At 32.5% G+C, this 72,089-nt stretch overlaps 2 protein-coding genes across 3 annotated transcripts in view; one reads left to right on the top strand and one right to left on the bottom strand.

Annotated features, from left to right (window-relative positions):
* The window catches only part of LOC139491492 (uncharacterized), a 22,133-nt gene extending 19,342 nt beyond the window's left edge, over nucleotides 1-2,791 (bottom strand). The window contains exon 1 of the mRNA XM_071279209.1: nucleotides 2,605-2,791. Within this exon, the coding sequence (XP_071135310.1) occupies nucleotides 2,605-2,606 (2 nt within the window). The 5' untranslated portion in view covers nucleotides 2,607-2,791. The remainder of the gene's footprint in view (nucleotides 1-2,604) is intronic.
* A 40,012-nt stretch (nucleotides 2,792-42,803) lies between these two features.
* On the top strand, nucleotides 42,804-63,845 carry LOC139491491 (molluscan insulin-related peptide 3-like). 2 transcript variants are annotated; one of them, XM_071279208.1, is made up of 3 exons: nucleotides 42,804-42,940; nucleotides 61,267-61,489; nucleotides 62,483-63,845. In XM_071279208.1, exons 1-3 carry the CDS (start codon nucleotides 42,911-42,913, stop codon nucleotides 62,674-62,676), a joined length of 447 nt encoding a protein of 148 aa, XP_071135309.1. In that variant the 5' UTR covers nucleotides 42,804-42,910; the 3' UTR covers nucleotides 62,677-63,845. The 2 variants fall into 2 exon arrangements, with proteins under 2 accessions (XP_071135309.1, XP_071135308.1); XM_071279207.1 differs by lacking the exon at nucleotides 42,804-42,940 and adding an exon at nucleotides 57,342-57,526.
* Nucleotides 63,846-72,089: the final 8,244 nt, after the last annotated feature.

Genomic DNA, 72,089 nt, shown 5'->3' with positions numbered 1-72,089 from the left:
TTCTGGCTTAATTTTAGTTTTAGTTTGAGTTTATTTTTATCATTGGGGGTTAATTTTGAAGTAGATTTTTATACATCAACGTCAACAAAAAGAATGGGTTGACAAGATTCAAATGCTGCAGTACGAAAAGCCAATGCTAAACAAAAATGCGACAAAGCAAACGTCAGTCTTGTTACAGTATTATATACGCGAGTTGAAGAAAAAATCAAAATATAACAGACACGTCACGAATAAATAACTTTCTAAAGAAATCAAATTTCTGCATTTGAAACTTCGAGATGCGTTTAATCCTCTTTAAGAAAGACTATGATTCCTCGGTAGAACCTCGCCCTTCCCAGGTTTCTCAGCCTCATCCAAAAAAGTTTATATTTTCCTGACATTGATCTAATATTGTATATAATTATCCTTAGTAAAATAAGTTATTTAAGAATTGAATGCTTCTTTTTGTAACTTCATTGGGGTGTAAAAGCGTTGACCGAAGTACATTTTGTATGAAGCGCGGAAAAATGTGTGCACGGTCAACGCTTTTACAACTCTATGAAGTTACAAAAAGAAGCATTCAATACTTATAATTACATTTTTTAGCTAGAATCATGAAAACACGAACTTTATCAATTTTTTATTCAATTTACCTGTGCACTTTATTGTGGGACCTCGAGTTATCATGAATGATAAGTTGTATTGAGTGATGCAATTGCTTTAGAAATAACACGTGATGTGCAGTTAGCCAATCAGAATAACGTATTATAATGAAACATACATCTAATGTAATTATTCACACATAAATATAAAATTATAAATTGATATTTCAAATATGTCACTAAAAATAAGATCTTGAAATAAATTGGTACATATATATATAATACATGTTCCAAGCTATTAAAAAATAATGCGCAATATTTAAGAGTATGATATCAACTTCGAGATGCGTTTAATCCTCTTTAAGAAAGACTATGATTCCTCAATACACAGATTTGAAAATTTGATGTCGAAAGTTTTCAGTTTTTACTATTGTCATGGCATATACAGTGGCGGATCCAGGAGAGGGTTCCATGGGTTGGAACCCCCTTTTTGGACGATCAATGCATTTGAATGGGGACATATAGTTGGAACCCCCTTTTTTGTCCTGGGTTAGGATCCCCCCCCCCTTTTTTTTAAATGGCTGGATCCGGCCCTGATATACTTATATTGTGTTTACATGCATGAAGGATATTAATGTCTCTGGAATGTAATGTTTGTCATGTTATAAAAAAGATTGGCGTGTCTTAAACAGAACTTTATCCTTTTCCACCTTTAGTAGACCTATTTTATTGGAAAGTATAAAATCATAAATAAAATCAGTATTTAACGGGATAACAAAAGTAAAAGTAAAAGATAGACCTTCTCATTTTTAACCTTAGTTATCATGGTTATTAAGTTATTTAAGTCTTATATAACTAAATAAATCAATTAAATGAAAATTACAGGAACGAAAATTTAACTTTTAAAGTACAGGTCATGTACTTCATAAATTGTCTATCAGAAGCAAGACCTTTACGTAATACTTATAGATAACTTAACCAAGTAAATTGTGAGGCTTATATGAAGTTTCAGCTAAGTTGTTTTTTATTATTTTTTTTATTTCATTTGATAAAATAAGTTAATAAAACGGAATTTGGAAATTTTGAACATAAATCAAAATGAAATATAGCCATTCTTTGAAAATCACAGAAATAAATGGTAAATATATTCTTATACGTTTATTTGATAACTCTTGGAGAACAATATCATTAGGAAAATAAAACTCTTGGAGAACAATATCATTAGGAAAATAAAAACTAATACAGTTCTCATAAGTTATAAAAAAAAATATGTGGTATGCTGCCAATGATACATGTACAACTCTCCATCAGTGACCAAATAGCTTATATAGAAGTTAACTACAACAGGTTACTATCATGACGGCTTTCATCAATAACCAGAGCCCATACCGCATATTCAGCTGTATAAGGCCCCGAAATTACAACTTTAAAACAATTGAAACGCGAAAATTCTGATTCATGTACCAAACAATCTTTGAAGACGCATGGTGGTCAGGAGTTAATGAATGAATATACCACTTATAAATTCCTTGCGATCGAAGCACTTTTATGGACTTACCATCACCTAGAGCGCTCAAAAATTAAAGGCTAGGCATGCAAAAACACGTGGACACAAATGGGGCTATGTTACCATAAGCGTAAGAAAAGCCAAATTCATGAGGTCAAATTTTTCTGAGGGAGTTGGAACCGTAGCTTCTATATATTTTTTGTTATGCCGATGATTATTTTCTATTTTGAAAACAAATTATCTATAAAATAATTACCAAAGAAAAACACCGAAACATGTAATAAATTGACTCAAAACGGGATCATAGTATTCGGGACTACGGTTGACGAGAAGAATTTTCATATTCTGCCGCGCTAACTTGAGATTCAAGTTGTGAAATTTTATTTGAAATAAATAATTTTAGATCGATACCCATTATCTGCCATTTTTAAACATATAACATTTGTGCTCTTGAATTCAATGTTTTCAAAAATGATTTTAGGGAACTATTTATATGTGATTATTAAGCATACTTACATTGAGTCAATTATCCATCTACAAAGCGTTTGAAGAGATAATCAATTAATCCGTTGATATGGTTAGATTATCGTAATCAAAACACTATTACGTTTTAACTAACAAACATTCAAATTAACAGTGCATTTTAAAAACTTCGAGATTCGATTTTTACAAACTGTCATTCATTTCATAAATTCAAAACAATACTATGTGCATGGGTAAATTTCTATTGTGAACACCAGAATGATCTTTTTGAAATTTGAAAATAAAAAATAATTAGTTATTTAAATGTTGCATTGAGTAGGTAATATAACACTGTGTAAATTAATATCTGAAAAAATATTGACTGAAACGCTTAGATATGAAATTAAATGTCTGTAATTATCTTAAATTTGACATTTTAAACTTCAGAAATGTAATTGATCATTAATCATTAACGGCAGTAGTGAAAAATATAAAGTTCACTTTTCTTGTGATAAATTACCCTCCCCTTTTCGGGTGAGATCCGTTTGCGCCAAAAATGCGTCCTTTTGCGCCACAACTTTTTTCTCCAATGCTACGTTTGCGCCACCTGTTTTGAAATTACATGGTATCATTTGTCCAAAACTAAAACAAATTTAATGTGTTTAGTGGCTTGTAACTTTATTGTCCAGATCATAATAATTCCTGTAAAATGCTTCTGCTCCATTACTGGTACGTGTTCTACTCTATTCTACCATATAGTGACAGCCTTCCCAAACAGAGCGGTAGATAGTTTCAGCCTATACGGATGGTGGGAACAAAGCCCTGTGTCATCAACATATGTGGCTAAAACCTAATCACCAAAGCTTCTATTTTCTTCTCTTTTGGCATATCTTGTAGTAAATATTCACATGGACTGTCTAATGCATTACAAGTCATTTCTCTCCGGATGCTAATTTTCATGGTGAAATATCTCCAACATAGTGATACTTTTTAAGCCAAAAATTAGGACAGGTAAATTGGCGCAAATGAGTTTCGAATATTGGCGCAATTAATACATTTGGAAAACAAAATTTGGCGCAAATGATACCCCTGAAAAAACAGTAATTGGCGCAAAAGGACTACTGCCCCCTTTTCTCTCTCTTTTTTATGGCTCTTTCTAGTGTATTTGGTTCTCATACATGTACATGTAATATAAAGCATAACTTATGGGTGGAAGATTCATCTTTTATCCTTTCCCGCTTGTTAAAATGATTGTTCTTTTGTCTTTGGTAGATCGCTTTTATATTCAGATTCTAAAGAATCGTCATGAACGTGTATGAAATATTTGTCAGTGGACACTAATCAAACAATTATGGTTTTAAAGAAAACAGTGGCTGGTATATTAAGATGAGTTATAAAGATAATTCAAATACTTGAAAACACATACACCCGATTGTACAATGTACAAAATCAAGTAATGCTGTATGACGATAAAAACAATGCTGAGATCACAACAGAACAGTACCGGTTGATCCGGTAAAACTCACACTCTTAAAAAAGGTAAAATTCAAAGCTTGAAATGACAAAATATCAAAATAAAGTAAAATATAAATATAATACTTTAGATATCTTTTGACATGGTTTTACAATACGTTGATGTATATGTAAAACTATTATATTTAATTCTTAAAACTATCGCCACATTCTATCTCGAGTCATAACAATGAATTCATTTTCAAAAATAAAGAATATTAAAAAAAAATGGATGTTTGGTTCTTTTTTTTTTAATTCTACTACGGACAATATGATTATTTCATATCCACACATAACAATATATCTATCTACTTAATAAAGAAAATATAGTCTTATATACTTCATACATTTAAAAATGCGTTTTACAAAGTCTGAAGAAAAGGTCTGTGGAGTGATATGATAAATTAATAGATTAATAGAAAGCTTTATAATTAATTAAAAGTCATACGTTTATATAGTGACATGCAATAATGCATGTACGTAGTCGACGGAACATATTTAAATTATTTCCCAATTTGAAATAAGAGTAAGGCTGTATGTATATGACTGTGTATCATATTTAGATGAAAACAAAATCCAACTTCTAGTAGATCAGATTTAAGCTCCATAAGTCACAGGAAAATACAAGATTCACAAGCAGAATGTGAAGAATACTGAATCAGTCTGAAACTAAGAATGAGGCTCCCGCAGGGTAAAAAACGACCTGCGACCTCTGGGCTTTTTAGAGGTGACTTCCGACCTGGGGGCCTTCTAAAAACGACCTGTGACCTTTAAAATTTGGAAAAAAACGACCTCCGACCAACTTCCATCATCTGTGTTAGAAAAAAAACGACCTGCGACGAATTTAACAGCGACCTTGCGACCTGAGGGGGGTACCCTGTGGGAGCCTCAAGAATTAAAGTATTAATAATACTAACACTTTCATATTCTCAATTCGTTTTTTTATTAAAGATTTGAAAATAAAGAACGAGCTTTAACATGTTGAATGCCGGTCTCAATGTCTCAATTGATATACTAGACTACTATCCTTATTGAGGATTTCTTTGAAACTATGTTTAAAGGAAGATTTTTCTAAACAACAACATATTTGAGCAACCTCAAACTGCTTTGTACATGTACTCCATATTTCATTAAGCTTGCCTATTGATCTACAAAACATGGATTTAAAACAAAATGAAGAAGCTTGAAAAAATGTGGAAGTGAGAAACGTCAACTAGGAATTTGAAATACATGTACATCACGTGTGAAATAGGGACTTTGACAGCAGAATGTCCTTACTCGTCGTTTGTACATACGCTAACACTCATAATTACATGTTTATAAGATGCATGGTTCTGTTTCTTTCCGTTATGCTTAAATAGATGACAAATCTTGCGACTATTAATTTTACAAACATACGGTTTAATAGCTCGACGTTTAATTGTTTGCCTCGATCATGTTCAGTGTCAACTGTTCCCAATATATATAGGAAGAGAAGCATGATTACCAAAGTTATATTACATGTATATTCCGCAAAATTATGCCAAGTTGGACTATCAGAATGAAGGATGGGAAAGTACAGTTATGTTGGATAAATGCAGAAATTTTGAATCGCAACATGTCACCTGCAAAGAGTCTCTATCATGCAAAGAATGCAGGGTTCTTCCTGCACGGAAAACGAAAACCTCAAAGATACCAGTCTAATAATTTTGTGCGTTAATCTCGCGTTTCGTCTACAAACGACTAATCAGTCACGCCCGAATAAAAAAAGTTACACGGCCACATGTAAGAGTAGGCCTATTAAGGACCTAAAATACCGAAAAGTTTTGCTAATTACAGATGAGGTAATAATATATTCAAAGAAAAGAAGATCCTTAGTAGTACGAACAATTCAATGTTTTGTAAACAGTTTATTTATAAATATGACAATTTTAATGATAATTCATGTCAACGTTCGAATTCATTTTTGACGTGACTGCGTATTAATGCATTTTAAAAAATTGACTCCTTCAGAGCACATATATCATACTGCAGACGTCCATAAGTGTATAAATAAACAAGAAAAGTGCAACGTTTGTACGAAAACAAGTAATTCTAAAACGTTTTACATGTTAAGAAACATTGGTATTTTACCGGGTACCATGATAAACACAACTCCGTCATATTTAATGTGTAGGTTTAGTGTCGCTTTTACGTAGATGCTCAAGCATGTCACCTTCTTGACGTTTATACTGCCGTTTTAACTTATTTTCGAACACTTTGTATTGTCCCTTCGTAGAGAAAAGTCTCTGATGATTTTCTGCTATTTTGTTTTCATTAAACATATTTAAACATGACGAAGCCTTCTACACTCACAATTGAACCATGGTTTATCAGTAGTCAATTGATTTATTACTGGTACTTATAAAAAATGGAGCAACAATATCCGTTTACTGGGTAGTAAAAGTTTCAATATAATTGTCAATACCATCTTGTGATGTTTGAGCATCACAAAAAAAGTATTTGGCTGAGTTACCCACTATTCAAAATTAAGGATTCGTAACACTGTTCTTTTAAATGATCGTTCCGCCGAAAACTGTCAAATGTACTTGAAGATACATTACGCGTACGGTTTTGTTGTTCATGTGTATAAGACAGCGCTTTGCATTGTAGACGTATATGTGAAGTCGCATGATCACTGAACGAAGTAAAGTTACTAACTATAAACTGTTCCACAATGTGAAAATAGTCAAACGGTACTATCAGGCTAGGTAATCAACGACACTCATCCCAAGCGAACCACAAAAAGTAAAATCGTTAGCCGTTCCATCTTTGTATCGACCATTCACAATTCGAAGTCCAGTACTTCCACACAAATTTAACAGTTTTGGTCCGTTCTCATTGGTACCTTGATCAGAGTTCCTTCGAACATGTAGATTATTGTCACTCATATAGTTAAAAATGTGATTGAAATCGTCAAAATTGATCCATACAAACTATCATGTTTAATAAAATCATTACCTATTGCAGTTCTATCATTCATATCACCTAATAAAAATACCTTAGAAGACTCAGTTGAATATTTTTCAACACAATTAATCAGTTCATAAAATATATCACATTCATACATTTTATAATAATTTGGGCTAATTAGTGGTAAATAGACACAACCAACATAATCATCTTGTCCACAAATTGTCACATCTTTTGATACTTGTAACCATATAATTGTATCATGGAGAACTTTAACAACTTTAATGATCTTTAATAAAGTTAGAAAAACAGTTTTTAATCATGAGGAAACCCCGTTTGCAATTGGTTAATGTCGTAAACTAAATTAATTTTTATTATGTCGTTATTTTGTTTAAATGAAAGTTGATATTTTATTTTTTAAAGGAGTAGGTCCGGTAAGGGCCGATTTTGTCCCAAAACTTCAGGTTCATCTGATGAAATATTTTGGACACTTTTTAAACAGTTAAGTGTCTACTTATTAAGTAGATTCAATTACTTTATGTGAAAGATTTGGACTTAATTAGTCATTCAAGCTTAAACATTAAAAATCTATCAAAATTGCCACAATATGTCATTTTTTAGATTGTTTTTGTCGAAAATGAAAGTGGCCGCATTCGTGTTCATCCTCGACCTTTATATATGTTATGAGTTACAGTTTGTATTATCAAATACAACTTACATTTAAATATTAAGAATGTATGTTAACACAAAGGCGGCCATTTCTATCTAAGATGGAAACCGTCTAAAAATTACCTCGATAGCACATCCTCATTTTTACGGAAATGTTGTTAACCGTGCCCGGAAATTTAGAAATGATCCATGTAAACTTGTCGCTCCTTTAAATAAACTTATTCTAAAAGGTTACCTATTCAACACTGTAATAAGATCATTGAATATTGTTTTTATTGGTATAAATATTGATTTTGTTATCAGTAAATTAAAAACTAACTAAATATTACTAGTATGTTATATGCATAAAATTATACATATTCATGGATCTACAATCTGTCGATACCTGTAACTTGGCATTGCACAAGGTCATGTTTTTCTCTGTCTGTTTATGACGTCTTCACACTAAATCCATTGGATGTTGGATGTGTATACGGATTGATAGTTTAGTCTTAGATGCATCATTTTTTTATTAGTTGTGAGTGGCTTTGAACTAGCTGTCAGTTTACTGCGAGTACTCTCAGATCTGTTCATTGTGTCTTTTTGTGTCGGGATGTATTATAAGTACCGGGGCACGTCCACTTGTATTTTTGTCCATCTGATGAGTTCAGCCTTTTCCCACTGATTTTTATAGTTCGTTCTTATGTTGTACTGTTATACCACTGTCTCAGGTTCGGGGAGGGTTGGGATCCCGCTAACATGTTTAACCCCGCCACATTATTTGTGTATGTGCCTGTCCCTAGTAAGGAGCCTGTAATTCAGTGTTTGTCGTTTGTTTATGTTTTACATATTTGTTTTTCGTTCATTTTTTTTCTTCATTTTTTTACATAAATAAGGCCGTTAGTTTTCTCATGGAAGTATTAACATGGTTTTCTCGTTTGAATTGTTTTACATTGTCTTATCGGGGCCTTTTATAGCTGACTATGCGGTATGGGCTTTGCTCATTGTTGAAGGCCGTACGGTGACCTATAGTTGTTAATGTCTGTGTCATTTTGGTCTTTTGTGGATAGTTGTCTCATTGGCAATCATACCACATCTTTTTTTTTTATATATCTAATGCTAAAATTGTGAATATTCCAGTAATTTAGCATGACTTAATGATGGTAGTACCCAAAACATGTGCATTGTATGGTAAAAAAACCTATATTCATGTAACAGAAGTATTTTACTTTAAAAAAAAAATAGCTAAAAGTTTACATTGATATTTTGGGGCCAAAAAGGGGTCTTACTGAAACGACTACTTTAGAAGTTTTAACATCTTATTTTGTCCGTGACATTGATCTCATGCATTGTTTAATGTTTGTCTATTTGAGGAATTATGGATTATAGACACCTATATATTTTACTTTTTCGCCGTCTTTTACCTTTAAATAAACATAAGTAATTATTCACGAAACGCGTCTGCATGCCGTATGATTAAATTGATTATTGTTTGCTTAACGTCCAATGGCAACTATTTCATAAGTTTTGACAAGAAATGTCTCTTCAGTAATGCATGAAGTCAAACTATTTGAAAATCTAGATACTCATAAATACGTCTAAGAGTTCATTACACCGAAAGGACACACACGATAGCAAAATCCGGACAAATATAACGAGCTTGAACGTGGGAGATAAATAACATCCATTCTGATCAGACGTGCATGCGTATTTATGCATCAAGCACAACTAAATAGACGCATAGACATACAGGTATATAAATCTCTAATGGACGACACTTATAAGAAATGTTACTGCCGAAAGGGAGGTAACGTCCAGTTGACCATGATTTTATACCACTGTTACTGTAATAAACTAAAAATGGAACTGGGGAATGTGTCAACGAGACAACAACTCGACTAAAGAGCAGAAAACAACCAAAGGCCACAAATGTGTTTTCAACACAGCGAGAAAATCCCGCACACGTACACGTGTAAGAATTAAATTGTCACAATGACCATGATGACATATAAACATGTCATAATTATGATCACCCCAGTTTTCCATTCGGCAATCCTCGGAAGAATCCGCTTCTCTCCTTCTATGAGGGTACGGAATCGGCCGAGTTGAGACGAATGCCCAGTTTTCGGTGGGGTTTGTTTTGCTCGGTATATTATGTTGTGTTTTGTTTTAAAATGTTTGTTGGTTGTTTTTTTTTTTCTTGTTTAACCATGGCGTTTTCAGTTTATTTTCGACTTATGAATTTGAATGTCCCTTTGGTATTATTCGACTCACTTCTTATATCCCTCATCATCTTTAATTCACTAAATTTAAAACTATAACTTCAAATGTATCATGACAAGTTTCATTTTTTCATTCTCTATAATACGATCTCATTGACGAGACTTTCTACACGTTCAAAAGTAGAACTTCAGAGAATCTGGGATTTCCAATTTACTAGTTTATCAATTTGTCCTTTTATTTTTTAAAGTAAAAAAAATCTTCTCTTTTGATTGAAATGCAATACATTTGTGTCATACTTAAAGCTTACCAATTTTACATGTAAATATGCATTACTTAAATGACTTCGTTTTTCTGCCATCTGATGTTAAGTCGTTTGGTGATGTGTTTCATAAGTGTTTTTTCGTTTAAAGATTTATACCGTTCGTTTTCTCGTTTGAATAGTTTTATACCAGTCATGTTTGGGGCCCTTCATACATGTATAGCTTGCTGTTCGCGGTGTAAGCAAATGCACTGTTTTATAGACCGTACTTTGACCTTTAATGGTTTTGTAATGTTTATTGGTCGTTATGGTTATAAATCTGGAGAATCTTGTATCATATATGCATATTTTATACAGAAAGAAGCGTTGCGTGGATTTAGACGTTTGGCGGGGAAATTAGTGGCAGGGTCGACAGTTATAGGGGTGATCGCAAAGGACTCTCTATGCTCCGTACGGGTAACATTTAGAGAACACCCCTATCCAGAAAATAGTATATTCGCCCTCGGAGGACAGGCTGTACCAGCCCGCACTGTCTGGTAGTGACAGACTGTCCCACTCGGAGGACAAGTTGTACCAGCTCGCACTGTCTGGAAGTGACAGACTGTCCCATTCGGAAGACAGGCTGTACCAGCACACACTGTCTGATACAGACAGACTGTACCAGCCATACTGTCTTTTAGTGACACATCGTCCCATCTTGAGGACAGGCTGTTCTATTGTATTATAGTTGTATATATATTTGTCTGTTGTAGCTTTATTTCGACAAAGAGTCAGTGTGTATATTTTAGTTCATTGTGCATAACATAGATAGTTGTAGTTTTTAGTTTTATCGTATTGTTTGTGGACAACTTGGATCCAAGTATTGACTGGAACGGACGTTTGGGATATCAACGCCTGGTTACACGTTACAGTTTACTGTTACAAATTGTGACTTGGATGGAGAGTTGTCTCATTAGCATTCATACCACATCTTCTTATGTCTAATCACTGGAAATATGAGAACATCACTTATTTCCTGAGCTTGTTTTTTTAAGACTTCAGTAATATGTTAAATTCTTTTTAAAATTAATATAAAATATTCATTTTGTCTCGTTTGTTGTTGAGTTTTCGTAACATCTGCTATGTAATTATGTGACTTTTGCATCGTATGTTTTTGGTTAGTGTGAAATTGTTCCATGTCATAACCGTAATTTACTAGCTGATAATATTTATACAGTGAAACTTGACTAAACAAAATCCTGCATAATCCGAAAACTTGTCTTAACCGAATCCTGCATCAACCGAAAACCTGTCTAAACCAAACATGCTCTTAAGCACTGTCATATCAAATTGTATGCGTTGTGAACCTGATGAAACCAAACATCGGCAAATACCGAACACAATATTTAGTACCTGAGAAGTTTGGTTTAAACAGGTTTCACTGTACTATTGTGATCAACACATTTTGTGTGAAAGAAATATTTTGGTATTGCCCAATATGATGTTTTCTCTGTCTGTGAATAACGTCTTCACACTACATTTCATTAAATGTTGAAAGTGCAAATTTAATTATTTATGGCTTAGATACTGATTTTTTAAATTTTTATTTTATTTTGAACTTGCTTTCAAAGATCTGTACTTTTTGTCTTTAGTGTTTTTGTTAGTTGTTTTTATGCTTTGTATAGATCTGATGAGAAGGAGATATGGCATAATTGCCAATACGACAGCTATCAACCAATAAAAAAAGTTAAGATGAAATGGATATAAGCATTTATTGGCAACCGTACGGTCTTCAACAATGAGAAAAACCCATACCGAAAAGTCGTAGATAAAAAATGCTCCGATATGAAAAATATGAAACAATTCAATTGAAAAAACTAACGTCCTAATTTGTAAAAAAGCAATTTACGAAAAACAAATAAGACCTTTTCAACTGAATTTTACAATTTGGAAGTACGGTGTGCTACGACCCCATTAGTCAAGGTTATGGGAGGGTTGGGTGCCCGCAAACATGTTTAAGCCCGCTACATTCTGTACGCTCCTGTGTTAATTTACCGTCAGGCGTCAAACGGTAATTTTCGGCTATCGTTATATTGGTTAAAATTTTATCGTGATTCTTCGTCTCTAATAATTATCGTTACCGTTATTTTTGAAAATATAACTTGTTTCATCAAAATCAATCGATATTTTTATCGTCTAAAAGACTGTGTACATTTTATCGACATGCATAAAAAAATACCGTTTACGTCAATTTGCAAGAATTATTTTTACCGTTATTCGTCATTATTCACATTACGACCCTCTGTTAAGTCAGGAGCCGGTAATTGGGTGGTTGTCGTATCTTGCTGTATATCATAATTGTTTTTCGTGTAATGTTAAATTTGTATAGAATTCAACAAGTTTTACATTTTGTCGTTTAGTTATTGTTTTTTTAGTCATTATTACAGCTTATTATGCGATTTATGTTTTCCTCGTTGTGAAAGGCCGTATATATGGTAACCTATTGTTTTCATCATAAGTTTAAGGTGTCTCTTTGACAATCATAATCACATCCTATTTTTTTGTTTTTTAGAAAAAAGAAAAGTCAAACAGATTTACTAGACTTGTTTTAATAACATATATTATCATACACAGGAATATGTCTGGGAAAGAAACAAAGTACGTGAGGAGGCCTTAAGAGAGGAGATTTGTCATTTCGGTACATTGTAACATAATTGTGGTTGTTAACTTCTACAGTAAAGTTTTTTGGTCTTTGTTGAAGAGTGGTCTCATAAGCAATAATACCACATCTTTTTGTTTTAATAAATGTATAAATTAAATGTCGACGTGGATTTTAAGTTCATCACTTTAAAACGAAGATTAGTATTATTATTTTATAGTAATGACGCTGTTAAAATTTTTTGGTCATTGTCGATGTTTCATTTTACTTTCTTGTTAAAGCACGATCTGCTTATCCTCTCGAAGCCATGACCCGCGATCACTCCAGGTTTTTGTTAGGTTCGTGTTGCTCATGCGCAGTCTAGTTTTCTATGTTGTGTCTACCGTTGTTTGTCTTTTGTGTATTAATTTGTTTTTCCATGGTATTGTCAATTTATTAGTCAACGTATGAGTGCTGATGTCCGTTTGGTATCTTTCGCAATTTTACTTGATTTTACTTCATACTAATAATGGTTTTCATATTCAAATTCAAAGTAAAACTAAAATACGACACAATGAATTTTCAAAACAAAAATATATAATACTCTGAATTCTTAAATACTAGAATTGGTAAATAACTGCCTTTGCTATTGTCATGACCTTCTACTTTTACATGCGTATGATTAGTGTAAATTTCAATTTTTCATTTGAAATATGTAGCCATATGAATTATTTTTCTCCTACAAATTCATAACCCATTGAACAAAATCTGTCCATACGTAATTGATACTTTAAGAATTGTTCTACAGACATGATTAATTCCGGTATATGTCCTTGACGAAAATAAGTTTTTTTCTCGATCTATAATGTTTCCCCAATTATCAATATTCCAGAGTCTATTCTAGCCATTATTCTAAATGCTAACGAGACTTGATAGCCGCTGGCGCAGGTATGTCGGTCATGGAATTGTTGGTAAAAAATTACGTCTATTATTTTCGTCTTTTTTTTCAATCACACAATCAACCGGAAAAATCACAATTAATGTATTATTTACAGGGGTTTTCAAGTTTAGAGTTTTATTCAAGTCCCCCAAACGTAGTATTTAGCAATAAAAAAAAAATAAAAATACAAAATTAATACAAGTAGTAAAATATGTTTTAAAACACACTTAATTCGAAGTAGACATATTATTGTTAACAACTGCTACATGTAAGTAAACAAAGAACTGCAAAGAAATTGTAGTAGTCAAAATTCAAATGTATTGCTACATGTAGTAATGCCGTATAGCGGGTTATTGTTGCGGGTGAAAAATTTCGTAATTTTCATTGAATAAGGTATACGAAATATTTTGGCAGTTATAATTTTGGCGGATTTTAAACTTTTATCAATATATTATACCTTTGCATGTACAGTTTTAAATTGGCGGAATTTATTTTGGCGATATTGTTCTATCCGCGAAAATAAGCCGTTTTACGGCGTACAGTAAGGTAGAAGGATTGTAAGGGTAACGAACACTTTCTTACAAGTAAATATGAAGTGCTAGCCTAGTCTAGAACTAATTATTATCACGAGAGAACACTTCTCCTGACTAATGTTTCTATGAACAAAATTGAGATTGAGAATATTTTCATACAAAGATCACAAATAAACAAAAGACACGAATAGGACAGTCAACTTATAAAAAAAAAGAAGATGTGGTAAGATTGCCAATGAGACAACTCTTCACAAAAGACCAAATGACACAGATATTAACAGCTATAGGTCAACGTACAAAATGTATGGCCTTCAGCAATTAAGTTGTGTATGTTGTTTCAAGTATATTTAAAAACTCCATAAATGCTGACTCATTTTCTAAAAGAAAAATTGTGTTTATTATAACAAATATATTATAACTCTGAAATTGTATAGATATCCTACTCTGGTACAAATGTATACATGACAAGCACTTGTTGTTGAGTGGAATATAACAGTCTTTCTGACACAACATTAAATTGCTTTTATCGGTTTGCGAAAATATAATGGTTTGCGACTGTCGTGTTGGGGGGGGGGGGGGGGGGGGGGGTAGCTATAAAACCAGGTTTAATCCTTCATACTAATAAAGGGTTTCATATTCAAATTTCAAAGTATAACTAAAATACGAAACAATGAATTTTCAGAACAAAAATATATGATACTCTAGCTGAATTCTTAAATACTGGAATTTCACTTTCATGACCTTCTGCTTTTACATGCGTATGATTAGTGTAAATTTCAATTTTTCATTTGAAATATGTGGCCATATGAATTATTTTTCTCCTACAAATTCATAACCCATTGAACAAAATCTGTCCATACGTAATCGATACTTTAAGAATTGTCCTACAGACATGATAAATGGTAATTCCGGTATACATGTATGTCCTTGACGAAAATAAGTTTTTTTCTCGATCTATAATGTTTCCACAATTATCAATATTCCAGAGTCTATTCTAGCCATTATTCTAAATGCTAACGAGACTTGATAGCCGCTGGCGCAGGTATGTCGGTCATGGAATTGATTGTAAAAAATTACGTCTTATATTTTCGTCTTGTTTTTTCAATCACAAAATCAACAGGAAAGATCACAATGAATGTGTTATGTAGTTATTTATAGAGGTTTTCAAGTTTCAAGTTTTATTTTCTTTAAGATCCTCATACGTAATACATGTATGTGAGCATCAAAAATTAAATAAATACACAAATACACTGTAGTAAAATGTGTTTTAAGACCAACAGCAAACTCGGAGTGGACAAATTTTAGTTAACAACTGCTAAATAAATAAAACCAAAAAAATTTAGTAGTCAGAATTTAAATGTATTAGTATAAACAGGCGCGGATCCAGAGGGGGGAGGGGTTCCTGGGGTTGGAACCCCCCTTTTTTTGGACGATCAATGCATTTGAATGGTGACATGTAATTGGAACCCCCCCCCCTTTGTCCTGGGTTAGGAACCCCCCTTTTTAAAATGGCTGGATCCGCCCCTGATAAAGCAGGGTAGAATAATTGTAAGGGTAACGACTCCTTTCTTACAAGTAAATGCTAAGTACTAGTATTAATAATCATCACATGTGAGTGCTTCTCCTTACTAACAAAAGACACGAGAGGACAACATACAACAAATTGAATTTTTTAACGACCTTAATATTTCTTGCAATAACTCTTTGAGGGGTTCGTAGGTGGTCTATTGGAAGGCAAACTTTCAGTCCATATCCAATAAACCTTCATATTTGTTTGGTAGTATGCATTTCCCCGACGGTCTCTATTACAGGACATTCTTCTTGAATATTTTGTTAATTTGTTTTAGTCCTGAATATGCATGAAATAATGGCCACTGGACGTTAAGCAATAAGCAATCATTTAATCAATGCAGTTCTCGAAATATGAATCCTTTTAAAAATACATAGACAATAACTTTGTAGTGTCTTTAAATATCAGCTGTATGTGTACGAGGCTGAGAAACAGGTGTAATGCGAGCTTTAGCGAGATATTACTCCTGTTTCGAGCCGAGTACACATACAGCTGATACATGTATTTAAAGACACTAAACAGTTATTTGTCTTTATCCTGCAATTATTTTTGTATATTGCTTTTGCTTTGACAGACAGAAACATTCGCATTTATTGCATTTATTTTCGATTTAAAATCCTTTGTGACCCACGTAGTAGTATTAAAATCACATATTCAGTTGAAGACCGTGGGTTCGCAAAAAAAAAATAATCTTGAATGGTCAACAATAATACATCGCTCAGAGTAAATAATTATTTGTTATAAATACATTAGATGTATGTTTCATTACAATACGTTATTCTGATTGGTTAACTGCACATCATGTGTTATTCCTTAAGCAGTTGTATCACTCAATAAAACTTCTCATTCATGATGACACGAGGTCCAACAATAAAGTGCACAGTACACAAAATAAAATAAAAACTTGATAAAAGGCGTGTTTTCATGATCATATAGGTAAAAATGTAATTATAGTATTGAATGCTTTTTTTGTAACTTTATAGGGTTGTAAAAGCGTTGACCGTGCGCACATAAATTTACAAAAAAGAGCATTCAATTCTTAAATAACATCACATCTAATTTCAACAGTAAAAACAAAATACAAAACATTGACTGATTAAAAAGAAAAGTGTATATGTCCTACGCTTCAGAATTTTGAACTGAAAATGACATTCAATGTACATGCTGAAATTGACATTTTTACATGGTCGATTATGTGTGTTACTCATGTACACCTTCAATGTTTCGCTCGATGATTGTGGTTCTGTTGAAAATGAAGTTAATCCTGCTGTTCAAGTTTGTCTGTTAGCAGAAAAGGGTTTTATTCATATTGCTCTAAAGAAATGCATGAAAACAAACAGACAGCAGTTCACATAAGGTCAAGAAATAAGACATTAGAATGCGACTGCAATACACATTCTCAGGTCGCGCAGAATCATACAACAATCGACAATAACAATACAAAAACGTAGTCCGGCAGTGGGCGGAGCTTTAAATCGATATTGATACATAGTATGGATGATGCAAGTTTTTAACGACCATGACTGGCTATAGGTGTAACACCACTAATTCGGGCCCGGCCAGAAAGCACATACCAGAAAGTAGTACATGTACATACATTGTATTTAACACAAAATAGTTCCTACGCATGAGTGTAACTTTCAAAGTATGTAAGATATTTAGGTATTTTTGGCATCAAATGAAAGCTGAAGGACTGGTGATCACTGTAGAACACTTTTGGACTTTTAATTTAAGTTATTAAAAAAACTGCACCAAATTTTAAAAAGAGGGTACATTTTGTCTGTTTGTCAGATCTGAAGTACCTGTTTTGGTACATCCGAAGTTCCGGGAACCAGTTCTTTCTTATATGCAATTAAAGGTATGTTGATTTTTTCAGTACAAGACACCATAAAGTGTTGCTTTGACATGTAATGATTGCCACTTTATTTGAACTTAAAATAAAAGAGCTGTGCCTACTTGAAATGGAGGAATTTAACATAGAAAGCAATGGGACCATGAATTAGTGGTGTACTTCCTATACAGCCCCAATCTCCCATGCAGAGTTATCGGTCCATTGAGAGAGAGAAAGGACCGATAACTCTGTATGGGAGATTGATACAGCCCTAGCCCGGTGTGTAAAAAGGCTAGGTTTGTGAATCATTATCATATGTAAATCACGACTGTAGCAATTTTCCAAACACAGCATTTGAATATATAATTAAGTGAACCTAGGAAAATGTGATACATTTTAACATAACACAGGTCAGGAACATGAATATATTATTATGACAGAAACTGGAATAACACACACGTACTCTTAACTTCCAATAAAAAAAAAGAAGAAGATGTGGTATAATTGCCCATCATTATTCAACTCTCGACAAAAGACCAAATGGCAAATAAATTAACAACTAGTACTGGTCACAGTACGGCCTTTAACAATGAGCAAAGCCAATATTGTATAGTACAATTTGTAGGTGCATTTTCTATCCGGATTTTCTACTAGTTTCGTGTTTTAGTATTTTATATTGTTCCAAGTGTATTTGAAAACTCCATAAATGCTGGTCAGTTTTTTTTGAAAAGAAAAATTGTGTTTATTATATCTAAATTACACCGAAATTGTATAAATATATAACTCTGGTAAGTATACTGTCATGACTTTTTTGTTCTTGTTGTTGAGGGGAATATAACATAATTTTTTCACCAAATTTATTTGTTTTTATTTGTTTGCGAAATTATAAAGTCAAGAGCTTGTAACTGGTTCTCGTTTGTTGCTATATATCATTTTGTTTTTGTTCATTGTTCTCTAAGTATAGCAGGCCGTTAGTTTTCTCTTTTGGATTGGTTTGTACATTCGTTTTTACCATTTCGGGGCCGTCTTAAGCTGTCTAAGCGTCATGCATTTTGTGTCTTTGTTTAAGACCATACGATTACCAATAGTTGTTTTAAAATTTCTATTGCATTTGTATGGTCTCTGCACAGTGGAGAGTTTTTTTTAATTTGAAATCATACCACATCTTCTCATTTTTATATTGTTTGAATATTGGTAGATTATCTTTTTAAGTAAGGCAAAATCTTACACATGAAGGATTCATCAGAACAACTTACTAGAATAAATATAGCATCAGTGTTCTGCTTGAATGAGAATTGGTTTGATTAATTATGTGTATAATCGTTGTGTACATGTCTATAAATAACGTCGTACGTACATATCAGAGGGCATGATTGTGTCAATGACATGCCAACTTTTAACATTCATTCATATGTTAACATCTACTAGTAATTGCAATAGTACATAGTGCTAGAAAAGAGGGGCAAGCCAAAAGATACAAGAGGGACAGTCAAACTCATAAATCGAAAATAAACTGCAGGGGCGGATCCAGCCATTTTAAAAAGGGGGGTTCCTAACCCAGGACAAAAGGGGGGGGTCCAATTACATGTCCCAATTCAAATGCATTGATCGTCCAAAAAAAAGGGGGGGTTCCAACCCCCGGAACCCCCCCCCCCCTCTGGATCCGCGCCTGAACTGACAACGCCATGGCTAAAAAATAAAAAGACAAACAGACAGATAACAGTACAAAAGACACAACATAGACAACTAAAGACTATACGCAACATGAACCCCACCAAAAACTGGTGATGATCTCAGCTCCTCCGGAAGGGTAAGCAGATCCTGCTCCACATGAGGCACCCGTCGTGATGCTCATGCTTGAGTTCTCTACATGTTGTACACTTTAAGAAATTTGTCAATGAAATTATTCCTACATGTACATGCATGCGACATCATATTTAACATCTCTCTTTCGACCGGACAAAGGGCATCAGTGGTCGAGTGTTCTAAGTAGGCGAACTATACTTGATATCTTCCCTGTCAACACTGAGGTTCTGAGTTCGGACCCCAACCCTCCCCCTAACCCTGGACAGTGGTGTAACAGTACAATATAAAGCGAACTATAAAAGTCAGTTGAAAAAGGCTAAACTAATCAGATGGATGAAAATACAAATACTACAAATACAAGTGGACGTGGCCGGGTACTTGTACATCCCAACAACAAAAAGACAAAAGTACAAATCTGCGAGTACTCGCAGATACTGACAGCTAGTTCAAAGCCACACACAACTAATAAAAAAAATCAAAGACTATTTATCAGTCAGATTTATTCTCAAAGGTAACGCATTTATAAACAATAAAGACGAAAAGAGTGTCTTTTGTTCAATAAAAGACATTATAGTAATCTCGTCTTCTGTCTCAGAGTATGGATACAACTAAAATCTTGTTGTGATATGAATTGCAATATCGAGTTGACAAGATCACTGACCCAAAATGTACTTTGGTTTGAATAGAACAAAGAAAGTTATTAAAAGATATGAATACACCAATTACATGTATAATTTATCAATCATATTCTCTTTGGAGCAGAAAATTAAAGAGTCGGCATATTTTATTCTCGCGACTTGTTTACGTGTTAGATTCCAACTACATTGTGATTGCGTGACTTGTACATTAAGAGAACATATACAAACACATTGCACTGACTATAGATATAGTATGATCAAAGTAATGAATTATATTTTTTATTGAAATATATAGACTGAACAATCAATCTAAAAGGCGTATGTTTTGTTCATTGTTGAAGGACATAGGTTGACCTATATAATTGTTAACATCCTCGTTCTGTAATCTATGCTGGCTATATTATACATGTATATATTATATATATAATGAATGACCATCATATCATATCTCCTTAATTAAAAAAAAAAAGATGATTTACTTACATCTAGTACTGGTGTACCTAACCGTTACATGTATGTTCTGATCATACAAACATTAATAAATAACCATATTAATAAACACATTCCCCATTTTCTTTCTCAATTTTATACAATACATAAGCATTCAAATAGTAAATTTGTTGTCTCGTCAAGCTTTTAAGGAGTTTCACATTAAAAGCTCGGTCGTTGATAAAAAAGGTTCAGGCTTTCTTAGATGAAATAACACTTTAGAATGAAATTCAAAACAGTGTGGCTGTGGCCATTGATTGACACATTAAATTCACCCATTGACTGTGACAATTTAGGTGAACGTTTTTATGTAACGACCACTGCTCACTATGTACTTTTTAAAGACACTTAAACTATGGGGTCACCAAAGGCTCTCAACACCTTAATAAAGTAATTCGAAAAATTGATCAGAAATAACACGATGTTTTGATTTATATCAATTATATAAATCAAAACATAAAGGTTCCTGATTAATTTTTCGAATTATTTTATAATTAAAGGCGTTAAGAAACCTTTGGTGACCCCACAGTTTAAATGTCTATCGTAGGTACGTCGTGAACAGTGATCGTTACAGACAAACGTTCACGTAAATTGTCCCAGTCAATGGATGTATTTAATGTGTCAATCAATGGCAACAGCCACACTGTTTTGAATTTCATTCTATATATACTTGTCTGACGTCCGAAGCGCTTTTCTGGAACGGTTGTTTAAGGCATACATGTAACCACACCACACTTCTCAAAGTGATTTTAAAGATTATACAAGAAATGTGATTTGTAAAATGAGCACAATATCACAGAAATAAAATCAAGTGAACGTTCATCATTTATTCATAAATTTGAATAGCAAAAAATTATGAAGCTCTATCATAAAAATAGCAATTTTTAACAAATATTTTTTTCAGAATATTTATTTCCAATGTAACTTCATTCTGACATATATGTGGTCGAGTGGTCTAGCGCGGCGGATACAGTACAAGCGATTTGGTGTCACGATATCACAGTAGCATGAATTCGAATCCCGGCGAGGAAAGAACAAAACATTTGCGAAAGCAAATTTATAGATCTAACATTGTTGGGTTAATGTTTAGACGAGTTGTATATATATATATTATATGCAGATCTAGATTAACGAACTGAGCTTGGATAAGTCATTTGGTATTGATTTAATCAACAATCAAATTATATTTTATTATGAACTGAAAAAGATACATGTAGTCATTGACACCAAAGACAGAAACAACTATGATATCTAAAAGTCAGTATATCATTTTCAACAATAGAATCATATCTAAGACTATACAGTATGCCAACTCTTAATCAATGTATTAAAAATATATTACATACATGTTGATCTTCAACTATCATCAAATTTATATAAAGACTAAAACACGTTAAAATATGACAAAAGAAAACTACTGACGATCGAGTTACATATATGACTTTGGACAAACACACGCAAATGTTGTCTGGTAAAAGTTGATTTTTAAGATCTCAATCTATTCTCCTTTTAATAAGGAAAAGTGTTCAGAATAGCAAATGCTCCATTAAAATCGGTATAAAAGATAAGAAAACCATAATTTTCAACAAAACAATAACTGATAACGGTTTCAATGTATAATAATATGATGATACATGCATGTAGCATACATTTCAAACACCGCCTTATCGGATGCTTTACTTCTACATCATATAAACACATTGATATGAAAATACCTTTTTACCCCTGTCCTTGTCAAAAAAGATATTTTGTTATATCAAAATTACCCGAAGTAAAGACAGTACATCAACAACTTCAATTTGTATAAAAATATACCTTGATTATATTGCCAAATATTAATGAAATGATCTCAAAATGACAATGTTTGCATCAAATTCATAGTTGAAATTTTGAAGCTCAAAAGAACAAAACGTAAAAAGCAACAACACCTCATCGATGTTTAAATCAAATAAATCCAACAAATCAAGATACAAGACAAAAACTGTGTAAATCACATAAACTCTATCAGGACTCCAGGACACAATATGTAAATTTATAGACCAGACAACTGTTTCATGCTACAGACCAGACAATTGTTTCATGCTGCATATGTAGTGTGTTAAGACAGACATACCGAATCAGATAAGAACAATTTGTTACGGTGAATTAAAGATACATGTAGTCAGTGGCGGATCCAGAACTTTCAATAAAAGGGGGGTCTGGCGCGCTGACTGACCTAAAGGGGGGCTCCAGTCATGCTTCAGTGATTCCCTACATATCCCTACGAAAGGGGGGCTCAGGGGGCCCCCCTTGGATCCTATGATAGTGTCAATTTATGTCGTTTTTTCATAACTATGTTAGAAAAAATCTTGTGTCGTTGGCACACACCTGTTAACACTCCTTATGCTAATGTTTTAAGTTGTAATCTCTGTCCTGCCTTTTTATTTTGCACTCTTTTCTGTTCTGCCTTTTTTATTAGTTTATCCTGACCTTTTTTTACATAAATTGTCGTCCTGCCGTTTTTAACTCAAAACTCCTGCCCTACTTTTTTCAAATTTCATCATTTCTTTAAAATCTTTCAAAGGACATTACATTGAAATCCAAGATAAGACCAGAATCAGTCATGAGGTATTTCGGTCTGTTTTTTTTTCTCTCTCGATTTACGCTACGGTTCAACATACTATCAATACAATATACTTACCTTGGTTTACATCTTACAGAATTTTTAAATTATGATTTAATGGCAAAAGCTATTGCCAAGTCGGCAAGTAGAGATCTTGGGTTATTGATCGCAAAATGTAAATAAAATGATGGTTTTTGTTTCTCTATACTTATACAAAGCTTTTTGAAACACTTGTATGGTCAGTCATCGATGGTGCATCAAAATAAATGCCGTTAAAACAGAGCGATGAGATTTGTTTATGGGTGTAGGAAAGTATACACACAACTTATCTCTGTATGTATATGTATGGTGATATATGGGTTGGATTCCAAGCAATGTAAAACAATGTACATCTGTTTTTAGATTATGGTCCAGATTTTGTAAAATGAACACTGATAGATTGAACAAAAGAGTATTTATGTGGTCATATAATTATGGAAATAAGCCAATTAAAAACTGGTGCTTCAGAGTAATGATCTAAGTTTAAAGAGCCAACGTACCAATGTTGTCTGGGGACTAAGTTTAAAGAGTATAATCTTGAACCATATTGTAATTCTGATATATTGTTAACTAAAAATGTAATTAAGGATATAAAATGCTTAGATATTGATTTATATAAAACTGAATGGCATAATAAGTTGGTTTCGAATGAATATGCCAAACTACGTACTTATAAATTATTTAAAACAGAATTTAAGGTAGAAAATTACATTTGTAAAACTATTGCAGGGAAATATATAGAAGTGCTTTTGCAAAATTTCGCTGTAATGGTGCGCCCCTTAAAATATCGGAACGGTATCAGAACTTACATTTTGTACCTATTAATGAAAGAATATGTTTTAGTTGTAATCATACCATTGAAGATGAGAAACATGTAATTTTGAAATGTCCACTATATGCAGATTTTCGTGCTGTGATGTTTAGTCATGCTAATTCTTTTTGTCATGATTTTAATAGTATGTCAGATGACGATAAATTTGTATTTTTATTTAGTGATGAAAATATTTACTTTTATACTGCAAAATCTGCTATGATATAAATGTAACGTTGGACATCCGTTTTTTTTCACATAGCTTTGTTATTTTAATCCTCAAATAAACTAGGTATTACTTACTAAATGATGAAGAGCTGTAAAAACATAATTTAAAACATATATTGATTTTGTTTTAATATTGGTTCGTGTTTTCTAACATTTTTATTTTGTTTTGCGAATGAAATTTTGAAGATTCTGTTTTAAATCCTAGGGCTTCAAAGTAGGAACATCGTGCCCACCGTTTGAAAGTAGATATAGAACAATCACTACTTCAGTTCACCCTTATTACAAGAATCCATGTAGTTTGCGCTTATTTACAGGGAGGTGGACAGCTTGACTTGCCTTGGTAGGACTGAAACAAATAGAAATTAATAATGATCTTGACAGGCTAAATAGCCCTTTCACGATCGGAACTTTGTTGAACTTCAATTGGATCTATAAAATATATAAGTTTCTTACAGAAGGTAACCAAAGAAGGTACCAGAGATTTTGCGACGATGCAAAAATTAAACTTTACAATATAAATAAATATCTTTAACCAATGAATTCAAATAGCAAAAGCTATGCAATTAACAAATATATACTTATTAAGCTTCATGTAAATTATTTAACAATGAAATTCTTATAAATATGTTATTATTATTTTGAGGACTCTCAGGAAGATTAGTTTTAACTAATGGGATCATCCTCTTGAAATAAAGATTATTTATTTTATTTATTTATTTAAATATGAAATTGGGAGTTTTACCAAGGGAGCTAATAATTTATAAATAACACTGTCTGCCACACAGCACTTCGGGGACACTCCCTCTGGTATCTTTCGTCCCCCTTTTATAGCTGACTATGCGGGGGCTTTTCTAATTATTGGGGGCATTATGATGACCTATAGCTGTTAATTTCTGTGTCATTTAGTGTCTTGGCAATCATAATACATATTCTTTTATATACATATGGCGATGTCGTTATTACGACATAGTGATGTCGTTATTACGACATGTTATGTCGAAATTACGACATGTTATGTCGAAATTACGACATAGCGATGTCGTTTTAACGACATGTTATGTCGTTTTAACGACATCGCGATGTCGTAATAACGACATGTTATGTCGAAATAACGACATGTTATGTCGAAATAACGACATGTTATGTCGAAATTACGACATGCTATGTCGTAATTACGACATAAAATTTTTTTTTGAATGGCCCTTATCGGCTTCCGTATAAAATGAACATCTTAGTCGTAAAAGATCATACGACAAACAATAACGATCATTTGTGAGGGAAAAAAAACTTTTTTTGACAGTTAAATAATGGTTACCATAGAAACTAGTGAATCTGAGACACTATTTGAGGTAAAAAACAGGATATTCCGACATGAAATATTATATCAGAATAAAGAATAGTGGTCATTGCAAGTAAATATTTTAATTATATAACCTTAAAAGGTCTATGATGTATAAACATATATTACGGAGACACACTAGGCAAATAAAAAAATTGCTGTCTTTGAAAAATGCATCCACTTTTTTTCTTGTGTTTTCTTTATTTTATATTAAATGCAAATTAAAACAAGGTAGTATGTGAGAAAAAAATTGAAATCCGTTAAAAAAGCACTAGTGAGGTATAATTCTGATAATTTCTGGTAAACAGATTTCATTGCATTTAATAGTTTTTTGTTACTTCTTATTCTTTATTCTGGCTTGTTTTGTTTTATCACTTCTAAATTTATTGACCTATTGTCAGCTCACCCACCTTACGGGGGTAACCCCTACACACCATAGCTTTCTTCAAAAATTTAGATACGTATAATATTATACATTATGATGACTATAAATCTTCATTTTCCATCAAAAAAAGTAGTAGCAATTATCTAAAACCAGAAACTTTTGAAATATTTTTTTATATGGTTAGAAAATTATATTTATGAGCTTTACTTTCTGTCTAAGACAATTTCGTTACACAATAGTTTGCACTTTATCGATGAAACAATTATAAAATGCTAAGATATTGTAGCAAATAGTGTCTCATAGTAATTATGTAACAATAGTTTAATATCTGACTGCCTGATGCCAACTCGTCTGATTCTGTTGGCTTTATCCAACAGGGATCATAACATTTATGTAATAAAATTTAGCATGATTGTAAGACAGTGTACTTTTCTCCAGTATAAATCCTCTCTGTATAGAATATTAGAAAAAACGGAGATGTGGTATGATTACCATGCAATGAGACAACTATAAAAACCTGTATAGAATATTAGAAAAACGGAGATGTGGTATGATTACCATGCAGTGAGACAACTATAACAACCACAATTTAAGTGAAGAGGTTGTATACAGTAAAAACACAAAAATACTGAACTCCGAGGAAAATTCAAAAGGAAAGTCCAAAATCAAAAGACAAAATCAAAAGTCCAAACACATCAAACGAATGGATAACAACTGCCATATTCCTAACTTGGTACAGGCATTTTCTAATGTAGAAAATGGTGGATTGAACCTGGTTTTATAGCTAGCTAAACCTCTCACTTGTATGAGCTTGTATATGTAACTTGAGTTTTATGTTTCCGTTATTGTCCCGTTTAATTCTTCTTCCACTTTCTTACGCATTAATAATTAGTAATCTTGTCTATTACTCCACTCTTTCATTTACAAAATGTATGTCCCTAATCGCACAGTAAGCACCGATTTGATTTTATGGTATAAATCTCGTCCTAACTTTGAAATACATGTAATATTGGCCACTGGATCTTACTGATTATACAATTAATTAGCCGTACAGGTTTTTTCGAGGTTAATAATCAGTAAGCACTTAAGATAAGGCAATTGCACATATTTTCTTGTAAAGTTGGGATTTTTTTTACCTATTTTACCTATTTCTTAATATTATGGATCCTATGCCTGTTTGAAAAAAAAAAACTCTCTCATTGTATATCTGTATATCTTTGATCGTTGTCTCATTGAAGTATGTGTTCATCTTTTCATATACTGTCCCTACCTTAAATACCCTCATTTTCCAGTGACAGTCAAATATCCCCTATAATCATTACGGATGACCTATTTTTTGAAGAAAATATACCTACTGTATTATTTGTTAATTTGTTCTATTGCTGAAAATGTCTGAACTATTTGCTATTAAACGTAAGGTAACAATTGAACAATTATATGTACATACTGAGTGAAATTATCATGCATTTAGTATTATTAAATAAAAAGCTTATAGTGAAAAAATCAGAGACGCTGAAAATAAGCAAAAAAAATGTGTTTGTTGTTTCTTTATTCTGTTTCTTTGTTACAAATAAAATCTTGAAACAAAACTGTATTTATTATCTAATATTTTGAAGTATAAAATTAATTTTCAAATATGAAATTAAATTTATTATCGCATAACCGTTTTTCATTCAATGTATAAAGATTAATGATTTATATCTAATATAATTCATGAATGTTGGTGCTTATCATTTTATACAAATATATACACAATGATATTGAAATCACGCTACACATGCTTTTCATTCATGGCTCTTTGATCTAGCTATTGGACATGGAATCAAGCCTTTATAAACCCGCAACTTTAAACAGTTATATATAAATGATGCACTGTCCTTACAGAAAATTAATTATTGATCTTAAGGAGAAAAAAATGTCGCTTAATTATCATTCATTTGAAACAAAAATCTCACGAATGACGTTACAAAACTGGTGTCTTGTCCGCAATCTTAACCCGGAAGTATATAAAGGCGATAAAGGGTACACGCACAGTTCTTCTGATTCTGTTATTATGATCGTAGTAGTCAGACACTCAGTGCATCGCGTTTTTTTTTAATTTTCTCACTGATCTTTAAAAAGACAAAGGCGCATCAAGTGCCACAAAAAAAAAAAAAACCAAAAAAAAAAAAAAAAAAAAAAAACCTTTTTATTAAAGAGATGATTAATTTTTTTATAACATTTTAAAGCGCTCTTCCCCACACGTATGCATACATAGAGAAAATCATAGATACACATGCACATGCATGAAGAATCACTAATAATTTACAAAATTTCACGCGACTGTTATGCAAGAGGGACGAAAGATACCAAAGGGACAGTCAAACTCATAAATCTAAAACAAACTGACAAGGCCATGGCTAAAAATGAAAAAGACAAACAAACAAGAGCACACACGACACAACATAGAAAACTAAAGAATAAACAACACGAACCCCACCAAAAAACTAGGGGTGATCTCAGGTGCTCCGGAAGGGTAAGCAGATCCTGCTCCACATGCGGCACCCGTCGTGTCACGGATGCAAATTAGAAGTTTAGCTAGCTTCTTAAACCAGGTTAAATCCACCATTTTTTACATCAGAAAATGCCTGTACCTAGTCAGAAATATGACAATTGTTATCCATTCGGTTGATATCTTTGAACTTTTGATTTTTTTCCATTTTATTCGGAACTTTCCGTTTTGAATCTTTTAATCCTGGTATCTGTGATGAGTATTTTTTCTCGTATTGTATAGTACTACTTACAAAACACATCCAATGACGATGTTTCTTCATTTTAAGTAAGTAAATATTAATAAGTGTATGTTTTCATAAGCACATCTCAAGCATTCTGTGCTACGTGCATGTATTGGTCAATGTTGTTTATGTTATACCAAAAAGCTTCGCCCTTATTACATATATTTTACGTGTTTATTACTTTTTCATTGTGTTTACGCCTTATCGGCTGGTGTATATTGGTTTCGCCTAAATTTTCATTGTAATGAATGGCTCCATTCATTGTTTTAAGATAAATATGGGCTTTTCCTTTTGTTTTTGTTTTACATACTTGAATTCTCATCGGTATCGGCAATATACATGTAGTTGTGTTTGGTTTTTACCGAAAAGAACTGTAATAAGGAATTAAGGATGTTTGCTCCTTTTGTTTTTGACCCCCCACCCACCCCCCTCAGATATTCAGAAAATTCAGGTTTTATCCATGTATTGCCATTGAAAAATTCCCTCCGCTAACCCCTACTTTTCTTTCAATAAATTTATTACATAAAGTTTAAAAAGCAATATTATTAAAATGCTATAAAATTCTTGTTATTTTTCCATAGTTTTTGAAAGAAAAAGGTTGTCAATGTTAAATGTACGAAAAGTCTAGAGAGAATTATTCCCGCCAAATTTTCAAAGGCTTATATCTCGAAATAAAGCACACGAATCCTTTATTTATGTACTATAAATTTATAACAGTCTTTTAAAAAAGCTGGTTATTTTGAAATAGAGTAGCCAGCATCCTTAAACGATTTAAACGTTGTAATTAATATAAAAGGTATTACTATTAATATATAGGTAGGCTTTAAAAAAAATACTTATTAATTATACCACAACAAATGAGTTTTGCAACCCCTTCATTCTAATGCAAATATATAAAAAAGAAGATGTGGTATGATTGCCAATGAGATAACTCTCCACAAGAGACCAAAATGACACATAAATTAACAACTATTGGTCACCGTAATGTGTGTAACGATAATTTGCATTAGGCGTTGACAAATATTTCGAAGGGTAAACTTCCACGTTCTACCAAACTGAGTCCATGACTAAGAAAGCCTCCATTTATAATTTCGATTTTTTGGGGGGTATAAATGTATGTAATTTTTCAAAAAATAAACAAGAAAGTCACATGATTGTTCCTCAAAATCTTCTTTTTGTCGACATTAAAACCAGCCAGAAGCGTACAAATAGTATAGATACGTCTAGTGTTTCTGTTTCATGTTTGATATACCGTCAAATTTTTAAGATGTAAAAAAGATGCAACAGTTTCGCGGACTTTTTCATTTATGGAATTTGTAAGCCAACATATTTATTAGATAGAACTAGAATGGAGATAAAAGTTTATATTTAAAACTTGGTTTTCGTTTAACGTGATTTCGCTGTCGCTTATATCCGTTAACCTAGAGCTCCGTTACGACGATGGAAGTTTTTAACGACCTTGACTGGCTGTACTGCTCTTGCACCGCTATGTTTCGCTAGTTGAACTATAAGCCAAGCTTATTCTATATCCTAATTCGTTTACCATTGATAGTAGAGTTCTTTTGGTTTTGGAACATAAACTTTAAATGTTATATTTGTTTATGTAATATGTTTTACGTAACTCTTAGTTTATCTCGTATTTTTGTATTGTACATAGTGTTTATTTCTCTTATGTAAGATGTCTTATTTTATAATGTACCGCAAATTTTAACTCTGAAAATGACATATGGATTTTTCTACTTATTACAAAAAGATGTGGTATGATTGCAAATGATACAACTGTCCACAAGAGAGCCAATGACAAAGACATTAACAGCTATAGGTCACCATACAGCTTTCAGTAATGAGCAAAGTCCATACCGCATAGTCAACTACAAAAGTCCCCGAAATCACAAATGTTAAACATTTCAAACGATAAAACTAACGACCTAATTAATGTACAAATGTCCTTTATATTCGTCTGTAGTAATTGCATATGCAGTTTGACGCATTTGTGGATACCCTTTCGCAATTGCCCGTAGTAAAGGGGTGCTTTTGTTTTGGTAATTTCTACAAATGGAAGTTTTTAACGACCTTGACTGGCTATACAGCCCTTGCACGGTTGGACATATATAAATATACTAGAACACACCCGCGAAATCGCGGGCATTCAGAGCGTAGTTTAAAGTATGTAAAGTGTTGTAAGAATTTTGTTAAATAATGCCGGAATGACTGGAGAATTTCAGCAAAAGTATCATAGGTTATTGGGGACATATATTTTTTTTTATCCCTCTCCCTTTATTTCCAAAATTCCCAATTTTTGGTTTTCTATCAATTTCAATATGAACATACATTTAGTGTGTTATGAACATTTAAGAAAGGAGCCTGTAATGCATGCAGTGGTTGTCGTTTGTTTATGTGTTACATATTTGTTTTTCGTTCATTTTTTGTACATAAATAAGGCTGCTAGTTTTCTCGATTGAATTGTTTTACATTGTCATTTCGGGGCCTTTTAAAGCTGAGTATGCGGTATGGGTTTTTCTTGTTGCTGAAGGCCGTACGTACGGTGACCTATAGTTGTTAATTCTGTGTCATTTTGGTCTCTTGTGGAGAGTTGTCTCAACATGGCAATCATACCATTTTTTTTTAAATCAATGAATTTTGCATAGGCGGAATCGGGGGGGGGGGGGGGGGGGGGGGGGGGGGGCTGGGGGACCCTCCCCCTTTCGTGTGAAAGAATCACTGAGTCGTGACTGGAGCAGCCCCCCCCCCCCCTCAGGTCAGTCACCACCCCCCTTTTACAAAAAGTTCTGGATCCGCCACTGTTTTGAAAAAGATTTAATGACTGGAGAATTTCAGAAAAGGTATCAAAAGTTCACATGAATAATTTAAGCGCTTTTATATCTGTACTATATTATGAACATTCATTACTCTATAAATAAAGTGTATTTACAGAAAAACGCAAACCGGAAGTGTAATCTGACTTAAAATTTCGTCCAATGACGGGACAATATCCGGATGCCTTTTTCCTCGTTTTTCTCCCAAAATAACTTAATCTTAATAATCATATGAATGGATGACAAATGCAACTATGCACTGTACCTATAGGACACAGTGGCGTGTTGATTAATTTATTGTGGCAAGAAGAGAAGCGACACACAAAATGAGGTCTTCTCGTTTAATAGTATAGATATATAGGAAATTTACTGACTCCCATCCTTTGCAGATCAACCTGGGGATCACAATGTGAAGGCGTTAAACCAATCATACCGTCCCTTATTTACCAGAGGTGCAATGAAAGGTGTTTTCTGCGAGTGGCCAAAGCTGAAGATGTATGAAAAGAAATATTTCTGAATGTTGGATATATATTTGTGCTTGTACTGTAATTTACACACACAAACATTTGACCCAAAATAAATGGTGTAATATTCTAAACTGAGACTAAACGTTTAACAGACAACATACTCGTGGTCGGTGGCCTATTCAGGTGTCACATATGCTGTTTAATACACTTGTTTGTAATATGACATATGAGTATTATTATACTGTTCTCGAACACACCAATCCAGGATTTTTACAATGTTGCATACTATAGCTAATTGCCAAGTATTGACTTTAGAGACAATATTTGTTTTGGGACGATTTTATGCGAAAAACAATTACATTACATGTATAAGAGAAAAACATAAGATTTGTTTTACTATTTTATATAAAAAAAAAAAATGGCCGTATGCCCTCTATGCCCTCTACGCCCAATCCGAGATCCACCGCTGCACTGATGAGCCGTTAGGTTCAAGATTAACAAATAATTTTAATTCTAATTTTATTCAACCGAATAAGATTATCCATGGTTCATAGATATAAGAAGATGTGGTATGAGTGCCAATTAGAAATCTTCATCCAAGTCACAAATTTTAAAAGTAAACCATTATAGGTGAAAGTTCGAAGATGTGGTATGAGGGCCAATGAGACAACTCTCCATCCAAGTCACAATTTTTAAAAGTAAACCATTATAGGTGAAAATTCGAAGATGTGGTATGAGTGCCAATGAGAAAACTCTCCATCGAAGTCACAATTTGTAAAAGTAAACCATTATACATGTAGGTCAAAACAAAGATCTTCAACACAGAGTCTTGGCTCACACCGAACAGCTCCTTTTCTTGTGTGTTTTGATTGGAATAAAATATGTGTTTGCATGTTATAAAATACTTCTTTGAAAACTATTATAAAAATGTCTGAGTCTGTTATACTACATGTATATGTAGTACGTTTTATTTTTACCAAATTTTAGCAACACAACATCTGTGTGAAAATGAAGTAAAATAAATCTTGATTTATATCTTTCAAGTTTGTGTATTCTAAATCATCCCAGTTTTTCGGTAATAAATAAAAAAAAAAAAAAAAAAAAAAGTTGTGTTGTATTTCAGACAGCTACAGTCACTGTTTACTAACTTTGATTATGCTAATCATGGGGTCATTTTTTGTGACATTCAATTTTCATATAAGGATAGGTTCGATAGGCAAGGCTCTGTTTTTTGTAATATAAAGTCTATAAACCTGAAAGTCTACTGCTTAACCAGTACTATAAAATATTAAATACACGTTTTGGATTTCTCAGTTCAAAGTGTCTAGAAATTGTAAAAAATATATATTGTTGCAAAAAATATATTCCAAATTTTATAAAGAAATAATCAGAGACATATATACATGTGTATATATGTCTCTGAAATAATCAAACAAAAAACCTTTAACAAATGTACACAAGTAAACAAACAACAGTTAATCCTATGATTGCTAAATGGGTTATTAATGACAGTTCTGAGGGATTATCTCAGATCCTATTTAAACATAACTGTATTCTATCAAAAGCCGGTAACTATCGTTGATCATAAATTGACCTTGACACGAAACATTCGGCAATGGAAAGCGTTCACTTCAAATTTGACGAGAGAAAGGTGCACACCCATACCGGCGCTCCTCGTCCCAATGAGCCCAAAACGAAGTCCGAGGACGTTCAAATATTTACTTTGGGAAGAATATCTACCCCTGAAATATTACCAGTTTATATAGAAATTCAAAAGAACACAAAAAATAAAAGGTAAGGGCGTTCTTTTATTTCTTTAGACAACATAATACTTCGTTGGAGGTTTATATTATCAAGTTTATAATCATGCAAAATAATCGCATGAATAAATGTTATTATTTTCATTACATCACAAGTAAATGCATTTACCATTTTATTTATTGCTGCATTCATAGATTGTAGATTATTTTAGTTATACTTTGTTACAGTGCCCCTATTGTACCTCATTTCGCAGCGGATGATGGTCAGCATTCGGACTTTAGTATTATATCAACATGAACTAATGGGTTTCTTAATCTCTTGACCTCGATGTATGTCTTAATCTCTTGACCCTGGTGAATCGACACGTGCTTAGCTAACTGTTACATTATTTGTTAATTGATAAATCTGAATGAATGATGATATGATTGTGAAGACTAGGCACAATGTATACGCGAAATACTATAAGTTCAGCCGGACTGCTAATGACCATCAAACAAAAGGGGAATAGTTTGAAATGAGATTAGAGTGTCCAACAAAATAATCTACAGTTGCTTATATACCCCTACGTCATTTGGTCTCTGGTAGATAGTATTCGTATTGGCTTCTTATTTTTATATCTGTATTTAATTACAATTGTAATACACATACGCCAATGTTTTGAGACAATATTTTGTCTTAAAAAAAGCCTTAAAGACATACAGTATTTTTTTAAACACAAGTTTTTCTCAAGCAACTGATAATTTTCTAAACATTTCAATTAAATATTATTAGTATTAGTTAAATACCAAGTGGACTATATTATCTTACTTTTTGAAGTATTAAAGTTTAAATTAATAGTAAAGTTTATTTTTCTCTTTTGTACGGCTTTCTAAAAGCTGCCTAGGTAGAACCATGAGTAATTGTCATTAAAAAAATCTTTGCTTTAATACTATTGTTTTGAAAAAATAAACTCTTCACAATCGGTGATAACTTTCTTTAAACGAAATAGGGCATATGTAGCACTTCGAATTACTAACATGACTAGACAATGCATCTTTTTATTTTAAGAAAATCGAAACTAAATTCATTTTACAACTCAAAATAATCCTTACATTTCAGGGGGAAAATAATTTTCATTCAACATGAAATAATATAACTACGCCTGAAATGTGATTGGAATTTTTGTTATATATACACATATATATATAAGAACATCAGTTGTTCGACCTGCTGGTCAAATGCGTTTTGTTAAAATATATTTTTCACTCTTTTGGTCTTTTGGAAAATGTTGTTTGTGCTGTATTTAGACCCTTCTACAACGAAATTTGTTAAATGCACACGTATAAAAATTGCGGTTTTTATCCAACGCAATCATAGGTTTGAACGTTGTTTTCAATTTAGACTTGTTTATATTTATTTCGTTTGGGCTTGTATTATATATTCCCTCCGGTTTATATAATCCGTTCATCCTATTTTGACTCTTTAAAATTCAAGAGTCTACCCTAAATTGAGGTAAATTAAATGGCCTTCCAAATACTTTTCGATCCCTTACATCACTGAAGAGACATTAATTGTCGAAATCCGGATATGGTGTAAAAAATTTAGCACCTCATTTTGTGGTTTACCATCTTTGCCGCAAGTTTATTGTTTTCTACTTGGTATTAAGTTAATATAGAGATCCGTTTTGTTACACCTTGTGATCATTTTTTTGGCATTCGCCAATGGCAGTCAAGATTCAAGATTCAAGATTCTTTATTTCTCAAACACCATAAAATTACAATGGTACAAAGAAGTTCATCAAAAGTTATATAACATAACACAAACACACATGACAAGATGAGATGAAAATATCAAATAAAATAAAATAAACAGTATAGTAGCGAAGACTGGTGATTAACCAGTCAGCAGGGTTTAAGAACATCAGTTGTTCGACCTGCTAGTCAAATGCGTTTTGTTAAAATATATTTTTTCACTCTTTTGGTCTTTTGGAAAATGTTGTTTGTGCTGTATTTAGACCCTTCTACAACGAAATTTGTTACATGCACACGTATAAAAATTGCGGTTTTTATCCAACGCAATCATATTACTAGGTTTGAACGTTGTTTTCAATTTAGACTTGTACATATATATATATATCAAATCGAACAACGGGTAGGGGTTCAACAATTGCAAATTAGAACAAATAGTACCTGTAACGACATGAAACAGACTGGAATTATTAACTTTCTTTTTTTTTTATTTAATAGTTGCCTCTTTGGCACCAATTCTGTTAAAAAGAAATGCCAAAATTAATTAATAAGCATTCATGGACAACATATACTTCAATTACATTATTTAACAACTTCGAACCAACGACAACAACACAAGAAAAAAGCCGGTTCGTTTTCTGCTATAATTTCCGGAAATACAAAACCTATTCAAAGACCATTGACCTTAACAAATAAATTTCGACCTTGACCATTGGATGACCACAAGCATTTAGGTTTGATTATAATAACATTTGCGGTTCGATAACTTGTAGCCTTGAAACGTCTTTATTTCAAGATGCGTATTCTGCAAAACCGATCAATTAAATTTGTTTACATGCAAAACAAGATATTAATATCTAACTCGCGTAAACATGCATGCGTTCGACTTCTTATAAGGACATTTGTTATATGAAATGGAAACGAGTGTGGTGCAACAAGGGTATGCAAAAACCATTGTGGAGGTTCAAGAATTGTTGTCAAAAGTTTCATACAGCTTTTCTAAGGTCAATGTTTTACTCAGGATTTTATTCAGTCTACCAATAAACCTTGTCTAAATTTTGCTGTTTAAACTCGTGAAATAAACAAAACTAAATGAATAGGATAAATTCAATATGATGAACAAAGAAAATAGTTGCTTATATTTAACTTTTCAGCAGAGAGAAAGAAAACAATACAAAATCCAAAGCGGCTCAATTCTACAGAGGTTTACCGTTTAGCTTTGTGTACATTCATATCTTTGTGAGGGAACTTTTTTTTTCTCTCTCTCAGAACAAACATTCCCCCCCCCAAAGTAATAACAAACTAATCTTTTTCAATGACCGTGACACAGGACCTAGAAACATTGTTTTTAAACTTAAGGAGGCTCGCGGGTATAAGATTTTCAGAAAAAAAATAAACATTAATTTTTCATTACAAATTTTATTCATTACCTTAAGTAGTTGTTACTATATCATATACTAGTCATCATTCCAAAAAATCAATTCGTGTTGGCCCCAGGTGACCTTTAAAAGGTAGATATCATTGAAAAAGCTCTAAATGATCTCCCTTTGGTGCAAAAATGCCAAACTCATCGGTGACCTATATTTTTTTATTGTTGTTTTCGAATAAGCTGTACATAGACTAAATAATAGTAAAATTTAAGCGATTTCTGTAATTTAGTTCTTTTTTTATTTCGATATTACCGCTATTTCTCCTGTTAGTTCAACAGAAAAAAAGGACGTTAACAAAAATGTATGCTTCTTTCGAAGGCAGATTGTGAGCGTAAATGAACGGTGACCCCATTTTTTTTTGGTTCATTTTTCTATTAAGTATAAGATAAAGTTCATTTATAGAAAAATATAGAGAAATCCTATATTAAATTAAAAAATCATTTAGACCCGCGAGTCCCCCTTAACGTTGTATTTATTACCTTTTCTCTAATCATGCTTATTCTCAATGGAAACGAACTATGTTTTTACATTCCTCCCAAACATTTTTTTAAATGAAAATGAGAAATACCCCCCCCCCCCTTTAATTGGTCGATTACTTTTTCAACTTCAGCTATTTCTTTGTTAAAAGTTAAAAAAAAGTTTGATTATATATATCTGAGATTTTCTTAATATGAAACATATAATATGACATCATGTAAAATTCTGCTTTTATTGTTTTAAATAATATTTACACAAAACCGTTCGTAAAGCTTATGTTTTCCCAATACACTAAAGTCCTTCTAACCTCTATAGACCGAATTGTTTAATGTAAAAACATTATTTTGCGTTAATTTTGAAATATGGAAAATCAATTGAAAAGTTTATTTTGCCGCTCTTTATTAAACACTACAGAACAGATATTGCTTATACAGCTGTTTTGATTGTTTGTTTATCATATCGATAAATGTCAGTTTGCCCTCACATTCTGATAATAAGCCAGATATACGTTCACATTTGATATTAAGCCAAACAAATTATTATTGAGTATAACAGCTTATTTCAGGTCACATGGTTTGTATAGTTTTAACATGTTGGGAAGTATTTTGCTGTTTGTATATAGTTAAAAGTACATTGTTTTCGATTAAGAGGTTATTGGTTGATTAAACGCACTATATAACTTAGCACTTGTTTGACTTTTTCAGCGAAAGTTGTTGCCACTGGACGTTACATATCAATTCTGATGCATGACATGGATTTATAATCCCTTTACGTGGAATATGCTAATAATCAATGGCGGATCCAAAAGGGGGGATTCCAGAGGGGTTGAAACCCCCCTTTTTGATAATCAATGCATTTGAATGGGGACATATAGTTGGAAACCAACCTTTATCTTGGGTTGGGAACCCCCTTTTAAAAATGGCTAGATCCGCTCCTGATAATTGTTTAAAAATTGTTTTTGATAAGCGTTTATTTTTTAGGGGACATCCCATTATTAAGAATATATTCCTGATCAAGAGTTAAATTCAACATTCAAAACATAAAATACAGAGAATTTGACCAAAATATGTCAACCATTATATGTTATTTATTTGTTAATATTGGTTATAATAACCGTCACGTTCATTTCATTCATAATATTACACACCCAAAATATGCACTAAAAGTCTATCCATTGAGATGTCAGACAACTGAATGTATGTCTCAAATTAAAATATGCATCTGGCACTATAACATCTATTTATAGAAAAAGGTCGTGCTCTGCTTTTTTCGTTGGTTTTATATATTTAAATTATCTACTCAATCAGGATGATAAAATATTGAATACTAAATTAATGTCTCTTTGACAAATTGAAGATTTGACATTTATTAAATGCTATTTATATATCTTTTGAATCAAAATTGACGAGAACTCTATTTCAGTTAGGGTCAAGACTATTCTTTTTGCTTTTTTTTTCTAGAGACAAACATTTTTGCCACGTTTTAAATCAAAAATCAAATTTAATTATTCCTTATCATTCAGGAAAAAATCTTTTTTCTTTAACTATATTTATCCCCCCCCCCCCTATTTTACTTATTCTAAACCTAATCTAAATTTGAATATGTGTTACTTCCAAACTGATACAAATTATTTTTGATGAAGAAAAATTATTTTTGGTGAAGAAAGTGAATCAAATTATTTTTGATGAAGAAAAAAGTGATTCAAATTATTTTTGGTGAAGAAAGTGAATCAAATTAATTTTGGTGAAGAAAGTGAATTAAATTATTTTTGGTTAAGAAAGTGAATTAAATTATTTTTGATGAAGAAAGTGAATCAAATGATTTTTGGTGAAGAAAGAAATTGAATCAAATTTTTTTTGGTGAAGAAAGTGAATCCAACTAGTTCTGATGAAGAAAGTGAATCAAATTATTTTTGATGAAGAAACTGAATCAAATTATTCATTAGGAAAAAAAACATAACCCCACAAAAAGATCTATACTCAGTGTCTAAAAACCACAGGAAAAACGGATGCATACACAATGTTTCTTTTTATGACACAAATTTATGTACAATTAGAAACGCCTGTATCCCTCCCTCCTGCCTGTTGGTAATCATTTCCGTTATAGACAATTTCATGGCTAATGTGTAGTGTTGACACAGAAACCCTTCAGGAAAGTTAATTGTATTTGGGAGATCAATATATTTTAAGTTCTGCATGGTTCAATTTTGAAAATAGGAGATATTCACCAAACTTACAATTTTGTCAGTAAGGGAATCTTCAGATGCCAATTAGTACTAAGAAATCATGCTAAAAATGTTAGGCTTTACTGTTTTAAAAAGTACGAGTGTCGATTTTTTGTACATTGCCTTAAAATTTGTTTTTTGTTTAATCAGGAAGTTGTCATTCTTGATGGGGCTTGCTCCTCGTTGAAGGCCATACGGTGACACATAGTTGTTAACTTCTATGTTATTTGGTCAATTGTGGAGAGTTGTGTCATTTGAAATCATACCACATCTTTTATTTGTATATAGATGTTGAATTTATAGTGTTTCTCTTTAGATGGTCACGCTAAAGTGCGATGGTCTACGCTAAAGAACGTGGTTCCATACGCTAAAGTGCTATGGTCCGGGAAAATATAGACGTAATTTTAAACGTAGTTCGATAATGACGTTAACAGTTGTTTATACAAACTAAAAATGAGCATACCGTTAAATATATTAGGAATATTTGATTAACAATTTTTAACACCACATGTCTATGACTTACGAGTAATTGATTAAATTTTACATGAAATATAATATTAGCAAAACATAAGTAACCTTTATAGCAATTATTACTTGGTCAGACTTGTTAATTTAGAAACAATTACTTACGCCTACCGGTAAATTGTAAAGCCTATCACATATGTTATATCTTAGCATAATAGCTTTTGCAAAAAGACTTTTTAAACCTCTATATTTTAATACGTCGAATCTTACCCTTTGAACCATTACACTTTAGCGTGATACACCATCATACTTTAGCTAAATAACAACCAATGCACTTTAGCGTGAGACACCATCGTACTTTAGCGTAGACCATCGCACTTTAGCGTGACCATCGCACTTTAGAGTACCATCGCACTTTAGAGTCCTACATATGTTGGTTTTCTTCTTCCGGTTTTGTTGTTACATGTACATGTACACAATATAATACAATGGAACTGATAAATGGACATTTACTTCTAGAACATCTGGTTGACAAATTATAATGTATCTACACAGATGGCTACAAAAAATGGCATTGTTTCTTGCCACATGAAAGAAAAAATAGGGTGGGAAAAGGTAGGTCAAATGATTTAAAATTTTGAAAATTATTTTACATCGACTGTTTAAGAAAATGTTAGAGATTTAAATGGTACTCAAGAAAAAATATCTACTTTAATCGTACTGAACCAAAACGACTGTACACGTACTTTCACGGGTGGTATTTTAAACTCAGAAAGCTTTAAAAAAAAGTAGCTGTGCTGTAACACTGAAAAAAATGACTGTGAAGGCATGCACATTTAGGGTAGGTTGGCAGAAAACAGAAAGGGTAGGGTGGCAGAGGACAGAAAGGGTAGTGTGGCAGAAAACAGAAATACATATATTTTGCCTAAGAGTTGTTTATTAGCAGCAATGCCTATCAAGTTATTGTGGATATCTAATAAAATATTCGACTTTTCATTCTACTATGATGATAGTTGTATCTTTAATTAATGGGTTAAAGACGAGACGTGCAAAAATATGCTGTAATAGTGTGTTTTGCTGTATATACACGTATATTTAAGGCCATTTTAAAGAATACGTTTGTTTGCCCTAACCCTACCTACCCAGAAAAAAAAGCTGCCTGGTCAATATCTTTTATTGTCCTGATGTGAAAAAAGTTTTTTTAATCAGATAGGCAAGAAGACTTCAAAACATCTGACAATTCAATTTCTCTTTGCCGAAAAGATAAAAAGAAAATGCCTACCTACCCAACCACTGTCTCTACCTCTGGGTAGGGTTTGGGCAAAACCAAAATATTTGCAAGTGTGGCCTTACTTTATACGTGAATGGTAATTTTGTTTTGAACAACGATTTTATCTTTGTAATGGGTCTTGTCATAAGCCAATATGATTGAAATACCCACGAATGAAGTCCCTAATAAATATACCATCTTTTAAATGGGATATTGCGCCGAGATGAATATTATGTTAAAGCGCTTACACTTGTTGTACATGTATGTTTATACGGAGTTCACCAAACTTTCAAAGACTGAAATTTTGTGTGATTCTGAAATGTTAATTGTGAATAGAATGACATTTTTAATTATACGCAAAACAGTATTGCTCTCCGAAATGACACTTTAAGAATTCTTCCCAAGAATTTTCCCAGGACACATGTGCTACAAGTATAGAAAAGCAATTAAGCTTTAGCAGTTAAATATGATAAGGAATAAAAAAAGAGAATCGGCCATCAATTATAATATAATATATAAGATAAAATTTCATAGCACTAATGGATGAAGTTAGGGGCCCGTTCTAATTCGAAAAGAATTGAACATGACTAGCGTATAACAAAATGCAAGTAATCTCAATTATTTCACACATAATTTTTGTTGTTAAAATCAGATTTATAAGAAAGAAGGAGTATCGTATCTATATAATTTTTAAATGATTTCACTGCTTTTGAAAAAGTCCAAAAAATGTAAATTGGAATTTAAAAATATATCTGTATGTAATTTTTCCTATGAATAAAAGGAATTTGCCAAATGTGCTTTGTATTATGAAGTTAAATATTTAATCTTCTCGTCATGTGTTTTACAGAAATATTTCTTATATTTCGGATCTGCTTACCCTTCCGGAGCACCTGAGATCACCCCTAGTTTTTTGGTGGGGTTCGTGTTGTTTATTCTTTAGTTTTCTATGTTGTGTCGTGTGTGCTGTTGTTTGTTTGTCTTTTTCATTTTTAGCCATGGCGTTGTCAGTTTGAGATTAATGATTTAAGAGTTTGACTGTCCCTTTGGTATCTTTCGCCCCTCTATTAAACATTCAACGTTATTTTTTTTCTAGAGACCAATATTGTAACTAATAAGTACACAAATCAGAATTATGACAACACTGATTTTCAAACAAGGAATAAAAAAAATTAGCAAGACGACAAATTTTTTTTGCTGTCGTGTTAGATTCTTTTGTCCAATCATTGATATGTAATTCGGATCGATTTGGAGAGAATCAAAAGCATTATAAACGATGAGTGGTAATTAATGGAAAAGTGTGAGAAAATATCCCCGTCGAATAAATAACGAATGGTGTGTTACAAACCGGTGACAAACTTGTACAATAGTCGGGTTTTGTCTGGAAATTGAGGATATTGGAGGTCTTTTTTCCTTCATTAGAAATATATTCATGGTTTTTATAGGAAATTAAGGACTTTGTATGGCTTTATTTATATATCTGTTAATATAAAGAAAAAGATCTAAGGCACTTTTGCGAAAGAGTTAAGGACTGTGTTCTTAAAGAAGTTAATGCGTCGGACAAAGGCCGAACGGCCGAAGGTATGTATTCTCTTTCTTTATGCTTTTAAGTTGAGGTTTTGATATTGGGATTACATTGGAAATAAATTATCAACGATTCTTTGAAGTTAACTTCTATTAAAAAAGTAATTCTGTACTTTTAATTGTGTATTAATACTATGTGTAATATCTGTCTGGCATAAACAATTATATGCCTGGTATTTTTGATGGTTATTTTTTCATATTGCAAAATGTACGAAAATGTAAAAAAATAGAATCTTATTCTGATTTTATTGGTACTAGTATATGATATAACGATTAACATATAATAATTCTTATTTAATAGTTAGTTCGATTGCTCTTTAATATGTTTCAAGTTGTCAGTTTTTGTATATCTGTATTTATATTAGGTTTATTGAAGTTTACATCTAAGTGCATTACCAATTAATTTACTCGATCAAATTACGCGAATGAGTGTCCCGTAATTGAATTAACAAATTAGCGCCAATTCAGTTTTATAGTTATATATGAAAGGTGTCATACTTCATGGATTTTTGCGTACTTTTCACCTTAAAGTGACACATAAGCTTTTTTTAAGTGAGTAATAATGACGTATATATAATAAGAGTCCGACGATGTCTGATTTAATTATACCTAATAAAAGACATGTCAAGAATCTGTTCATTTTTCATTTTGCGAAAAACTGAATTGTATTCCAATGTGGCAGCTAAGGATGCGCTAAATTTGTTCCTTGTTCGGGGTGGGGGTGGGGGGTTATCAATTGATTGATGTTAACCTATCGTCCAGTGGCAAATATACGATGTTCAAGTAAGTATATTGTATGTTGTCCAGGTCTAGAAACCGCTCCACTGTGTCCGTCCAAAAGACCATGTGTAGATATCTTTCGGCAATCTTTTCTTGGCTTCTATTTAAGGAAATGATTTTTTAGGTGGTATGGAGCTTAAATATGTTAAGTTGTAGCGTTTTAGCAATTTGTACATCAGTTATACAACCACTTCCTGTTTGCCGATATATTGAAACTTAACAACACTTACTGTACAAGGGAGATAAATGTTTGTCAAACATTTCTTGGTTTCTTTGAAAGCGAATCGCCAATCATTGATATTGTCGTCAACAACAGCAGCTAGTAATAGACGACTAATACAAGATTTTTGTTTAATTAGATAGAAAATGTAATCAACTATTCACCTGACACTTACTTCCTTTTTAACTACTAGTATGACAATTTCTTTTGATTGAACCACACGAAATACACGTTGGTAAAAAAATGCTTTTGAAAGGTTTTGCTTAATAAAATCAAATGCTCTTATTTAAGGACAAACTTAATCGATTAAGTAAATACTTTTAATACTTGATAAGGGAATATTTGAGTTTGACGTATATATGTTGGCCTGTTTGCACGGAGGTATAAAGTTGGCGTTTTATTTCACAGAAAATTAAAAACAAATGTTAACTTCAACACCAAATTTCTACAAGTGTTAATTTTATTAACATTGAAATGTCAAAGGTTTTGACCGTTTAGTTTGTATGAAGGAGATAGTTCAATATTAAAAAAAAAAAAAAATAGTCTAGTCAGCAGAATGTTAATGAAAAGTGAATACAATGGGGTCAATAAGTATTATTTTTGGCGCAGATCTAGTAACTGCTCTAGTCCGTCCATCTGGAAGACCTTGGGAAGAAAACGTTCGTCAATCGTTTCTTTGCTTCTATGGAAGGGAATGATTTTGTAGTTGGTGCAGTAAAACCTTGACTATGTTGATTTGTAGCGTTTACATCAGTTATGCAACCACTTCCTGTTTGCCAATAGGTTGAAATTTTAAAACACTTACTGTATCATTCGGCAATCCTCGGTAGAATCCGCTACTCTCCTTCTATAAAGGTACGGAATCGGCCGAGTTGAGACGAATGTTACTGTATAAGGGAAATTTTCGTCAAACATTTCTTGGCTTCTTTGAAAGGAAATCACCAATCATTGATAGTGTCGTCAACAAAGTCAACGACAGCAGCTACACATTTGCAACTAGTAGAAGATTTTTGTTTAAATAATATACTAGAACATATAATTAACTATTCACCTGACATTATCTACGACAGTGAAACCTGTTTAAACCGAACCTCTTCGGGACATAAGATTTTGTTCGGTTTTATCAGATTCACAACGCACATAATTTGGTATGACGGTGCTTACGAGCATGTTTGGTTTATACAGGTTTTCGGTTTATACAGGATTCGGTTTTAGTCAGGTTTCACTGTAATATGACCATGGCAGTTTCTTTTGCTTGAACAACACGAAAGACACGTTGGTTTGCTTTGCTTATGAAATGCTCTTATTTAAGGACAAATGTAATCGATTATGTAAATACTTTTAATACTTAATAAGTTGATATTTGAGTATGACGTCTGTTGCCCTTTTTGTACTGAGGTGTTAAGTTGGCGTTTTTATTTCACAGAAAATTAAAAAAAATAATTATTAACTTCAACACCAAATTTCTACAAGTGTTAATTTTGTCAACATTGAAATGTCAAAGGTTTTGACCGTTTTAGATTTTATAAAGGAGTTAGTAAAATATATAAGAATTAGTCTAATCAGCAAAATTTGAATGAATAGTGAATACAATTGGGTCATACAAAAATTGTTGTTCAAATAAGTATTATTATTGGCGCAGGTCTAGTAACCGTTGCACCCTGTTCGTCCAGATGACCAAGGATAGATAATTTTCGTCAATCTATTCTTGGTTTCTATTAGAAGGAATGATTTTATAGTTGGTATGAAGCTTGATTATGTTGACTTGTAGCGTTTTAGCAATTTGTACATTAGTTATGCAACCACCTCCGGTTTGAAATTTGATATTGAGGTTTTGATAAACAATCACCTATCAGTGCTATCAAAGGAATTTAAAAAAGAACAACTGGACACTTCATTGATGAGTTTATCCTAAAACACCTATCTATAGATGGAATGGTTTATTATGAGCGAAACGGTAAACTCCGCCCAGTCAAGTGAAATAAATTGAGTAATAAATACGTACAATATTGAAGAAACGAGTCTAATCAGCAAAATTTGCATGAGAAATACTTACAATTGGGTTATGCATTGTTTAAATAATCTTTTGATAATACTCATAAGCTACTACACGGTATTGGGGTTTTGCTCGTTGTTGCGAGCCGTATCCACGTCCTTTGTCTCTGGTATATAGTTATCTCATCGACAATCATACCACATCCCCTTTGTACCTGCGGCGTCGTCGGCGAAATTATGTCTAGTACATGTAACCGCTCCACTCTACCTTTTGTCGGTCCATCAGTCCGTCTGTGCGAAAGTTTGAAATTTTACTCACTCTACATGGGAAGTTTTCGTTAAACTTTTCTTGGCTTCTATGGAATGAATGTTTTATATTTGGTCTGGAGAGCTTGATAATGTTGAGTTTAAATTAGCGTGTAAGCAATTTTCAAATAGGCCGTGCAACCACTTTCTGTTTGCAGCGACGAAGGTCCAGCTCCGGTATTTGCCTAGTTAAAGAACGGGGTTGGAGTCGCACCTTGAAACAAACTCTACGACCGCACAAATTGAAAATGTTTTAGTCGTATATTGGTATCACGTTGGCGTCGTCGTCTGCGTCTGCGTCGTCGTCGACGTCCGAATACTTTTAGTTTTCGCACTCTAACTTAAGTAAAATTGAATAGAAATCTATGAAATTTTAACACAAGGTTTATGACCACAAAAGGAAGGTTGGGATTGATTTTGGAGTTTTGGTCCCAACATTTTAGGAATTAGGGGCCAAAAAGGGCCCAATAAACATTTTCTTGGTTTTCGCACAATAACTTTAATATAAGTAAATAGAAATCAATGAAATTTAAAAACAAGGTGTATGACCACAAAAGGAAGGTTGGGATTGATTTGGGAGTTGAGGTCTGAACAGTTTAGAAATTAGGGGCCAAAAAGGGCCCAAGTAAGCATTATTCTTGGTTTTTGCACAATAACTTTAGTATTAGTAAATAGAAATCTATGAAATTTAAACACAAGGTTTATGACCATAAAAGGAAGATTGGGTTTGATTTTAGGAGTTTTGGTCCCAACAGTTTAGGAATAAGGGGCCCAAAGGGTCCAAAATTGAACTTTGTTTGATTTCATCAAAAATTGAATAAATGGGGTTCTTTGATATGCCTAATCTAACTGTGTATGTAGATTCTTAATTTTTGGTCCCGTTTTCAAATTGGTCTACATAAAGGTCCAAAGGGTCCAAAATTAAACTTAGTTTGATTTTAACATAAATTGAATCCTTGGGTTTCTTTGATATGCTGAATCTAAAAATGTACTTAGATTTTTGATTATTGGCCCAGTTTTCAAGTTGGTCCAAATCGGGGTCCAAAATTAAACTTTGTTTAATTTCATCAAAAATTGAATAATTGGGGTTCTTTGATATGCCTAATCTAACTGTGTATTTAGATTCTTAATTTTTAGTCCCGTTTTCAAATTAGTCTACATTAAAGTCCAAAGGGTCCAAAATTAAACTTAGTTTGATTTTAACAAAAATTGAATTCTTGGGCTTTTTTGATATGCTGAATCTAAACATGTACTTAGATTTTTGATTATGGGCCCAATTTTCAAGTTTGTTCAAATCAGGATCCAAAATTATTATATTAAGTATTGTGCAATAGCAAGACATTTTCAATTGCACAGTATTCAGCAATAGCAAGAAATCTTCAATTGCACAGTATTGTGCAGTAGCAAGAAATTTTCAATTGCACAGTTTTGCGCAATAGCAAGAAATCTTCAATTGCACAGTATTGTGCAATAGCAAATATTTTAAGTTGAGGTTTTGATATTGGGATTACATTGGAATGAAATTATCAACGATTGTTTGAAGTTAACTTCTATTTAAAAAAGTTTAAAAAAAAATAATGCTGTACTTTTAATTGTGTATTAATACTATGTGAAATTTCTGTCTGGCATAAACAATTATATGCCTGGTATTTTTGATGCTTTAGTTATTTTTACATATTGCAAAATGTACGAAAATGTAAAAAAAATAATTTCGAATCTTATTCTGATTTTATTGATACTAGTATATGATATAACGATTAACATATAATAATTCTTATTTTATAGTTAGTTCGATTACTCTTTAATATGTTTCAAATTGTCAGTTTTTGTATATCTGTATTATATTAGGTTTATTGAAGTTTTCATCTAAGTGCATTGCCAATTAATTTACTCGATCAAATTACGTGAATGAGTGTCCCGTAATTGAATTAACAAATTAGCGCCAATTCAGTTTTATAGTTATATCTTTGAAAGGTGTCATACTTCATGGATTTTTGCGTACTTTTCACCTTAAAGTGACACATAAGCTTTTTTTAAGCGAGTAATAATGACGTAGATATAATAAGAGTCCGACGATGTCTGATTTAATTATACCATATAAAAGACATGTCAAGGATCTGTTCATTTTTCATTGACTGAATTGTATTCCAATGTGGCAGCTAAGGATGCGCTAAATTTGTTCCTGGTTCGGGGTGAGGGTTAATTGATTGATGTTAACCTATCGTCCAGTGGCAAATATACGATGTTCAAGTAAGTATATTGTATGTTGTCCAGGTCTAGAAACCGCTCCACTGTGTCCGTCCAAAAGACCATGTGTAGATATCTTTCGGCAATCTTTTCTTGGCTTCTATTTAAGGAAATAATTTTTAGGTGGTATGGAGCTTAAATATGTTAAGTTGTAGCGTTTTAGCAATTTGTACATCAGTTATACAACCACTTCCTGTTTGCCGATATATTGAAACTTAACAACACTTACTGTACAAGGGAGATAAATGTTTGTCAAACATTTCTTGGTTTCTTTGAAAGCGAATCGCCAATCATTGATATTGTCGTCAACAACAGAAGCTAGTAATAGACGACTAATGCAAGATTTTTGTTTAATTAGATAGAAAATGTAATCAACTATTCACCTGACACTTACTTCCTTTTTAACTACTAGTATGACAATTTCTTTTGATTGAACCACACGAAATACACGTTGGTAAAAAAATACTTTTGAAAGGTTTTGCTTAATAAAATCAAATGCTCTTATTTAAGGACAAACTTTATCGATTAAGTAAATACTTTTAATACTTGATAAGGGAATATTTGAATTTGACGTATGTTGCCCTGTTTGCACGGAGGTATAAAGTTGGCGTTTTATTTCACAGAAAATTAAAAACAAATGTTAACTTCAACACCAAATTTTTACAAGTGTTAATTTTATTAACATTGAAATGTCAAAGGTTTTGACCGTTTAGTTTGTATGAAGGAGATAGTTCAATATGAAAAAAAATTAGTGTAGTCAGCAAAATGTTAATGAAAAGTGAATACAATTGGGTCAATAAGTATTATTTTTGGCGCAGATCTAGTAACTGCTCCAGTCCGTCCATCTTGAAGACATTGGGAAGAAAATGTTCGTCAATCTTTTCTTTGCTTCTATGGAAGGGAATGATTTTGTAGTTGGTGTAGTAAAACCTTGACTATGTTGATTTGTAGCGTTTACATCAGTTATGCAACCACTTCCTGTTTGCCAATAGGTTGAAATTTTAAAACACTTACTGTATCATTCGGCAATCCTCGGTAGAATCCGCTACTCTCCTTCTATGAGGGTACGGAATCGGCCGAGTTGAGACGAATGTTACTGTATAAGGGAAATTTTCGTCAAACATTTCTTGGCTTCTTTGAAAGGAAATCACCAATCATTGATAGTGTCGTCAACAAAGTCAACGACAGCAGCTACACATATGCAACTAGTAGAAGAATTTTGTTTAAATAATATACTAGAACATATAATTAACTATTCACCTGACATTATCTACTACAGTGAAACCTGTTTAAACCGAACCTCTTCGGGACATAAGATTTTGTTCGGTTTTATCAGATTCACAACGCACATAATTTGATATGACGGTGCTTACGAACATGTTTGGTTTATACAGGTTTTTGGTTTATGCAGGATTCGGTTTAGTCAGGTTTCACTGTAGTATGACCATGGCAGTTTCTTTTGCTTGAACAACACGAAAGACACGTTGGTTTGCTTTGCTTATGAAATGCTCTTATTTAAGGACAAATGTAATCGATTATGTAAATACTTTTAATACTTGATAAGTTGATATTTGAGTATGACGTCTGTTGCCCTTTTTGTACTGAGGTGTTAAGTTGGCGTTTTTATTTCACAGAAAATTAAAAAAAATAATTATTAACTTCAACACCAAATTTCTACAAGTGTTAATTTTGACAACATTGAAATGTCAAAGGTTTTGACCGTTTTAGATTTTATAAAGGAGTTAGTAAAATATATAAGAATTAGTCTAATCAGCAAAATTTGAATGAATAGTGAATACAATTGGGTCATACAAAAATTGTTGTTCAAATAAGTATTACTAGAACAAACCCGTGATATCACGGGTCCGTGACTGAATTAAAGTATATAACTATGCGCAAGCCTTCTTTTAGTATTAGTATTGTCATCTGATAAAGTCATGTCGATTATAAGATACACAGTATTTCTCTGCTTTCAAGTCTTTCTGTTTGAACCCGTCGAACTGAAACAATAATATTAATAATTTGGAAAACAAAAGGTCCTGGAAAGGAGTATTTTTTAATCAACAGCATTGTCCTATATAAGTTATAAATAAAGTTGAATTCTTTGCTTCGCTGTTTTACGTCATGCCCACTAACAAATTGAAAACTGTACCTATACGCCTTATTTTTAGTCCAGATTTTTAGTATTCGTATTGTTATCTTAGAAAGTCTTACTGATTAAAATACTACCATCGGTAACAATTTGACAATTTAGTAGTGTCAACCCTGTGGTTATGACCCGTGTGTATAGCATATTAATCCTGAATACAACGTTTGGTGGTGCGCCTGTCAGATGCGGAACGTACAGATAAGGTCATAGGTAACAGGTGAATATACTATTGGTATCGGTAGCGGACTCGACCCGGAACTTCTTAATTATTGGCAATATTAATTACGTGGAAAACAAAAGGGCCTGGAGTGGTGTAATTTTTAATCTACACCTTTGTACTATATTAGTTATATACAAAGTTGAATTCTGTGATTCGTCGTTTTTACGTGATGACGGCTAACAAATTGGACCTCGTAATTTTAGTATTATAGATTATTGGCGCAGGTCTAGTAACCGTTGCACCCTGTTCGTCCAGATGACCAAGGATAGATAATTTTCGTCAATCTATTCTTGTTTTCTATTAGAAGGAATGATTTTATAGTTGGTATGAAGCTTGATTATGTTGACTTGTAGCGTTTTAGCAATTTGTACATTAGTTATGCAACCACCTCCGGTTTGAAATTTGATATTGAGGTTTAAAGTGGGCGTTTTGATAAACAAAAATTGTCAACTTCCACACCAACTATCTACAAATGTTAATTTTGCTGAAACTGAAATGTCAAAGGTTTTGACCGTCTGGTTTCTATAAAACCTTTTCAACATCTCTCGACACTGACTAATGACACCTACAGTTTACAGATAAAATGGATGGGTCGTCTCAAAGACAAAAATCATCATGATTATCATCACGTAACATATTGGATTGGCGGTTTTATACTGTTTTGACTATATAGTTTAAGAATATATATCAACAAAATAAATAAATAAATATATGTACGGTGGCCGGATGCGGCCATTTATTTCGCCTTTTCGCGTTTTCGTGAATTCTCCGTTCATTTTGCAAATGCGAAATTGGGAATTCGAGAAATCGAGAAATTGAGAAAATCGGGAAATCGGAAAATCGAGAATTCAAGAAAGCAATAAATGCCAAAACACGAAAGAGGAAACACGAAAACGCTAAAACGCGAAATGAATTCTCGATTTTGCGTTTTTGCTTTCTCTATTTCTCGATTTCCCGATTTCTCAATTTCTTGATTTCCCTTTCTCGATTTCTGGATATCCCCGAAAGGGGAAACGTCTACCATACATATGTCTCTGTCATATAATATTCTTATTTCGTATGTATTTGCACGACATTTCATGTTGCATTGATTAAACAAATATTCCAATCATTCAGAATCCTAACCCATTTTCTTTTCACTTTTGTGATGATGTGAGTCTTTCGCCAAATATTTGCCGCATGCCAAACCGATTTAATTTGTTGGTGTAAAAGCTTTTATGATGTTTTTCAAAATGAAAAATAATACTAGTCCGTCCGTATCACACTTGTGAACACGACCAACTTTCTGTTTTTCCACCGATCTTCACCTCAGTCGATGTACATTTTCAATTTTTACATAATTACATATTGATTTTTTAGGTCGAAGGAAAAGATCACGTTTTTTTTATTATTATTATCAACGACGGTCTTCTCCGCTTCAAGATATCTTGTTCGAGGTAAAGTTTTTCCTTGATGATTTTTGAAAAAAAATATAATTGACCCCTCGTTTCAATGCTACAACATTTAAGCAGTGATTGGTGAATACAGAATTCAAGTGGACAACCAAATTGGTGAATTGAAATGATACAAAGTATTGAGTACATTATGGAGGCATCCAAGGCCAAAACTAACAGACATGTGCCGCCCTTGTAAACCAACATAATCATTGTTTAATTTTAAAATATCAACTACAATAGAACATGATTTGTTCTTTTCGTTTTCCAAATTCAACCAGGACAGCTAGAAGCTAAATGTATAAAAGATGAAATGTGACTTAAAGTCTATCATTTTCTTTATAACAAATTAAAAAATAACATGTCATTTGGACTCTGTATGAAAGTTTTATCATTGTCAATGATTGAAAGAAATAAAATCAATAATGATCTCATTTAATTTTTTTATTTTTGAGACGACCCTTCACATTTTACCTGTCGTAGTCGTTCTCAACTGTAGGTGTCGAGAGATGTTGAAAAGGTCTATTAAGAAGTATCATTTCAACTGATCGGGCGGAGCTTACGTTTTAATTTGCATAAGGACAGTCTATTTGAAGATGTGTGTGATTAGGATGATTGCCGTTATAATTATTACTGATTTCTAATCACCTATCAGTGCTATAAAAGGAATTTAAAAAAGAACAACTGGACACTTCATTGATGAGTTTATCCTAAAACACCTATCTATAGATGGAATGGTTTATTATGAGCGAAACGGTAAACTCCGCCCAGTCAAGTGAAATAAATTGAGTAATAAATACGTACAATATTGAAGAAACGAGTCTAATCAGCAAAATTTGCATGAATAATACTTACAATTGGGTTATGCATTGTTTAAATAATCTTTTGATAATACTCATAAGCTACTGCACGGTATTGGGGTTTTGCTCATTGTTGCGAGCCGTATCCACGTCCTTTGTCTCTGGTATATAGTTATCTCATCGACAATCATACCACATCCCCTTTGTACCTGCGGCGTCGTCGGCGAAATTATGTCTAGTACATGTAACCGCTCCACTCTACCTTTTGTCGGTCCATCAGTCCGTCTGTGCGATAGTTTGAAATTTTACTAACTCTACATGGGAAGTTTTCGTTAAACTTTTCTTGGCTTCTATGGAATGAATGTTTTATATTTGGTCTGGAGAGCTTGATAATGTTGAGTTTAAATTAGCGTGTAAGCAATTTTCAAATAGGCCGTGCAACCACTTTCTGTTTGCAGCGACGAAGGTCCAGCTCCGGTATTTGCCTAGTTAAAGAACGGGGTTGGAGTCGCACCTTGAAACAAACTCTACGACCGCACAAATTGAAAATGTTTTAGTCGTATATTGGTATCACGTTGGCGTCGTCGTCTGCGTCTGCGTCGTCGTCGTCGTCCGAATACTTTTAGTTTTCGCACTCTAACTTAAGTGAAATTGAATAGAAATCGATGAAATTTTAACACAAGGTTTATGACCACAAAAGGAAGGTTGGGATTGATTTTGGAGTTTTGGTCCCAACATTTTAGGAATTAGGGGCCAAAAAGGGCCCAATAAGCATTTTCTTGGTTTTCGCACAATAACTTTAGTATAAGTAAATAGAAATCAATGAAATTTAAAAACAAGGTGTATGACCACAAAAGGAAGGTTGGGATTGATTTGGGAGTTGAGGTCTGAACAGTTTAGAAATTAGGGGCCAAAAAGGGGCCCAAGTAAGCATTATTCTTGGTTTTTGCACAATAACTTTAGTATCAGTAAATAGAAATCTATGAAATTTAAACACAAGGTTTATGACCATAACAGGAAGATTGGGTTTGATTTTAGGAGTTTTGGTCCCAACAGTTTAGGAATAAGGGGCCCAAAGGGTCCAAAATTGAACTTTGTTTGATTTCATCAAAAATTGAATAAATGGGGTTCTTTGATATGCCTAATCTAACTGTGTATGTAGATTCTTAATTTTTGGTCCCGTTTTCAAATTGGTCTACATAAAGGTCCAAAGGGTCCAAAATTAAACTTAGTTTGATTTTAACATAAATTGAATCCTTGGGGTTCTTTGATATGCTGAATCTAAAAATGTACTTAGATTTTTGATTATTGGCCCAGTTTTCAAGTTGGTCCAAATCGGGGTCCAAAATTAAACTTTGTTTAATTTCATCAAAAATTGAATAATTGGGGTTCTTTGATATGCCCAATCTAACTGTGTATTTAGATTCTTAATTTTTAGTCCCGTTTTCAAATTAGTCTACATTAAAGTCCAAAGGGTCCAAAATTAAACTTAGTTTGATTTTAACAAAAATTGAATTCTTGGGCTTTTTTGATATGCTGAATCTAAACATGTACTTAGATTTTTGATTATGGGCCCAATTTTCAAGTTTGTTCAAATCAGGATCCAAAATTATTATATTAAGTATTGTGCAATAGCAAGACATTTTCAATTGCACAGTATTCAGCAATAGCAAGAAATCTTCAATTGCACAGTATTGTGCAATAGCAAGAAATTTTCAATTGCACAGTTTTGCGCAATAGCAAGAAATCTTCAATTGCACAGTATTGTGCAATAGCAAATATTTTCAATTGCACAGTATTGCGCAGTAGCAAGAAATATCTAATTGCACAATATTGTGCAATAGCAAGAAATTTTCAATTGATTGAAGTTATCCTTCTTTGTCCAGAATAGTAGTTGAATCAACTTAAATCATTGTTTTATACAATATACAATGTATATTCACTTTTATTATCAACTGATAAATTAAAACAATCTTTACCAGTGATAACAAGCACTTTATTTTACATTTTAATATTTTATGATGTATTTAAATGAGTAGTTATTGTTGCAAACTCCATTAGAAATTTGAATTGAGATCAGTTTTTGAAAAAGGGAAAGGGGGATGTGAAAAAAAAATGGGGGGGGGGGTAAATTTTTCTCATTTCAGATTTCATAAATAAAAAGAATTTTTTTCAAACATTTGTTTGAGAGGATTAATATTCAACAGCATAGTGAATTGCTCAAAGGCAAAAAAAATATTTTAAGTTCATTAGACCACATTCATTCTGTGTCAGAAACCTATGCTGTGTCAACTATTTAATCACAATCCAAATTTAGAGCTGAATCCAGCTTGAATGTTGTGTCCATACTTGCCCCAACCGTTCAGGGTTCAACCTCTGCGGTCGTATAAAGCTGCGCCCTGCGGAGCATCTGGTTCTCATAGTACTATTTTTAATACAATTTTACAAAGGGTTTCTAAAATGTAATAACTCATCACAGATGCCAAGATAAAAAATGTGTACACCACACGCGCGTTTCGTCTACAAAAGACTCATAGTGACGCTCAAATAAAAAATATTAAAACGGCCAAATAAGTTTTAAAGTACGACGTTGAAAGAGCATTGAGGACCCAAATACCAAGAGGTTTTGAGAAAGAAATCTAAGGTAATATATTCCTGGGGTAGAATATCCTCTGTAATTCGATAAAAATCAAAGTTTTGTAAAAAGTTAATTTATAATTATGACAATTACAATGAAGTGTTGACTACTTGGCTGGTGATAGTAATTACCCTCGGGGAGTAAACCTCCACTGTAGTGGCACCGACCCAGTGGTTGTAAACATTCTCACCACAAATACAGGATTAATAAAATGTTTCCTCAATTGTACGTAATTGATAGTCTTGTAGTTTAGTTCCTATATTCAGAGCGAACAGATAATACAAATTATAATTATAAGTAACGACAAAATACAATAAGAAGGACAGGTTATTAATATGACTTCAACGATGATACCAAGGCTAATATTTTCACATCAAAGTATGATCATTTCATGTGATGCATGAATAGAAGCGAGATAATTACTGTGATGTGAACATGGTAGTCTTGGTTTCATTGACGTTATAATAGTCTTTTCAATGCTTTTAAGGATGTACTTAGGTAACTAAAGGTTTAGGAATTTGTGTCAGATGATCGAACTCCTTGTTTTTTTCCTACGATACAGGGTAAAATGTTTTGCCCCATGACACCCATTTTTTTTTTATATAAGACTTCAAATGCTCATAAAAGGTCATTTACTAAAATTTAAGCAGATTCTAGATTTCTTATCTTTCGATTTGAGACCCAATAATATCAATGTAATTATAAAGTAAAAGTCCGATTCAGCCTTTTCCCGCCATTAAAAAAAAATGAATATCTGGAAAAGGAGCTCCATAACCTATCAATATTTTTACCTTATTTTGTTCCTTAACTAAAAAAAATAGTATCAATTTCATATTCTAGATTTTTTTTTTAATTTCATCTAAGTACATCCCTAAACTTCGTACTTTATTTGTTTTTTTACGCTTTCTTCAACCTATTTGTAAGCAGAGTATCTTTAATCACGTTGTTTTGTTAAGGAAATATTAGGTTCTCAATGATCAAAATTAGTGTTTGTCAAACTGCTATATAGCCAACGTAATTTTTCTGATAAAGTGGTTGGTTCAAATTTTTTGAAATTTTTATATTTTTGTCATAGGGTCAAAGTAAACATTTTGTCTAAATTTTATGAAAATTAAAATAGCCAAATTAATATTAGTCAAGGTTTTTGGTACCACCTTAAATGCACAATTTAGTCAATTACTGTAGTGACAGTTCGTAACCCGGAAGTAAAATGTATATGTACGCAGTTTATAAAATTTAATTTAGTTACCTGAATGTAAAAACAATAGCTGTTAAATGTTAAAGGTTGACGTACAGAACTAATACTTTGTTCATCCATTAACTTTACTGAAGTTAAAAAATATCTTTTTCTCGGTTCACCTCGACAATCTTATACTATACATATCTGGATCATGTGTTATTGTATTAACCGATTTGCATCTGTTAAGATCATTGATATTATTTATAAGATTATTTTTTTTTATCTTGTTGATATAATGCTGTTTTGTTAAGTTATTCATTAGACACTCGTATACTGAATTATCCATTTGATTGTCTATGACAGTAGCGTGAAAATAATGATCGAAACATAAAGTCTCGCCTACATATAAACGAAATGTACGCTTCTTATTACATAATGTCATATTTTGTTCAACAATGATCCGGCGATTATGCTTAACAGCTTGCATTGAGTTTTATAAAGGACGTTAATGTAATCTTTGCCACTGGATTATTTAATTTTGGACAATATATTATTTTTAAAATGGCACAAGAACACTGTTTTCATTCCAACCTGGTTTTCAGGCAATATTTTAAGGTAGGAAACTTTTGCATATCAAATAATACAGCGTATTTAAAAATACCATTGATATAAAAAGAAGAAGTTGTGGTATGATTGCCAATGAGACAACTCTCCATCAGAAACCAAATGACGTAGAAATTTACAACTACAGTGAAACCTGACTAAACCGAATCCTGCATAAACCGAAAACCTGTATAAACCAAACATGTTCGTAAGCACCGTCATATCAAATTATGTGCGTTGTGAACCTGATAAAACCGAACATAGGCCAAAACCGAACAAAATCTTAAGTCCCGAAGAGGTTCGGTTTAAACAGGTTTCACTGTATATAGTGCATCATCACTTAAGAGAACACGTGCATCTGTTTTTGGCAGTTATTCCCAAAAGTAAACAGGGTAATTTGAACGAGTTTAATATTGTTCTTATATATCATATCTATAGATATGGTTGATTTTATACGTACATTTAGTACATTCTACAATTTAAAAGCATCCACTTTTACCACGAGAACGAGTAGTCATGTAAACAATATATATGATTGCATAACAATTTAATATTTCTGACAGAAAGTGGCGAAAAGTCAGCTTGCAATATTCTATCATAGCTATACATGCAATAAAAGGGCTATTTTATGAATAATTGTGCACATTTTCCCTCGTAGAATACATGTAAATAAGGCACTCGTTACCTGTTGCAATATAAACAGACGACTTGGAACAAATTCACCATTTTTCATGAAGCTAGTAAGATAACCTTATAATACATACACATGATAACATTTAATATCAGATTTTTTTCAGTAATATTTTTAAACGCGGTGTATAACAAAAGACACTTTTCGGCGCTCTAGAATTAAGCTTAAATTTAAATTGTAAATAAAGGCGCAATAAAATATCTACTCTCTATTTCTAGATCCTTTGCAAATGAATAACTTTGAGACATTGAATGAGAATTACTAGTATAAGGAAATGAATAACTTTACGACATAGAACATGTAAAATTTCACGACATTGAATGAGACTTAATTTTGTTAGTTTAATTGATTATGTCGAGTGCGCCTTATTATCATCCATCATCCGTCTGTATTGAATTTTGACGTAATTAAGTATCTCTTTGAGAGTTTCAGTACAGTTAAGACGTTCTAATCTTGTTGACCTTTCGATATCATTGATCATGAACACATTTCATCTGTCATTAATCTTAGATGAGACACTGGACATAATTTCTATTTTAACCTTAACCTTAATGATCATATTATTTAGCTGCTATTCAATAATGTCTTATTTATAACTTGTGTGCATAACTCAGTAATTTTAGACATAAATATATTGTTCCATTGCAAGATATAATCACACTAACATAACACACTATTTTTGGCGTTGATTTGTTGAATTAAGTTCCTTAGGGAGCTACGGCATACCATTTGATTTTTAGGGGGGGGGGACGGGCTAGGATGAAATTTGAAAAAATAGGCTGGACAGGAGTTTTGAGTAAAAAAAAAAAGGCAGGATGAGACACTTGCAAAAAAAAAATGTCAGGACGACAATTTAAGTAAAAAAAAGTCAGGATAAACTAAAAAAAAAAAAAAGGCAGGACCGAACAGAGTGAAAAATATAAAGACAGGACAGAGATTACAGCTAAAAAAATTGCAGGACAAAATTTTTCATCCTAGCCCCCCCCCCCCCCCCTAAAAATCAAATGGTAGCTCCCTTTTTGTACAGCACTGAAGAAAAGTAAATTAATTCGTCATAATGTTTTACATGTATCATTATATATCGACCCGTCTCTATAACTTAGATCATGATGTATGTAATACGATAGACCATTAACACATACTGCTTCCAGTGTATAGTTTTCTTATTAATTGAAGATTATTTTCATTTATTCATTTACGATTGATATACCAGATGTCAGAGTCTTTATTGATGCCTATTTTGGTATTAGTACATTTCGTAAAGATTAAAATAGAGTTTTACAAAACTATTTTATAGTAACGTTAAATCAAAGGTATTATAAAATCAGTGAGAATTGGTATTGAAATAAATACGAAAATTGATAGACGCGTATGCAGTTCGAAGCAGGGCATCAGTTATACTAAATAATACTAAAACTATAATATTACATTGTACCATAGGTTTGGGAGGCCCCAAATGGCCAATATCAATGTCTGGATGTGGGGTCCTTAATTTCTATATTCTATTAATTTTTAGGGCATTTTTCTTGATCTGAAATTCGCATAAAAATGATTTCACTTTTAATTCTTTCTATAACTAGACGATTGCTTTATAGTATACATTATAAAAAAGTGGATGCGGTATGATTGCAGATAAGACAACTCTTCACGTAAGACCAAATGGCTAAAAATTAACAACTTTGGGTCACCGTATGGCTTTCAACAATGGTCAGAGCCCATATCCCATAGTCACCTATAAAAGGACCCGGAATGACAAATGTAAAACTATTCAAACAAGAAAACTAACGGCCTAGTTTATGTACAAAGTAATGAACGAAAAACAAATATGTAACACAGCAACAAACGACAACCTTTGAATATCAGGTTCCTGACTTGGGACAGGCGCATACATAATCTGACGGGGTTAAACTAGTTTAAAGGCACCAACCCTACCTCTAACCTGGGAGAGTGGTGTAACAGTACAACATACGTAACAAAAAATCAGTTGATAAAGGCTTAACTCACCAGATTTATACAAATAGAAATACATCTAACAACAGATTTGAAGTGGCCGGGTACTTGTACATCCAAACAACAAAAAGACACCAAGTACAAATATGAGAGTACTCATATTTCCTGACAGCTAGTTCAAAGCCAGTAACAACTAATAAAAAAATCATACAATTAAGACTAAATTATCAATCAGTACACTTCCAACATCCAATGGATATATTCATAAACAGTCAGAAAAAAAAACCACGATCTTGTGCAATGCCAAGATACAGGGTGACATGCATGCTGTAACCTTTTGTAGTAGCACATTCAAAAATCAGATGTTATGTATAGATTAAATTATGAGGTATATTCATGTTCTCGTGATATGTGTGTTATATTTTCCACTGGACGTTAAAAAAAAGGTCAATCATCGTCAATTACTCGTACTGTCCATTTGCCAAAAAAAAAAAATCAGTCATTGTGCCTGCCTATGAAAAAACATTTCTGTTCAGATTTCTCTTCAGATGTAGATTGAGGAGGAGACAGGGGATCGCATCCCTTATGGAGATTTATATATACAACACATAGACTATTTACCCTCTTTTGAAAGAAACGTGGAATCGCATCGGATGCTAACTATGAATTTATTGATTCGTGTTTCACTTGTATTGTATGTTTGTTTTTTTACTTGAGCTTCAACTGATTACGGAAGTCGACTTTCCTCCCAGTGGCAGAAATCCTTGTGATGAATTAGTATGTTTCTCGGATTTGTTTTCTATAAATCCCATTGCATAGTTGTCAATGAAGTTGATGAAAATAAGGTATAAATCAGTTTTTTTAATGAACGAAGGACTGTGAAGACAACTCAATTTCAGAGGAACAAACAAAAATCGTGGCACGCAAAACACCATAGAGAACACATGAAACATCGACCCCACTTAACCTCATCTTCGCTAGCCAAGGGTAACGACCCACTTCCTTCCTCTCCAAGTGGATCGAAACCCTTGTCTAGCAAAGATGACTAAACCTCGGAATAATTTAAATGTTCCTTAGGAACAATCTTGAACTTTATATTTTCTATTTTCAGTGCTGCAGGAAGAAAATGAGCATTAGTGGCCTTTGGTCCTACGTTTTATTTGTGATACTAATGCCAATTTCTCCAACGCTGGCCGGGCTTGATAAAACTTGTACGTCAGAGGCACGTGATCACCAACATGGTTTATGTGGACGAGGACTTTCAGAGACATTACAACTTTTATGTATGGGACAATATAACATTCCAGTGCCAGGAAAACGAGACGTTGACGAAGGTAATATTTTTACATATACTTAGTTGAATAAATGGATACACCATTTTATCTTTCAAAATATTATGAAAAATATAAATTAAGCTCGAATTAAAAATTGTAGACCGCCATTTGTTAATATGCATGATATGCATACAGGAGTTTTCAATATTTAGTCTAAGAACTGACTTGGTGATAGAAAAAAAAAATGCCATCCCTTGAAAGTACCCATCTGAGAGTTAAACATTGCGGGATGTATGAATATACTGCCACGTCTGGGTACCCATTCCGGGTACGTTAAATTGATGTCTCGTGTTTACATGGAGAATACCTCGCTCACAGTACGCTAATGAACCATTGCAACAAGTCTCTAGGGGGTGGAAGCAGGAGTGCCTGAAAAAAAAAACCCAACGACCTTTGGTAGGAGTACTAGCAATCACAGCCAATGACGATTGGACCGAACACACATGCCAAGTACAGATTCGGATGATGCAGTAAACTATAATGGGCCAAACAAATTGAGCCGGGAAAATGGAACCGAATTACCCCATCCACACCCTCTTATATGAACATTTCGTATTCATTCTAAGTTATCTTTAAGAATTGAATTTTTGTAAATTCATTGGGGTGTAAAAGCGTTGACCGAAGTACATTTTGTATTCATTCGAAAAATGTGCGCACGGTCAACGCTTTTACAACCATATGAAGTTGCTAAAAGAAGCATTCAATACTTAAAATAACATTCATTGTTCGCTATGATCATAAACAAAATCGACTTTTATCATTTTTTTTTTAAATAACCTGTGCACTTATTTGTGATAGCACGTGTCATCATGAATATTAAACTTCATTGGGATATGAAGGTGAATTTTAGTGTGACGCACAACCGTTGTTATCAAATTTAAATATCGGATTCTTCTGAATCATAAATTTAATGTAATTACAATGTACATGTATTAATCTGTGAAGGTGATTCCGTATGTTTGACAATTGACAATGTTCTTGTTTTTTTTTCAGATCAATATCCTCGAGTTTCTAGATTGCAAGGAATAATTTTAGGAAAAAGAGAAGCATTTTCATATCTTTCTAAGAGATCTTCAGCCATACGATTTCAAGGGATAATTTGTGAATGTTGTTACAATCAATGTGGTTTTGACGAATTACTTCAATATTGTTCGTTTCGTAAAAAGAGAGATTTACCTCATAAATAGATATTACTTATATTTTGTTTCCCTGTGATTCATTTTGATCTCAGTGGTAAGAATCTCCTGAGGGGTGATACTAAATGATATTAAATGAACAATATTGGCAGGCATGTTGTATAAAACAGTTTTTCTTACGGGTACTTTGACGGGTTTTAAGTAATTAATTTAAGATAGATCGGGTGTCTCCCGCCATCTTGGCTTGTAAAATAGCAGGAAACAATCGGTCTATGTATTTAATTAAACTGGCAAAATTAGAGAGAATAGTGTAAATTTTGGTAAAACTTTTCAACTAAATGAAGAAAATTAAGATTTTTTTACACTTTTTTTATACAGAATGTTTTGTTTGATTTAGTTATTTTCCTCATTTTTTGCCATCTAAGGTAAGATAACCCAGATACAAAACTTTTTAAAATTTTATGTGATTTTCTATGCTTAAACTGACTTTGTTTTTAAACCAATCTAATTGGAATGCAGACACAGTTTTTACAAATTTGTGAATTGCTGATCTCATTGTTGTCTTGTTGTCTCTTTGACATTTACCCCTTTTGTTTTTGTACTGTGAATTTTACATATTTTGTAATCTTTCAGCAACAAACATATTTGATTTATTAAAAACAGTTCGAAATAATAACACTTAAGAATGTTTCTAAAACCTTAAATATGTTTTGAAAGCACAGCGCTTTTAAAAAAAGGTTTTTAATCAGGCCGTAAGTTTTCTCGTGTAAATTGTTTAACATTTGCCATTTCGGGACCGTTTATAGATTTCTATATACGGTATTTTGGTTTTTGCTCATTGTTGAAAGTCGTTCGGTAACTTATATTTGTTAACTTCTATGTCATTTGGTATCAACTGGAGAATTGTCTCATTGGCAATAATTCCACGCGGTATTTTTTTTCAATATGAGAGTATGGATGGGATGAGTAGACTTCTATATCTAACTGCACTATATCTGAAGTTTCTGATGTGTGAAAAATGAACAAGAGCAGGTTGGCAAATGGTTGTATTGTGTAAAAGAAAATGTTCGAAATATCTTTATATTTTCAATAGATAAATGGTGTAGGCACTTTTTAATTCTGGAATATTTATTTATGTTGACTTCTAAATTTCTGTATTCTTTAAAAAGTTTAGTATATTTTTCTTTATCTTTAATTAAAACGCTGTAAAAATATCTAGAGAAAGAAAGCTTGTACTATTAAATTTTCATGTAATTTGTTGAATTCTTTATTTTGTAATCATTTCTGTTATCAGTATCGCTTTACCCAAATCTTATATCTTCATAGTTATTCTATATACTTTTACACCCCATTTTCTCTATTTTTTATATATTTTGCTCAAATTTCTCTTAAATAATTCATTGTTTAATATGACAATTTTTATCTATTCTGTAAACCTCACCGATACCTTTATTTATCATGCGTCTACTTTCAATAGCATTGATATCATGCGTCTACTTTCAATAGCATGGGTATCATGCGTCTACTTTCAATAGCATGGGCATCATGCGTCTACTTTCAATAGCATGGACATTATGCGTCTACTTTCAATAGCATGGGTATCATGCGTCTACTTTCAATACCATGGACATCATGCGTCTACTTTCAATAGCATTGACATCATATGTCTACTTTCAATAGCATTGATATCATCCGTCTACTTTCAATAGCATTGATACCATGCGTCTACTTTCAATAGCATTGATATCATGCGTCTACTTTCAATAGCCTCGAATCGTGTTTTACGTTCAACAATGCACGAACAATTGTTCAGAAATTTTGCTCAAGATGAGATATTTTTTTGTGGCAGGTTAAAAGTCAAAGGATTCTTTTAAAGGGCATTCAGTTAATAATTAATATTATAATAAAAATAAATATTAGTTGTTCTCTGGCAAATTTATGAAACTAAGGTTTGAATATGAAATCATTATAAGACTTGTTCATAAGATGCATGTATAAGAACATTTTTCATTCAGCTGATGTTTGTAACATCAAGGGTCCAATAGTCCTAAAATTTATGTTGCTGTTTGTAAAATTGTATACCAGCTTGTGTCTTCAAGCATTCACAGAAAAACGAATGCAGTTGTTATATTTGTTACTCGATCTTTTGAGGAAATAAAAATAGAAAAAAGTATGAATTTGTTAATTCTTTTTCTCTCACTGCATAAACACGACCCTGTTTAACTTATTAAGCAGTCACTCATTCTTGTTTAAGGGTGCTGACTGCTCTATTTTGAAATAACTAGCTTTTTCGAAGACTGTTATACATTGAATTTATATAAATAACAGAACTAAAATAGTAGAAAAAAGAAAAGTCAGTGTCCTTGAGCTATATTAAAAGCATTGAAAATTTGGCGGCAAATAATTCTCTAGATTTTTTATGCATTTAACAGTGGCACATTTTTTTCTGTATAAAACTGTGATAAAGTATCAAGTATTTATAATATTTTTAAAACTATAGGTCATAAAATTATAAAAAGAAAAGGAGAGGTGAGCGGGCAAAATTTTAAAATGGAATACATTGATAATACCAGAGGATTCCGAATATCTTTCAAAAACACGATAGTGTTTCATGCAAATGTAGTTCGCTTGTTCAATTATATTGTTTCATGATCCTGACAACAAAGAACCGAAAAAAAAAAACAGAAAGGAAGAAGCAAAGCAGTAGTTTTAAAGTGCATTTTAATTTTTAGCTACATGTATGAAGGTATCAATAGAACACAAATACAGGTCACCGTACGACCTTCAACAATTATTAATACCCATACAACATAGAAAGCTTTAAGAAGCTCGGGATGTGACAAAATTCGAAAAAAACAAATCAATAGAGAAAACCAAAGGATCTGTTTAATGCTCAAAATACTAATGGCAAACGGTAACCGACAAAAACTATTGGATAACAGGCTACTGGTATGGTATATACATGTACACAATTATAATTTGTACGACGGGGTTAAATATATTGGAGCGTTTAAACTCTCTCACTAATTTTAATGACAATAGTACAAGAGTACACCTATAGTACAAATTAAAAAGAAATATTTTTTTTTGAAAACGGGCTATAGAATTATCAGATCTGTACCAAGCACAAAATAGTAAACAAGAATGACGGTATAGACAAAAGATACAAGGTGCCGACCTAAGAGTCATTGTAGTTACCGAAAGCTAGTTAAAAGTCATTTTCAGCTAATGAATATAGTTTGCATTGTCTCCCGGCCTGGCATATTAATCAGTACACATCCAAGAATTTAGCGCATTTAAGGTAAATTGGTTATTCTCTATTCTTGCTAAGTTTACATTTCAGTTTCCTTTATATTTCTTCACCAAGATCCGTTGGTAGCTACATATTTATATTTCTGTTTGGAAAAGAATCGGACAAAGAGAAGATGAATCCTTTCTCAAGTTTAATACATTTTTCCTTTATTGTCTTTTGTTCGTAATTTTGCATTTACAATACCAGAAATAGAGAATGTCAATCAAGGAATGAGAGAAAACGTCAAGGACAACACGACAGACAAATAATTTTCAACATGGAACTACACAGCATTATAAATTAAAGAGGGACGAAAGATACCAAAGGGACAGTCAAACTCATAAATCTAAAACAAACTGACAACGCCATTGCTAAAAATGAAAAAGACAAACAGAAAAACAATAGTACACATGACACAACATAGACAACTAAAGAATAAACAACACGAACCCCACCAAAAACTAGGGGTGATCTCAGGTGCTCCGGAAGGGTAAGCAGATCCTGCTCCACATGTGGCACCCGTCGTGTTGCTTATGTGATTAGATTGCCGATGATAATATAAATCTAAAAACTCTGCATTTACCGTTGTTGGTCTTGAACCGAAAGTTGTTTCCTCTTATCCTTTGGTAGTAGTAAGTGTTTTTAAAGTTTCTATCAAACTGGAATTCTGCAGTAGCTAATCAATTTCATACTCTAAATACTAAATCCAAAGATTACTGCATTTGCCTGAGTACGGTACAAAAGGATAAATACCTTTACGATACCATAACTGCATAGAATTTTTATGAATTAATAAATAATTATGAATAAATTTTATTCGTTTTAAAGAGTAAGTAATGCCTGCATACATTACTTTTTTTAAACAGTTAACCGACATTCCTGTGAGAAGCAAATATGATCGTCGTCTAGCAAACTTTCTACTTATCGGAGACTCGTAGAGTTCGGTAGGATATGGCCTAATACGACTTTTCTGTATTTGGCCTGGGGGGGGGGGGGGGGGGGGGGGGGGAGAGCTGTATGAACATCAACAGGGTGACGTAATCATTATTCTACATGCTTTATCCGTATTTGGGCTGATTGATATCATTTACAAACTTTTATCTTATCGAAATACTAAGGATCATCTACCCTTAGAATAGATTACCGTGGCTGTATTGCCAAAACCTTTAACTTCGTACTTTATTTTGCCTTTTTGGAGCGTCACTTATGACTATTTGAAGGCAAAACAAGCGTCTGGCTTACACATTTGTACCTTGATATATTTGATGACGTTATTGATAAGATTTTTTTTGTTTGGGTCATATAAACTAACTTATTAGCTGGAACGATTTTGATAAATGAGACATTTCGCATCCGTTACTTTATGTGATCATAATAAGGTCAGCCATAAATTTGCAAAGGAAGAGCGTGAACGATGAAGATCTTAAAACTGAAGTTATATTACAGTATAAATGAAATAGAGCAATGGTTTATTATGTATTATATACTATTAATGATCAAATTAAACAGAAAATGTAATGAATAACACCTAAGTCTCCAAGTACTGTATAACGTAAATAATAAGACATAAATCTGTGTAATTGTCACGTTGTTTCAACAGTTGGAAATTATTACCCGACTAACATGGTTTTTTAATTTCAGAGCAAGAAAGTTGGATTGTAATGGTAATTTCATAGCCAAACCCTACATCCGTTGCATCTTAATTAAAATTTAAAACTGGGATTTTTAGATTCATCAAGAATAAAATAACAAAAAAATATATAAAAATGTGATGATTAAAGAATATTTGATTGGGGATTATTTATTTTTATATTAATTATTACCGAGCTTAGGGTTGCTATTTACAGTTACAAAGTTAACAATGTTTGCATGTTAAAAGTACATGTATGTTAGATCTTTCGCCTTAAATTTATGAGTTACAACATCAAAGCTAGACTAAGTGTTATGATAACTATCATCAATACAATGCTTTGCTCTTGATCTTAAATGCGTCGTTCCAGGTAAGGGAGGAGATAATGCAAGTTTTTTTTTGGGTCGGAATTAATAATATTCGAACACATTACCTCGATACCTCGAAGCGAATATAACCCATATAATTATATATAACCTATGGTGTAGCATTCTACTGTTTTCATTAGATATGACGATCACGTGTTTCATTAGTTTCTTTCGTTCTTTCGTATCGGAAGCGTTGTTGCTATTTTTACGTATATTGACGCTTTGTTTCTATGTATATGTATATTGGTGGTCAATATAAAAAATCCTTTACTAAATTTAGATTCATGACACCTAAGTCTCCAAGTACTGTATAACGTAAATAATAAGACATAAATCTGTGTAATTGTCACGTTGTTTCAACAGTTGGAAATTATTACCCAACTAACATGGTTTTTTAATTTCAGAGCAAGAAGGTTGGATTGTAATGGTAATTTCATAGCCAAACCCTACATCCGTTGCATCTTAATTAGAATTTAAAACTGGGATTTTTAGATTCATCAAGAATAAAATAACCAAAAAATATATAAAAATGTGATGATTAAAGAATATTTGATTGGGGATTATTTATTTTTATATTAATTATTACCGAGCTTAGGGTTGCTATTTACAGTTACAAACAATGTTTGCATGTTAAAAGTACATGGATGTTAGATCTTTCGCCTTAAATGAGTTACAACACCAAAGCTAGACTAAGTGTAATGATGACTATCATCAATACAAGGCTTTGCTCTTGATCTTAAATGCGTCGTTCCAGGTAAGGGAGGAGATAATGCAAGTTTTTTTTTGGTCGGAATTAATAAAATTCGAACACATTACCTCGATAACTCAAAGCGAATATACATTATAACCCATATAATTATATCTATAATACTAAAATTACGAGGCCAATTTGTCAGCCGTCATCACGTAAAAACGACGAATCAAAGAATTCAACTTTATATATAACTAATATAGTACAAAGGTGTAGATTAAAAATTACACCACTCCAGGCCCTTTTGTTTTCCACGTAATTAATGTTGCCAATAATTAAGAAGTTCCGAGTCGAGTCCGATACCGATACCAATAGTATATTCACCTGTTACCTATTACCTTATCTGTACGTTCCGCATCTGACAGGCGCACCAACAAACGGTGTATTCGGGATTAATATGCTATATACACGGGTCATAATCACAGGGTTGACACAACTAAATTGTGACATTGTTACCTATTGTAGTATTTTAATCAGTAAGACTTTCTAAGATAACAATACGAATACTAAAAATCTGGACTAAAAATAAGGCGTATAGGTACAGTTTTCAATTTGTAAGCGGGCATGACGTAAAACAGCGAATCAAAGGATTCAACCTTATTTATAACTAATATAGGACAATGCTGTTGATTAAAAAATACTCCATTCCAGGACCTTTTGTTTTCCAAATAATTAATATTACCAATAATTGATAAGTTTCAGTTCAACGGGTTCAAACAGAAAGATTTGAAAGCAGAGAAAACTGTGTATCTTATAATCGGCATGACTTTATCAGATGACAATACTAATACTAAAATAAGGCTTGCGCATAGTAATATACTTTAATTCAGTCACAGACCCACGATATCACGGGTGTGTTCTAGTATTACCTATGGTGTAGCATTCTACTGTTTTCATTGGACATGACGATCACGTGTTTCAGTAGTTTCTTACGTATCGGAAGCGTTGTTGCTATTTTTACGTATATTGACGCTATGTTTCTATGTATATGTATATTGGTGGTCAAAATAAAAAATCCTTTACTAAAATTAGATTCATGACGTCATGACGTCAGACACAATAATCATGGAGGAAGCGCCGCAGCAGTCGAAAAGAAATTTGGAAATTAATCTATCAGAAGGAGATATCAAGAATTCTATGTTAAATGCAGACGGTGAGAAAACAAAAAAGCTAACGCAACAAGCTATGAATTTGTTAAAAGAATATTTATATTTTCAATAACATTTAAATTTTTTTGCAAAATACAATTTAAGAATACACAGAAAGAACATTAAGCGCCATTTTCCTAATACATTAATTACATATATTGTATGAAAATTAAGGACCCTCACTCAGTCAATACGTCATATATGGACCTTTTATATTATATTGGCACGGACTTCGTCCTCGGTATATAACGTATTGACCTCGTCAAAAGTTCATAATTGATTAATAATTAGTAAAGATACTTTTAAAAATTATACATTTACACAGTAAAGATACTTATTTGTACATTTACGCAACTCGATCTTACTTCATTGTACGTGACTTTTTGTCTAAAATGACTGCTAGACAGAAATGCGTTATCATGAAATAATAAATGATTACATCGTCTAGTCAATGGTTGCTGAATGTGCAACAAAAGATGTATTAACATACGTGACTTCTACTTGGAATCTAATAGACGCACAAAGAGAAGATGGCGATAGAGCGTGCTTTGTCAACCACATTCAACCTCACATGAATCTAATTGTTATACAAATTCGAAAAATGTATATACATTTTTTTATCGTTTATCATCGTTAATCTTTATTTTCTTTTTAGCCATATAGTCTGTTTATTTTTGACGTTTAAATTTGAATGACCCTTTGGTAACATTACATACTAAAATAAGTTCCGGCCAGAAAGAGCACACAAGAAAGAAAAACGTATTTACTTAAAAAAAAATATTCCCATAAAAGTTACCTACGTAATATGACAAATGCTTTTGGTATTTTGGCATAAACAAAAAAGCGGAAAGACTTATGATAATTGAAATGTTTTTGGCTGATGGAATTAAATAATAAATCAAAAATGCATGGATAGTTTTCAGCAAAGGACATTCCGAATACATTTGTTTCATACCTGACTGATGAGTCAAATACTAGAAGACTTTGCAGTCTATAGTGTTGTTTAATAAAATGGTTCGGCACTGTAATAAGTTGAAATTTGTAATCACATAAGCAACACGACGGGTGTCACATGTGGAGCAGAATCTGCTTACCCTTCCGGAGCACCTGAGATCACCCCTAGTTTTTGGTGGGGTTCGTGTTGTTTATTCTTAAGTTTTCTATGTTGTGTCGTGTGTGCTATTGTTTTCTGTTTGTCTTTTTCATTTTTAGCCATGGCGTTGTCAGTTTGTTTTAGATTTATGAGTTTGACTGTCCCTTTGGTATCTTTCGTCCCTCTTTTGAAAAATTTGCTATCATTTTAAATGTGCATTGCGACTGTATCTCATAACATGTACATAACTGCAAAGTTTAACATGATTACTTTGCATTTTTAAATATAGTATGTCAAGGAGAAATTCTATCATGTCCTTGTTCTCATTATTTTTTTAAACAATTGAGAAATGCGTTATCCGGTGAAATAATTTTGGTCTCAAAATAATTTATGACAACTAAGAAAATATTAAGCTTTTCTGTACGCTGATGATATAGACGTCAGCAGAATATGTTCAAATTATAATGTTAATAAATAAATACATGAATCTAATATCAACAAAAAGATGTTGATGTCTATTGATATACACATGAATGTGAAACACGTACTTTTTGTTAATCAGGAATGAATGAAGAGTGTTATTAAACACTTACTTTTTAACCAATTCTTTAAAAAATGAATTTTGGAGACTAAATTAGAGTTGGAGAAATGTTTAAATATTTTATATTATTTAAAAGTGCTATAATTTTCTGTAAATTCAGAACCGAAATTAATAATAAAAGATAGCAAAACAAAGAAAGACACAATCGACTAAGATAATTATGCAGTAAAATGCATTGTTGTCTGGAATGAATATCAAAGTAACTGTTAACAATCGTCCCCAACAGCATAAGCAGGTTTATTAACCACTCGACTGCCCGTAAGTCATTCCGTCAGAACTCTATTGAATACAAAATTTATTTGGTAAGATATTGTTAACACATTAATGGTTCTACTAGTATATTTAAATATTGGTTAGTCAGGATGTCTGCTTGACATAAACCGATAAAATGTCATGTAATTGATTCATTGGTCTGTCTTGAAATCAGACTTTACCGGAAACTGCACCTCTGAAGAAAACTATTTCAAAATGCAAATCATAGCTCCGACTAAGATCAAACAACCTTCAAAATGTTGATTGACGACAGCAATCATTTGATTATCAATTGTCTTACGGTTTAAAACTAAATCGTTTGTTTATAA

The sequence above is a fragment of the Mytilus edulis genome, chromosome 10 (assembly GCF_963676685.1).
Source record: "Mytilus edulis chromosome 10, xbMytEdul2.2, whole genome shotgun sequence".
Taxonomy (NCBI): Eukaryota; Metazoa; Mollusca; class Bivalvia; order Mytilida; family Mytilidae; genus Mytilus; species Mytilus edulis.
This window is presented reverse-complemented; position numbering and strand designations above follow the sequence as displayed.

Coding starts and splice junctions, on each gene's coding strand:
- LOC139491491 (XM_071279207.1), top strand. CDS start 57,473: ATGGCACAAGAACACTGTTTTCATTCCAACCTGGTTTTCAGGCAATAT. Junction 57,527..61,266: donor TTTTCAGGCAATATTTTAAG/GTAGGAAACTTT, acceptor TTCTATTTTCAG/TGCTGCAGGAAGAAAATGAG. Junction 61,490..62,482: donor AAAACGAGACGTTGACGAAG/GTAATATTTTTA, acceptor TTTTTTTTTCAG/ATCAATATCCTCGAGTTTCT.